The sequence below is a fragment of the Calonectris borealis genome, chromosome 5, assembly GCF_964195595.1.
Source record: "Calonectris borealis chromosome 5, bCalBor7.hap1.2, whole genome shotgun sequence".
Lineage (NCBI taxonomy): Eukaryota > Metazoa > Chordata > Aves > Procellariiformes > Procellariidae > Calonectris > Calonectris borealis.
The window spans coordinates 871,836-943,924 of NC_134316.1; positions in this window are offsets into that span (position 1 = coordinate 871,836).

Consider the following 72,089-nt stretch of genomic DNA (forward strand, 5'->3'; position numbering starts at 1 on the left):
ATTTTAATATATCGCCAAATTATTACAGTTACTGACCAGCACACTTGGCACCCTGGAAAGGCAGTGCTATACCTGCCAGGCCTCTGCAGCAGGCAGAAGGAGATTTTAAAACAGACACAGGGATATCTTTTCTCAGGACATGACTTCAAGCCAGGAATGTGTTTTAAAGCATCTCATGATGGACATGCTAAAAGGCAGAGAAAACAAACCATCTAGGATACTGGTCCATGCAAAGTGAGGCAAAACAAGGCATTTCCTTCTCCTGTCCTCAACCTAAAAATGCAGCTGATTTTTCACAACATAGTTATTTGCTCTATTAAAAAAAAAATATTTTGCAGATGCATGGAAAGCAAATGGGTCAATGGCTCCTACTTTGGAGGAGCTCGAACAGGCTTCCTAGAGAGGTGGTCAACGCCCCAAGCCTGTCAGTGTTTAAGAGGCATTTGGACAATGCCCTTAATAACATGCTTTAACTTTTGGTCAGCCCTGAAGTGGTTAAGCAGTTGGACTAGATGATCATTGTAGGTCCCTTCCAGCTGGAACTATTCTATTCTGAATTAGGAAGAAGGAGTAAAGCATTGTAAAAGAACGGGATTTTTTGAAAGGTACATGCTGTAAGGGACTGCTGTCTTGGTGTTTTCACCAGGAGGCAAGCAGAGTCCTGACAGTAACATCATAGTGCCTTAGACAAGCCTCAGAAACTGCAAAAGCTCTTGCAACTGGAGAAAGCCAAGGATAAAAGCCCAAAGGTGACAATGAAGTCCAAAGAGCTGGTGTGCGTGTGAGTGCACGCTTGCTCACATAATGAAACACTGAGCAAATTGTTTCATAAACAAATTGGAAAGGGAATAACTCAAAGTAGGGGGAACAATCCTAATGAAGAGATTGAAGAAAATCAGGAGACCGTTGTATGATAATGGGCAAAAATGCAGTCATCAATGTATCCCAAAATACACTGCTTGCAAAACCAGGAATATTAAAGTTATGAAGAGTTGGTAATGAAAACAGAGAATTACTTAGAGGATTGGAAACAATTCCTTGGCAGTAATGGTTTGTAATGAGTTGCTCTTATTATATATTATCATATGCTTCTGTATAGTAGATGAACTCTGCGTAAAAGAGCCAGCGTTTTCATCTGCTGTTTAGCATGTGGCTGTCCAATTACTTATGTAATGCAGTTAAAATGGATGTATTGTTTAGAAATGTATAAGTAAGCATAATTAGCTTATTCTATCCATGTAAATAAAATGTCTAACTATACATCTTCAGTGGCAATATAGAAGGGAAATACTTGAAAATGTAATACAGGGGGAGTCCTCAGCGCTGCCCCAAGCGAGCAACAACCCAGCACTCGGCAAGAGCGTGCTTGTGCCGAGGACGAGGTCCCTCGCGGGGATGCTGAGCCTGGACTGCGATGCAAGGAGCAAGGCTTTACTGCTGCTCTTGGGCTCCTCGGTCACGGCAGAGCCGGGCAGCAGCAGCGGGGATCCCCGTCGCGGCGCACCCCGGCAGGCAGCGCTGATGGCAGGGTGCCGCGCTGCAGGTAAACCCGCCATCCTGCGTTCAGCTCCGAAACGTGGCACTTCGGAGCATGAGCTGCAGCCTCGGCCACGCCATTCTCCTCTCCGCTTGATTTTCATTTTGAGTGCAGAAATAAAAAGATTTAATAGTGTGGAGGAAAAACCAGAAAGTTCACTGACAGCTGTAGATAAAAGTCTTCACATTTTTTAGGACATTGTATCAACGAGAAAAAGAAAAAAAAATCACAAATCAGGAGAAAATTTGCTTTATGTCAGTCATGTTTTACTGTAATAAAGTGAACTAGCTTTTCCAAATAAGTTTGTCATGTTTAGCAAAGGCTTCTTTCTTTCGCGCTGTCATATCATTACTCATTGTCTCAACCTGATTTTTCCTGGCTTCGCATATAAGCTTTCTGAATGCTTATGTAGAGGTTTGCCAGCCCATTTTCTCATGGGCATACAGCAGGTCTCTGACGGGTAACATTTTGAGTACCATGTGTTGTGAAAAAGTATTCATCCATCCAACATGAATATTCTCGGATGAAGGTATACGTGATTTGATGGAAAAAATGTTTTCCATGTATAAGATGAAATAAAAACTAAAGTATATACTACCAGATAATAAGCATAATTATTTTTGGGGGAGGGAGGGGTTGATTGTTGGGGTTTTTTAGGCAAACTTAAATGTAAATATTTAAAATCCTTACAAACTGATCAAATCAATGTGTCTACATAAACACAATATATAATATAGTATAAAATAACCTGCAGCGGGTATAAAGCAGGCTTCCATCCGCCGTGGCTGGAACTGCAGCCCTGCACGTCTCTGCCCGTGCAGAGGTAACTCGGGCTCCGCAGGCAGCAGCCGGCGTTTGCCTCACAGCGGCTCGGGAGCGGCCGCCGGGCCGGCAGTGCACAGCATCCTTACCTGAAGCTTTGGAATAAGTGGTAAAAATAACTCGGTTTTCATTACTTCTAGCAAAGGTGTTTGGCGACCTCCTGGCTGCTGACAGAGGGTGATGACTGAGTTTACAGATTATCTTTACAAGCTCCCATCCATTTCTCGGTCCCTTCAAACACCTCCTACTTAATAGCGATGACAAGCAGTCAGGACTTCTGCCTGCTACTCCTGTTAACTTTCGAGTTACACGCACATTTTCATCACCCTATTAGAGCTTTCCAAGGCTTTTCCAGCGGCATTTGCCTGGATACTTGGTGTGATTCGACTGCCGGCACTGAGCGGCAGCACAGAAGGTCCCCGGGATCAAAGTTATATTTGCTGCTTGATTTTCAAACTGTCTTTTAACTCTTACAACCGGGCACTGATAACTTACATTATAATAGTGCATGTAATGTATTTTCAGACCGAACGTGCAGGACTGCTGGGAAGAGGAAAGCCCGCCGGAGGCACCACGCGTGGCACATTGCCCCACGCTCCCAGGTGCGGGTTTGGGCAGAATTTGTCCCTGTGGTCGGTTCGCGGCTCGTGCACTGGATGAGCAGCGCAGTTATGAAGCGAGCCGCAGGCCACCCCTGCACGGCCCGTGTTGGGGTGTGCCGTGCAATATCACCTGCCTGGTGCCGCCCGGGCACCCTGCTCTGCCTGCTTTTAGGCGTTATAAAGCAGGACCCGGGCTTTAAGAGGCTGGGTAAGGCACACTTCGGTGCACACCCGCGGCTCTAAACAGATCTCTCATTTTGGTTTTTCTACAAAATGGAAACGGGGTTTAGCTTTTTCTGTGATGCTGCCATAGCCCTTTCCTCTTTACCTCTCTTTTTTTATTGTTTTCCCTTAATAAACAAACTCAACTTACGTTTCTGAGGTACATCTTGCAGACATTTTCAGTTTAAAAATAATTCAGTTTTTCTCTATTACCTTTCAACACAAAATTAAGCCTTCTGCATCCAGAAAGCAATAAAAATACTTCTGGCAGGGTAAACTTCTCCTGTGCAAGATACCAGGGGAGGCAAAACTGGATTTTGCAACAGACTCCAGGCTCCTGCCGCCAGCGGGATTGCCCAGGCAGGGAAGACCGGTGGCTCTGCTCACCGATATGTTAGTCCCCCAAGCCCCCCAGTCAGCAAAAATAAATACCAGCCGCCCCCGTGAAATAAGGCAGCACCGGCTGCAGGCAGGTCTCCGGGCTGCCGGTTTGTTCTGGGATGATGACCCCAGGCTGCTGGCCCAGGGCAGCCCCGCAGGGACCCCTCCCGCCTGGGACCCCGTCCCCTGTCAGCCCCAGCAGGGATCCCCCCGGCTCCCACTTGTGCTTCAGCCTCAGCCATCCAGCTTATTTTCAATCTATTCATGGCAATGCTCTTTGGACTTATAGCTGATACATAGGTATCAGCAAACAGCAGAAAGCAAATATTTACATTCAGAAAGTAAAAAAAGAACATTTGCAGCTTCCTCATGGGTAAACAATCCTTCTGTGTGCTGTTTTCCTTTACCTGCCACATACTACTGTTAAAAAAAACAAGCATGAAAGCAAAATAAAACTGATACTTTGAAAATATTTTCATTTCCAAGAGAGTTTGTTATGGCAACTTTAGCTTTACGAATAACAACAGAATCAGTGTTACAGTGTAGCAAGTAGCCATCATTTAGCGTAAACATTACTTTCAGTGTGAGCTCAGCCCTTTTTAAGCATTTCCAAGATAAACTGCACTACCTATGTGAGAAAACCCAAATCACCTAAAACATATGTTTGCAGTTCCTAACTTTCAGATTTTCATTTAAGATATTCCAGTTTTGAGTCCTGAAGGGAAACAAAAATAAAAAATGAATAAAAAAACTCCAGCAAAAATAATTAACCTACAACATCAGTTCACCATGGTGAATGGTGTGTCCAGCACCCAAAAAACCCCCCTGGCGTTGCCTGTTCTCGGTGTTACTGGGCAGGCTGGAGACTCAGACAAGATCTGTCAGACACAGAGCAGCACCTCGCCTGGCGCATCATGATTTTAGCTTATTCAGGTAAACTGAGACATTCAGGGAAAGACGACTGATACCTGATATGCAGCAGCAACTTCAAGTGAGGTTCAAACACAGCTAAGTAAAATTTTCTGGAAGGAACTGCTTCTCCTTTCTGGCTCACAAAAAGGCTGTTTTCTCCCAACCCCTGCAATGTAAAGCTGTTGGCAGAGCTTCACAATGGGTGGGCAGCTAACGACAATGCACTGCTAACGAAGCAAGTGAGCACTCAGCTACAGGTCCTGGGGCAGTGGTTCTCCAGGAAAGTGCCCATCGCAGCCGGGCTCCTCCTGCTCAGCTCGGCTAAAACCTCGTGCAGGGCCCCAGACAGCTGGGTGCTCACCGGGCTGGGACCTCATGCATTTTAGCTTGTATCTTTATGGGCTAAGGGCATGTAAAAGGGCAATTTACTGTAGCTCAGGCAGTACACAGAAATTCATGATAGTAGCTCGATTACTGTCTCACATGACACTTTTGTTTAAGAAAGCTAGGCAAAGGTTGTGTTAATGTATTTCTGTAAAATGGGTGCAAAAATGTATAGCTGCAAATGGTGGATTGCTGGACTAGTAGGATATGGACTGCTGTTTATCAGGGCCTGTGTCTGGTTCCAGTCCGTCCTCTACTGGCAGACTGGAAACCTGATCTGGGACAATGAGGGTAAGGATAAGCTAATGCACTCAGCAAGGCTAAGCTCACTAATGTACGATGAGAAACAGCTGCCAGAGGATTTGGGGTTACTGGGCATCCCAAGCTAAAGGCATGTTGGGCATGCCCACTATTATGGAAAAAACAGTGTCTTGTGAAGGAGGAGGCACAGACAGAAACAAGCCCTGCAGGAAATATGATGTAACACTTTCATTCTGCTGAAGAGGCCTCAGCTGGCCTTGTTCACTTGCTCTGGGCTCCCTCTTCCCCAGAGCGTGGTGCCAGCTGGAGGCAATCCAGAGGAGAGTCATAAAAATCCTCAGATGGCCTCAGAGGAGAGGTATGAAGGATGGATCACCTTCCACTGGCCTCCAGAAAGGCTGAAAAAGTCTGTGTTAAAGACCACTTTAAAATGAACTGTATTGTTTCTTCTCCAGGTGGGTAAAAAGCAAGAGGGGAAGGAACTGGTTTAAATTTTGGGTGTATTGTGTTTACGTGGCAAGGTTTTGAGGGGCGGTGCAGGGGTGGCTTCTGTGAGAAGACACCAGGAGCTGCTCCCATGCTGCATAGAGATGGTTCTAGCTAGCTCCAAGATGGACCTGCTACTGGCTAAAGCTGATCCCATCAACATTGGTAGTGCTTCCAGGTGAGTGAAGAAGGAGGGGGAGGAGGTGCTCCAGGTGCCAGATCAGAGATTCCCCTGCAACCAGTGGTGAAGACTATGGTGAGGCAGGCTGTGCTCCTGCAGCCCATGGAGGTTAACGGTGGAGCAGATATCCACCTGCAGCCCATGGAGGACCCCATGCCAGAGTGGGTGGATGTGCCCTGAAGGAAGCGGTGGCCCCTTCCTTGGAGAGGAGCCCACACTGGAGCAGGTTTTCTGGCAGGCCCTGCGGGGGACCCACGCTGGAACAGTCTATTCCTGAAGGACTGCACCCCTGGAAAGGACCCCTGCTGGAGCAGTTCGTCTCCCATGGGAGGGACCCCACGCTGGAGTAGGGAAGAGCATGAAGAAGAAGGAGCAGCAGAGATGAAGCATTAGGAACTGACCACAACCCCCATTCCCCTGCACTGCTTGGAGGAAGGGGGTAGAAGAGCGGGGAGTGAAATCCAGCCAGAGAAGAAAGGAGGAGTAGAGGAAAGTGTTTTTAGTTTTGTTCTTATTTCTCACTATCTCACTTTGTTACGATCAATTGGCAATAAATTAATTTCCCCAAGTTGAGTCTGTTTTGCCTATGACAATAATTGCTGAGTGATCTCCCCATCCTTATCTTAACCCGAGAGATTTTTGTTGTATTTTTCTCCCCTTGTCTTGTTGATGTAGGGTGGGTGACAGAGCAGCTGGGTGGGCACCTGTCAGCTAGCTGAGGTCAACCACGGAGGGAAAATCCATACTGAATTTTGAGGAAAGCTTTCTGGCAGTAAGGGCACGAGTAACAAACTGCCAGGTGAGGTGGTGAAGCCCCTGTCACGAGAGGTTGTTGATGGTGGTGAAGGATGCCGCTGGGACGAGAGGGAGTGGGATGCAGGGAGGGAGTCCACAGCCCCCGGGACTGTTTCCAGGGCTGCGTGCTTGAGGCTGTACCGCTGCGTGTGGTTCTGGTGAGAATAGTCCTCTGCAGAATCAAGCTAGCTTATGCTAAATGTATCAGAAAATTGATTTAGTTAACAGGTCTGAAAAAGAAGTGGTAGGTAAGGAGGCATGATTTCATAAAAGTGGTACTTAGTGGGGTCCCGCAGGGATATTTTCTTATTCCACTGCCAGTCTGTTTTATTATATGTCCTGGTGTTGTGTGTTGAGGTGGTGAATACAAATCACAGATTGTGAAATAATGGATGAGGGCAGGTTACATGTAGTGGGTGAACTGAATTTTATGGTAAAATGATAGCATTTTCTTCAGCTCCATGGCTTTATAGGGATAAAAACCAGCACTCCTGTTGGGGTTAATGGGGTTAAAGTGTTCTTCGGAAAACAGTAACTGTGAAGGATCCTGTGGATCATGACCCACAGGCTTTGTATAGGCTGTGAGGTTGCATTCCGTTTTTTAATAGTACAAAGGCAATATTTAGACAGAAGCCTTGTTGTCTGAGTGTTGCAGGTTAAAAAGTTTTATTTGTGTATCAGTGGAAAACTCCAGGTAAGCAACTCTCACCAATATGGCGGATGATCAATCTGGAAGCATAAGCTTTTTGCTTATGTGCATTTAACACTTGCCTGTTGGTATGTGAAAGGTTTTACATCTCTGGGGAGAGACATAATTATATTCGCTGTTCCGAATAAGGGGTTCACCATGGCCTAAATCTGTGCTACACACCAGATGTTGCATAGCAGTTAGGGAGACAGCGGGTAGAAATGATCGTCTTGGAGGAGGAAGGGTTGTGCACAAGTTGTCCTGGGCTCTGCTTGGAAGCTGCAGGCAGGCTGTACTGCATGGGGCAGGGTCAGAACTGAAATGCAGTTGCAGAGATGTGGCAGGGCTCTTCCTTGATGTGGTAGAAGGTAGGAAAAAATCTGTCAAAATCTTGAAGGCACTCACTTCTCAGCCTGGCACTGAAATCGCTGTAAGTGAAAAGATGATGGGGAAGAACACGGTGGCAGCAGCAGCGGCAGCGCTCCCTGGGGCTGTGTGGTGGCACCGCTGCCGCTCCCAGCGGGCAGGGCTGAGCGGGGCCATCGGGGAAGGGTAGCGGAGCCGTCAGGTTGCGGCTCGGTTACAGCATCGCTGAGACCGCTGTGGGGAAAAAGCTTCTGCTCCAGTGCCCGCGTTTCAGGAAGGTGGTTGGAAGGAAAGAAATAGTTATGCAAAACGGAGCTGAGGTCTGGAAACCTGCTGCACGGTGGGAGGAGACAGGCCATCCCTTCAGGCAACCTGGGGAAAGGACGGGAGGCGGCTTCAGGCGAGGAGTGCTCCCTCTTTGGCTGGGCAGCTACAGGACCCAGAGCCTGGAAACCAAAGCAAGGTGTTTCCAGCCCAGATTTAAGGAGAAAGAGAATAATAAACCACAAGACTTCTTGGATTTTTTAAAAATTTGTTTTAGGCCAAGCTTGAGTTTCTGTCCTTAAGATGACTCCAGTGCCTTTCTATAGGATGCTTTTAGATCAGCATGGTGTGTGTTTTTTTCTGCTCAGATTGGAGAGTGCAATGATTTTAAGGCCAGATAGACAATTTGGTCTGCAAAGTTAGTAATGTTCACTGTTGTGTATGCTATTGCTTTCAATGTAAGCCTTATACGCGTGTCAAATGTTCCTCTAATTAAAGGCAATATAGATGTCATGTTCACTTATGTAAAAATATTTTGGGCTGCCTTTAGCTGGACTGAGTTACGTACCAGGAGGATAAAGCTTATAGTTTGTGTTCAGTTTACCGTTTTTCTTCCTGTTAAAAGGAAATAATTCTTCTTGCAGAGAAGAGGCTTCTAGTGGATTGATTTGTACATCAACTAGCAGTGTGGAAGGCAATGCTCACCTGAATATTTGTTGATATAAATATTTAGTTTATATAGTTCTCTTGACTTTGAAATAGCTCTGTCTGTAGGCAGGCATCAGTATGGGATATAAATGAGTAGCAAAGATAGCTCTAGAGAGAGGCTTTGGAGGAGCCTTCAGGAAGACTGGCCAGTTTAGCATTAATTGCAGCTGTAGGATCTTAATAAATAATTTTCTTAATAAAAAGGCTGTTTAGTCCTAGAGTCATGTAATTACTGAGATCATAGCAAATGAAATGTTCTGAGTCGTTTAATCTCTCTCAGTAACTTATTACATACATCACCATTTGAAGACTTACTCTCTTCATCCAGCTCTGCCTCCTCTTCGGCCTGAACGTTTCATGATTAAAAACGTCATCTGCACAGACTGGTTGCACTTGGGCTACACCGTGCACAGGATCCCTGGTGCAAACCCAAATTATATGATCCTGGAATTTGAATGATAAAAATACATCTGAAAAAGACAGATAAACTAACATATGCAACTGAGTCATTGTGTTTCTGGAATACAGCAGAGTGGATTTAGATGTTTTTAGCCAAGAAATAAAATGGTCCCACCATACCCAAGCATGCATTATTTGGGAGACAACCCATCAGCACAACTCTTCTGGTATTTGGTATTTTTATTTTTTTCTGCTGTGCTTCTGGAGCCTTTAGGCTGGAGTTGGAGTTACTTCATGGTAAACACGTTCTTTATCACACTCCACAGGCCCTTCTGTGGGTGCTCTGGGTGTTGGTAGTGCCCTGAGTTTCTTCTATACCTCCTTATGTAGTTGAGATGTTGAGGGACTAGCTGCTGCAACCATTCTAACACCTCAGGCTGCTCAGGACAGGTTCTACAATCTCAGGTGTGGTGCTTGCAGGTGAGAATATATTCAGACTCCTGATTTCTTACAAAGTGGAAGAGGTCCAGGTGGAAAGAAGATGGATTCAAAGTTCCAGGACGAGTATGAAATGAGCTGATGTTTTCTCAAAGACCCCTGACTTCTCTTTCTGCAAAGAAACTCTGTCCTCTTTCAGTTTGCCCTGCAGCTGGGTAGTTCAGACAGAGCAAAGAAAACTAGCTGAAAACCACAAAGTCAAGCTGACGAAGGAGGATTTCTGGTGAACATATAATCTGTTTTACCCTTCCCTAGTTTAATACCTAGCAGCTACTTGGGGGGCAAAGCTGAAGTTTGATTAGCTTGCTTAATGGCACAATGCTATTTCTGCTGGTGTTCCTTTTTCACATGCAGAATTTCATTGGAATTGTTAGCCTAAGAAGCAGATATTGGAAAGGAGTTCTTGTGTTGTCAGTATCCTTGAGAAAATGAGTAAACTTGGCATTGAGATCTCTCCTGGGATTGTAAATGCACTGAACTGATATACAAATAGTAGCACATGTATAATTTTGACAGAGATCAACAGCATTGATCTTTTTCAAAACCACAAATTAGAAGGTAGAGTGAGACCCATTAATCAGGATTCTCTGTCACTGTTTCTTTAGTGATACTTTGTGGGTTTTTCACCTTTTCCAAAGGAAAGATTAAATGAAAGTGGCACCTCCTCTTTACATTTCTGAGGCTGGAAGTTCCATGGGTAAGATTGCTGATAGAAGCTATTCTTGGGGACTATTCACAGCTTCCTGGTGCAGTTCCAACATCTGGTTACAGGATCTGGAAAAGCACTGGCTTGAGAAAGTCCTGCTGACGTGTGCAGTAGCAACAATACCGCTGCATGGCATGGTGGCAGAGCCAGGATCCCGTCCCAGACTGCACGGGTGTTTGCAGCAATGCAGGAAAAACACAAAGAGCAACTGTGGACAGCCAGCAAATGTCATTACTGCCCAAAGAGCAGTGGTCGGCGAGGGTGAAGGTGGGGACTGCTGCAGCTATGCGCGGTGGTGACCTCGTTGTACTGCGTTGGTGCACTGCAATTTCATTGCTGGGTGCTGCCTGCCCGAGCCTTGCTGGGGAGGATGGGAAAGCACAGTGCCCCAGGCTGGGCTAAGCACTCGCTGCTGCCAGAGAGTGACCCCCGCGGTATCTGGGAGATCAGCGGGACCTGCCTCCACGGTGTCACGGTCTCGGGTGAGAGGTGGGACACATCAGACCAAGCAGCTCTCAGCCTCTGCTGTATAAACACCAAAATGCTCTTGCTGGTGGGCTCTCTTCTTCGTCAAGAAGTGCTTTGACACTGACCCAGGCACTGGCGCGTGTGAAGGTACAGGGATCAGCCTGCAGGCTTCAGCCTTGATCTTCACAGGGATTTGGGTCACATCTGTGGAGAAGATGCAGGGTTTGACGTCTCTGGAGAATGATGGAGCTGATATTTTGTATATAAAAAAATCTTAGACAATTCCTTTTAACAGGCTGTTCTTATGATATATATTCCCTGCTCGCCATCCCCTTACCTGATTTTCAATTGTAGTTAAAACTCAGACCTCTCCTCTGCCCTCTCAAAACCAACTAATCAATGCCACAGTATCTGAGCTGGTCCCTAGTTGATGTGCAACAATAGGAGCATTGTGTTCATATTGAAGACAAATGACTTCTCTGCTGCTGAACAATACCAGCTGATAAGTATCTTCTTGATCTACAATAGACGAATCCACAGACATAGAGTTTAATAGGCTGTCTACTCGTCTGGGATATTTCTGTTGAGCTATTTGTACAGCTGTCTTAGATATTTTGATAGTAGACCATCTTAATCTTTGCCTTTTTTCTAGTATGTGTGTGGGGAAAAAGAAGCTATAATTGAGTATCTCTCTGAAAGAAGTTGGACAATTCAGTCGTGTTCCAGATCTCCTCACCCCTTCCCCCCACATTCCCCCCAAAAAAAACTCAGAAAAATGAAGCTGTAGCATGGAAACATGTGAGGAGAGGCTGAGAGGTGGGTTTGTGCAGGCTGAAGAAGGGGAGGAGGATATTTCTGCCACCTTCAGCTCCCTAAAGCAGCCTACGGAGAAGATGGAGCCAGACGCTTCCCAGGATGCACTGTGGAAAGGTGAGAGGCAGTGGCAGAAATGGATAATTTGATGTTATTCCTGTGAGTTGGATTCTCAACTGGAGACCTTTGAGTCTCTTGCAAACTGAATTTTTCCACAACTACAATCTGAATATGAGTGTGGAATTGTGATTAAACGTGCCAGTGTGATTTGGCAATATGTGAACAGGGGGATGCCTAGTAAAAGCCACCTGTAGAGAGGCTGTGACGTCCATCACTAGATCGATGCCCATATCCAGTAACCAGAGGTGCTTGTACATGAAGGTCCAAGAATGAAGTCTTTGCGACATGCTGTATGGAAAGGTTTATGGAGTTCAAGGTGCTTTTTTAACCAAAACAGGGTAAAGTTTCTTGTCTATAGGTATTTACATGATGATTTGGTAACAGATCTTGAGAGAAACAAATAAAGGTATAAGAGCATTCAATGACTTCACCTGAAACTAAACAAACCCAGAGAAGACATGTATCACTTCCAGCAAAGAGAGTACTTGGCAGGTGGAGCATCCCCCTCTAGGTTGACAGGGCATGGTTTGTTGTTGGGTTTTGTTTTTTTGGGGGGAGAATGGTATAATGTGGGCTTAACTCTGCTTTTTGTGAAAGAACTCTTCCCGTTTGGGAAGGAAATAAAGCCAGGAGGCCCGGTGCCTGGGGCCGTGTAAGGCAGAGGATGTAACCATAACGATACCTTCCAGCTGCTAAAGTCTTCAGGTGAGTGGTAAGGAATCCTGTTGTACTTGCTCCTCTACAACTGTGTGTTACCTTCCAGTGACCAAATCTAGTGTTTTTCTAAGACTGTAGATGATGTACTATGACTCATTCATTTCTCTGAAAACCTATTTTCTTTTGCCTCACTACTTTGGAAGCAGTTATATCAATTGCCTTTTTTTCTTGAACAATTTATTATTATTACAGCGCTCTTCTATAGTTTTAAAATGTCTGTAGTTAATGATGCAGGCTATTAAAAAGCCACTTTATCCTAAGTAACTGTGAACATCTGGCTTTATCAGTAGTGATGCAACAATTTCTATAACTCCAAGTTAAGGAAAAAGCTTTATGTACCATGTTAGAAACCAGAACTGAAGAATGTTTTAAACTGAAAATGACAAATGAGCACAGTTTTCCTCTGTTTGAAAAAGCACTTCTGTGAGAAAGGAGTGGCATTTTAGAAAATTTTCCTTCAGGTCTTAACATACTGAAAGCAATGAAAACAAACTCAGTTTTGTGGTTTTTTTTTCTAATATGGTTTTCAGGAAACATTTCCTATAGCAAAATTTTCAGATTTTCTCTTCACCTGGATTGAGTCAATGAAAATTCCTAAGAGCAAAGCTGTGCCAACAGGTGACAAAGGCTGCAAAATTCACAGTCTTCAGTTCAGAGTCAATTATCCTATTGCATTTGCAGAGCAAATGTGGGAGATCGCTTGCATCGATGCTGAGAATTACAGAGGTTTGACTGTTTTCTTCCCCTGAGTCCAGAGGCCTGATTTCCTTGGCACTGAAGTACCTCACCTCCAACATGGTGAGGATGCATAAAACAAGCATGGGATGAAACACCAATGATATTCTGGTGGGCAGTCGGAGCTCCTCAATCTCAAGCTTGTTGATCAGTTGTTAAATATTACCTAGGCAATTTCATATTTGGGAAGCAATAGCAGAGACAATAGCTTTAAAATAACATTCTTGGGACTTTGTTTCTCCAAGCTAATCAACAATGTGTAGACAGACAGAGGTTCTTCAGTTTGCCGTGGAGGGAGAGAGGACTGAGAAGGGATTTTGTTGAGTTTTGCCAGAAGATGAAGGCTATTCCTTGTTTCTCATAGTAGGAGGCATGTTGTGATCTGGCAGTGCATCTAAAACAAGGAAGAGAAAGCTTCCCCCCCGCCCGCATAATCCTTCATTACCATAGGAGGTCAAAACTCTACAGAAATGTGAATTACATTAGGCAACATCATGAAGTATACAACCACCAGCTGATAAAAACACTAATAGTCTAGGTAGAACTTCCAAATGGGGGAACCCCCTCCCCCCCCCAAACATGGATGAGCCAAGGTTAGAAGGGTGTCTGTTCTCACCCAGTTTCTCCTAAAGGCCCTCAGGAGGGTAAGTGGCAGCACCTTCAACAGTCTCACCATCACTTCAGCCTGTGCCTCTTGGGGTGCACCTGTGGGAGAAGACAAAGCTCCCATGGGCCCAGAGCTGGGGAAGATGCTCTCAGCAGGTACCTTTCCCAGGGCCATCTGCTCTGTCACTCTTGGGTGTCTGAGCCCCCATCTGCTGCTGCACCTCTTTCTCCTATCTATGTACAGACATATGCACACATTTCCATTACCTTCATCACAGCGAGGGCGGCTCATTCGACGGGTGCTCAATCCTCCCGTGTCCCATCTTCCTGAGTTAGTGCAGACCGATGGATGCTCCATCTCGGACACAATTTGCTGCACAGCTGCAGCAATTGGTACACCTGCTATTGCTCGATAAGACGTGTGTGCGCACCAATGAGACGGATGTGATTTTTACCCCAGGAATTGTGGATAACTAATTAGTGGACTCGTTGGAGTGTTGCTTTGCTCTATTATATCTTTTTTCTGACTGTGTCAATTTAGGATGCTTCCACTGAATTACATTGGTTATTAGACATTTTCTACAGTGATCTTTAAATATCATCTGTGTCATAAGTATTTTATGGCATTTTCCGTGGCAAATGATGAGTTTAATCAGACTCCAGAGAAATCTGGCTAGGAGAGCACTCTAGGGCAGGGGCTCTTCAGAGAACAGAAGCGTCACGTTCCTGGGAGCTTTCATGCTCTTCTGAGCTAATGACAAATGCTCTTTCTACTTTCACCCTGGAAAAGAGGAGAAGATGTGCTCTCCTACCACCGCTGTCTGCGGTCTGAGTATCCTTCTCCTGCAGTCACAGCATGCGACCATCTCAGTTTTAGCTGCCGTCACGGATCACATCTGCTGCTCTAGCAGAGTTTGGAGCAATCATCTGTGTTGCTTCGTCTAGCTTGAGCTCAGTCAGACTAAAGGAGGTTGCACAGCTGTGCAGTGACAAAGCCGCTGGTAAAGCAAAGCACCGAGCCGGGACATGCTCGGTCTCGTGAGCCAGCGGTGCCGCTGTCCAAGGGGAGCATTTGGGGCAGCTGTGCCTCCAACCTGCCCACGGTCTGCACGATGCATGATGTCCCTGGTGTCACACACCATGGCTCAGCAGCCCCTTAATCCTCTGCATCTTGCTCGGCCTGAGAGGAAGTAATGTCCTTGGTAGCCCCACAGCGCCCGATAACTTAATCTTTTCATTTCTTCCCCCAGAGAACACTGCCTGAAACTTGATGGAAAACATCTCAAACACAGTATTTCTAGAAGACAAAGGCATTAAAATTGCAACTGTGAACAAGTCAAATTACAAAGACTTTTCCCATGTATTTCTCATGTGATCCACCCTCCAGGTCTGAAGTTAAATATACCATTGTAATACTGAACACCAGCGTGGCAGATGTTTCTTTGATAATTTGCTGTAATCAGTGATGAAAATGCTTGAAGGGTGCCTTCACAATTTTGTAGTTAATAAATCTTTGTACTATGTAATCTCCATAACTTTTCTTTTAAAATTTAAGCTTGCCGGTTAACTAAAGGGAGAGAATGAATGTCATATAGCCAGCCTTCAGGAGAGCCTTTGCTGTGGTCTCCAACAGCATCCCCATGGCCTCACTGGGGAGATGCATGTTGGGTAGGTGGCTGTATGGAGGTGGGAAACTGGGAGAGCTTTTGGGTTCAAAAGACTGCCCAGCAGTATGAAACCCAGAGGGTTATGAACAGTGTCCTTTGGGGTCAACTCTTCTTAATGTCTTGGCCCAAAATCAGGAGAAGAACCTCAGGCTGTGTTGGAGGTAGGGCTGCTCCCTGGACAGGCTGAGACCGTGGTGGAGGGATGGGAGCTGCAGGGGGGACCAGCAGCATCCAGCATGGAGATTGGGGTGGTCACCCCTCAGTCGGTGCATGGCCCACCTATGTTATTCCGAGAGCTGAAGCACTCTCATTTCAGACTCTGTATGTATTTAACTTTTTTTTTTTTTCCTTCAGAGTAAAAATTCTGGAAGCTCTACATAAAAATTTAGAGGAAAGAAAAGCTGTCTGAATCGAGATCCTTCTGCATAATGATGTGCTTTCCACAGAACTATAAATGTTAAAACACAAAAATTACTACCTGCGTTTTGGAACAAATCTCTAAAGATAATTAATGTACAGAGACAATTTTTACTTGTGAATATTCTTCAAGATGTATGGCTGTTACTCTTGGGAAGGAAAGTTCTGCATTATAAAATTCCTACGTGATGGTAGTTGCTTAAAGAACTGCTGGGGACGTAGGAGAGATGCTGCCATATACTCTGAAAATTCCAGGAATGATGAGAGGTCATCATGGCCAGAATGTCACTTCTCATGAACGAAGCACACAAAATATACCTTTTTGTGTGGAATGATTTATTTAAAGTAAAAGATGACTTCAATACTAAGAGGACAAGTTAAAAAAAAGAAGTTGAATCTCTTCTCTTAAAATGAGGTAGCATAGAGTAGTCTGATGGCTAAAAGCAGCTTAGCGGAAGATGCTTGAAATCACTCAAATTGTTACGAAAAGCGCTGGCTAACGCTAGGAGAAAGGCATGCTGATAACTGGTGTTCAGCACCGGCGCTGCTGGTACCTGCTCTGCCTCCACACCTCCCCTCAGCCCTTCCCCAAGCACTGTGAGAGATTAACGAGTAGTAGTACTTCATGGATAAGGTCAAAGCCCAGGCAGGGCCAAGCTTATGTCCTCAAAGAAAAAAGGGCTGCAATTAAATGAGCAACTTGGACCGTTGCTAATGTAGGGTGTATTTATTATCAGGCCTAAAGCAAATAGAGAGACTGGATGAGGCACCCAGGCTAGCGCTGGGCAGCAGCAGAGCGGTGGGGTGGGATGGACCCCTGGAGCCCCGGGCTTGGGCTGAGGAAGCAGCTTGCTGCACGGGGAGTCAAGTGCTGCCTGTGAATAGAAAAACTTACAAAAACATCAGTACCCAAATCTGCTTAGATAGTGACCTTTTTATAGAGCAAGGTGGAACAATCAAAGCAATGCTGTCTTTCCTTTTTCCTAAAAAGGAGAAGAAGGGGGGGGGGGGAAGGGAAAAAAATTTAAAAAAGATACTTGCTTTGTAAGGGCAGATGTGGCCATTCCTGCTCGATGTGTGCGGTTTCTGAATGACGCAGACAAGCCTGCACCTGAGAAGGGCTGAGCTAGCACAACCCTCATTGCCACTGCCAGGTTGAACAGAAATTGCAGCTTGCTCTTTGTGCTGGGAGGCAGGAGTCTAGGCAGATGTGCTGGGTGGCAAATATTGATGTGAGAAGTAATTTAACCTACTTCAGGCCTGAGAGAAGCCCAGGAGATAAACTACATAGTGCAATGACTTCACATGAGGAAAGTGCTCAGATCTGAAAATAATACTTGAAATAATTCGATTCCTTTTTTCCAAATGAAAAACAGCCTAATATCTTTGGAGTAGATAGTGTTCTCAGGTGCTGTTGTGTTGGGTTTTTTTATAGGTGCTTTATTTTTAAGACTGTTTGGGGGAAAACAAGCCTTTGACTCGGTAAGCCCACCTTGTTTGCTTTGGTAACTCTGGCAATGCAATTTATTAATTTGTTTCAGTTTGACTTTGAGAGATGCTGCTGACCCCCCGGAGTGGGGTGCCAGGTGCCCCGGGGAGCGCGGCTGGTGGTGCCCGATGAAGCCCCCGTGACCCTCACCGGAGGATGAGCTCAGAGTGGTCGCAGAGGTTGCCTTTCTCTGTGCTGCTGTGTGTGCTGGCAGCACGTGCTGGTGTGGGAAGCTGCCTGCAGCCGGAGCTGCCGTGGGGCTGGTGGCGGCGCGGAGGAGCAGGACGCCGTGCTGCACCGCCAGCAACCACGGAAAGGATGAGAGTGCGTTACTCGCTAATACGGTTTATTACAAGGGCAAAATCTATAGAAAAGGAATACGTCCCCTCGTGTAAATAGAGGAGACGTTTGCTGTGACAGAGCTAATTAGGCTCCTGGGAGAATTTATGCAGAGCTAATAAGAAGCAGAACTAAACATTGTTTTAATTTACCCTCAAGCCCACAAAAATGTTGTTCATTCATGTTGCGCTAATTAAGCCAACAGCCATTAACCCTTTCTTCAGAGACAGAGACCCTTGGCACTGAAGAGGAATTAAAGCACATGCTTTCCAGTGAGCATCTTTGTGTTTCTGTGAGTCTTCAAGCACTTGTCTTCATCCTGTAGTGAGCATCAGTGGTGCCAATCAGTGTGGAGAGCAGTTACTTCTCTGCCCTTCCCGACTCCAGCTGTCGGACTGGCATTTGCTGCCAGCATCCCAGTGCGTCACTGGGCAGCGTCCCTGGCTGCAGCTGGGGTGAGGCTTTGAGCTCCAACTAACCACAGCTCTTGGGAGCTCCAGAATGCGTTTGAGTCCTCTGCTCGTATCGCAGGGTGGGTTTTGTGTTCGACTGTGTCGGTCAGTGCAGGAGAGCTAATGGCTCTGGAAGTTCTTACGCAAGCCTGTGCTAGAGTTCAGCTGTTCCAAAATGACGCTTTTTCATGCCCAGCTTGCTGCAAGAGATAGGCAGACATGAAGAAAATCTTGCCCAAAGTGTGTTCTCACGAGATTTCAAGTTTGGTTTTGGAGGCTCTGGTCTGGGACAGTCCAGGCAAGGTTTAGGCAGCATTTCAACCTTTGAGTGCTTAGCTAAGCTCAAGCTTAGCTCTGAGCATTACTAGAGACACGCTCATCTCTGATAGGTTGCAAGTGATTGATAAACTAGAAAATGCCAGAAATATGAGAGCCGTAAGGAAGAAAGGAAATTTGGTGGAGTTTTCCTTTTTTTTTCTTTTTCCCCACATAAAGCAGTGAAAACACATGATTAAGAGTAATCTGATGCCTTTGCAGCATCACTTTTATCTGCAGCAGTGGCCAAAGGGTAGAGGGAAAGATTTTATTGTTATTATTTTTTAATGCATAAAAATAATAACCCATAACCCAGAAGAAAATCCTTACAAATATTTTTACTCATTAAACAGTCTAGATTGCCACTTGGAAGTTCTTGTATTTTATTTTCATTGGAGGGGAAGTACCTAGAAGAGCTGAAAATTCTTCCTCTAAATAGTAGAAAGGAATACCAGATAATTAAAAATTATTTTAACCTCCAGTTCCCCGAAGATGTTCCTCCTAGCAGCCTCCTCTAACTGTTCTTGGTGGATTGTGGGACAATGGTACATCAAAAACTTGAACTATATGCTGGCATGACATTTTTTTGTAAGTATATAATCACAAGATTTATTTTTCCCCATGGAGTAAAATTTATCCTCTGCTGCATTTAAGTTAACTTAACTTTTTAAGTTAACTGAAGATAAAACTAAAACTTTTATTTTACTTTTAACTAAAAGTGCTTCTGCCATAGCTCATCTACCAGTCCGCTGCCCTGACTTAAATGTGAGAAGAGCAAAGCAGCTCCCTCTCTGTACCTGAGGTACAGTGCAAGAATTCAATGTGATCAGGAGAATGAAAAGGGCACAAAATGATATTTAGTGCTTATGTGCTTTAAAAGGCAGAGATGGACCTGGTGACTGCAGCACCAAGCGGAGAGTCTCCCGTGCCGTATTTTACAGAGCAATAGCGATGTGCCTTGTACTTTGTAAGTGAGATGAGAGTGCAATGCAAAACGTGGTGCTGCTTTTTGCTGTCTTGTTTCTGTGACTGGCTTTGGGGTAGTGATAGCAGCGACAGACCACTCCCGAGAGGAGCACCACCGGCTGCCTTGCTGCAAGTTCCGTCATGGTTAACGTGGGTCTTTTAATTTGGGTGTCAGGTCTCTTGCATTGGCTTCATGTTTTGCCTTGCAGATCTCCCTCTGTTATTATAAGGAAGGAATATCCCTTGGTCAGCACTGCAGTGCTCTCAAGTTTATCAGGTTATTTTGGTTTGGTTTGGTTTTTTGTGAGGTTTTTTGTTTGTTTTGGTTGTGGTTTTTTGTTTGTTCCTGGTAACAACATCATCTAAACCAATATTTAGCGCTTTCAAGGATGTTTAGTTGCTTGGAGAAAATGTTATGAATTATGCTAGTCGGTTGTGCTGCCTTGCCAAGCTTTCTTGTAAGGAGGTGGCTGGAAATGTGTGCAGTGCAAAGGAAGCAGCCAGCCAAGAGGGGAATCTGCACATCGTCGTCCAGATGCTGTATTTGGCAAAGGAGGGAGAGAGAAAAACGAGTTACTCGTCCAACCGAGTAGGTGGATGCCCTTATATTACCCACAGGGTATGGCCTGAAATTCTCTGCTGGCAACCAGTAATCTGGGAGACTTCAGCACTGGAGCTGTATTTCATGCTGCCCTTTTCTGCCTCCCCGATGGAGTTCATTCCTGGAGACCTGGGTCAGCACGAGACAGTGCCTCAAAAGAGCATAGACACACTGATGCGAGGAAAGGATGAGCAGTCTCTAGAGGTCATCAATTATTCCACTATCCCAAGAAATATCCCATTCGTAGAGTTGCTGATCAGATAGAAACAGCACGTGGCATTGGCTAAAGACGTTTTACTTCAGGTAATGAGACAGAAGTCTCACACTGGAGTTTATTTCTGTAGCTCTCCTTATGGAGCAGGGTGTGTACTCTGCGAGAGAAATGTAAAGATGCGGCTCTCTCGCCGAACAGCTTCATAACAACCGAGTGTGCAGCAAGGAGCAGAACAACCCAACTTTGCAAATAATTTTCTCTTTCCTTGAAGATGTGGAAAAAGTTTTCAAGAATATAAAAAAAAAAAGTTTTCGAAGAAATCTGGTCATTCACATGAAGAATAGGAAATAAAGCTGAAGTTCTCCTAATTAGACGTGCTCAGCAAAGTCTGTCCTTGTGCGTGTGTCTGTCCTCGTCCCCGCACGTGTGGCAGTCAGGTCCCTTGCCGACGTCTGCGTCCATGGGCACGCTGTGAGACGCAGCTGCCTTTGCTGCACGCTCTTCCCCAGCCAGTTGTGTGCAATTCACTCACAGCCTGCTCCTGCTCCTGTCTGCTGTTGGAATTTTTCATACGGAAAGAAATACAGGACTCAAGGCATGGAGAGTTGATCTGAAACTGTAACGTGGCTACAATTTGATTTACCAGGCCAGCTAGTTTTCCAATTCTAGGCCTAAATTAAAAGCATACTTTATATGAGATTAGAAGAGTAAAGGACAAGGCTTCCATCCGAGTGGACCAATTTGATCAATTCTGGGGCCGTGGCCCGGGGACTGATGACGCTGCCTTGATCCCACGTCGTCGTGATCCCCCCCTCCACGGGGCCAAGGGTGCCTGCGGGGCCGCACCCGGCGGGTGGACCTTACGTACTGCAAAGAGCCTAAAAGTCTGTTGTTGCTGTCTAAAGGCGAGCAACAATAACCATAAGTTCACATAAGCAGGGTTTTATTATTGTGTCTTTTTATTGTAAATTTGATTGAAACAACTATCAAAATGATCATCGGTTTAATTTTTTTAGTGTTAATGCTTTTTTATAAGCCAGTGAAGAACTCCAAGAAAATGAGAAATAATAAAGCTTTAATAAAAGTTAAGGCTATTTTTTTCATCTTTAGCAGTTCAAAATGCTTTTGTTTTTTTGATCATCTCAATGTAAAAACTTGCAGTCATAAAATGCCAACAAGCGCTGTTACATAATATAAAGCTAGTATCACATTTGGCGTCTATATGTGTGAGAACCTGTAGTGTCTGTGGGCGTAATCCTGCCAGAAGTATTTTGTGTTGCAGTTTAGTAGCTTTATCATATTCATAACTATTGCTTCTTCCTTGAGGTATGAGCAAAAATCAAATCGCATTGGGTTTTGGGGTTTTTTTTGATATACAAATATGAGGCATTCAGTAAGTGCTGTCAATGAAACTTGCTCTGAATTGGGGGTGACAGACAGTTAGGGAGATGTTTACTGTGTAGCTCTGAAGACAAAAATTGCTGCACACATCTTGGAGAAAGCTGCCATCAAAATTCTGCAGGTATGTACATGAACTGGTTCCGAAACTCTCTATTGATTCTGAATATGAGCCAGGACCAATCAGCTGGGAAGCACAAACTCCAGTAATTTTAGTGAATTTTTAGTTATTTTAAGTGTTTCTAATACAACCTCAGTATTATATTATAGTGTTATCTGTGTTTGCAATCACAATTTATCAAATCACTGGTAGCTGATATAATATTTTTCAGACATAAACCTTTCCTCTTTTTTGAAATGGGAATACGTTTCTAATAATAATGAGATGGCCGGATAAAATCATATTAATGTGTATGTGGCCATTCCCTTTTGTTAAGTTTCCTACCATACCTCTTGATGTGAAATCAAATTCACATGGCAGTTATTGTCAGCGGGGAAGTGCTGAGTTCTGTGTTAACGAAGACACATCCCCGTGCTTTTGTAAGTGTGTGCATATGCCAGGGCCCTTTGCTGCTTGGACACTGTGACTGCAAGGAAGTAAAGCGAGCCGTCAGGCAGCTCTTCGTAACACGCCGTTGTTACGCACCGCGTTGTACTTATTGACAGGGAGAGCCCTTCTCCGCTGCAGCAGGTGCTGATCTATTCAACGTGCTCTAGCACTTCTCAATGCCCACTAATTCTTCCATAGAGGACATAACTGGTACTCAGAAGTCCTCTTTTAGGAGAATTGGTCTTACTTACCCCCTTCTTAACAAATGTGAGCAGATCAAACAATCCACGTTTTGCAAGGGAAAATAGATACTTTTTTTTTTCCCTAGCTGGGTGCAGGGAGGCTCCAGACTGCAGAACAATCTGCAAAATCATTGCCTAGACCCGGCTGTAGCTGACTGGCATGTGTCTGAACCTGCCTGGAGCCAGCCGGGCTGATCCCTCTCAAGTTATTGCTGTCTCTTGCAACTTTTACAGAGCACAAAGCCAGACTTTGGTCAGGAGAGGCAGAGCCCATTTTGTGCTCCAGTGCTGGAGGGTGTTGGAAGGAAGAGGCAGCGTGGTGTCAGCGGGCGGGGATCCGCGGTCCTGGGTCACCCGGGGGGGTGGGGGGTGCAATGTAGGAGACCGAAAACGTCCGGATGTGAACGGAGGTGATGGTACAGGATGGACCATTTTCCATAGGTGCACCCACTGCACTCTGGAGGGTGCTGGCACTTCTGTCTTTCCCAGGCCAGTTGTTACACAGGGGAATGAAGAGGGGAGATGGCTTGTCAGAAAGCATGTGGGGAAATAGGTGCTTGTATCTCCTCAGCTACGAGCAGAAACGGTCGGTAAGGAGAGATCTAATCTGTTACTAGATCAGGTGGTAGTACTGGGGAAAAAGCCAAACAAACTCTTAGATGCACATTTGCTTCCTAAGAACAGGGGGTGAAAAAAAGCCAAAATCTAGAAAAAAGTTAAATACCCTAAGTGGATAACAGTGGTTGGAGTTTGAGATACATATCTCATTAACCTATAAACCTTGTGAATGTCTTATGAAATGTGTTTGCTTAATTCTCTATTTTCCAAACTTCCACGTGCAATTGTTACTTTGCACACTATAATGCAGGAAAAACCTCTTTCATTTTCAGTAAACATTTTTGTATATTTACCTAAAAAATATTTTTTTATCAGCTGCATGTTCAATTAATTTTATACATTGTTGATGGATGCTCATCCTTAAGCAATGACAGTTCCTGGGAGGGGGCAATTACTTTGCTGAAGACTGTATTGATTTTCCTGTATTGTTATTGTGTTATAGGATTGCATACCTGTTCAGTCCTAAGAGTTTGCCTTGTTTTCATCCATTTTCTACAGAGATTTTTTTTTTCATTTCTGGTGTCACTGAAGCATGACTGGACAGATTGTTTGGATTTTCTGGTCTCACAAAAACTGGACAAAAAATTGGTTGGTCTAAGGGTGTCTTGTGATTACTTACCAGTCTTATAGATGCTCAGTAATTAAAATGGAGTCATAGCGACCATGAGCTGTTCACAGACCTAATCTGATGGCATTTCCTGAGTTCCAGAGGTAGGCTGGATCTTCAGCACTTACCACAGTACCGCAGTGCAATATGTCACTTCATATTTACACACACATTAAAAAAAACCCTTTCTCTTAACACATTAAAAATACAGTACAAGACATAATTTAAAAACGTGTAGTCTAAGGCAAGAGCAATATGGAGCTTCTCTGCCCATGTTTTTGTGCGAGGTGGCACATCAGCTACCACGTTCCCCTGAAGACACGGAGCAGTACCGTAGCTGGCCTCTGTATATTCGCACCCAAGGGTGGTCCATGGTTTGCTCTGTGCTTCCCAGGCAGACCTGGCGCACAGGGCACCGCAGAAGCCTTTCCTGGACCTAACCATGGTGAACTAACGTCCCTGGAAATTTTTAGTGTAACGTTAAAAAAAGAACCCGTTAGCTTCCTTCCAAGGAAAGGGAAGTGTAACGAGGGAGGAAAACATGACAGAAGAGAGAAGCTAATAAGAAGGAAACTGCAAACTCACCTAGATGAGCAGAAGCTCGCCCTGCTGCAAAGCTTTCTCTCTGCAAAGCTTTCCCTCTGCAGCTAACCCCGGGTCGCCCTCCTCTTGCAGACGACGGCTCTCTGCAGCACAGGCTCACCAGACGTGATGCTGATCAGCACAGGGAAACATCCAGAAGTGAAAACCTACAACACACTGCACGAACAAATACGCCGGTGACTCCCGGAGCTGGGGCAGCTGTTTGCTCTTGAGCCACGTGAAGGTACGCTGGGAGAGTGAGGTGGTTTAGCAAAGGCAAGTAAAAGCAAGGAGAAGATGTGTGTCCTCTCTATAAACACAGCAGTGGAATAAGCATTAAAGAGGGAGCAGAATGAACTAAATTAAGGGACTCTGTTGTGCTAAAACCAGATCAGTGTAACGTGACTATGAATATATTTGGAAAGTGCAAATTAAAAGGTGTTAGCATCAGAGAAATGAGGGATAACTCTGAAAATGAAGAGTGGGAGAAAAATTGACTTCTCTTATGATGAAGCTTGATCGTTTGTAATTGTGGTTAGACCTGTTAGCTGGGAGAACTACAGCTGGAATGTGAAGCACTACTTCATGTTTTCATGAGCTAAAGTAACTGTGTCTGAGATGATTTTTCTGTTTCTTCTTTTTCCCCTTGTAATCATGTTAATACTTTTTAAATGCAAAGACAGGTCTGGAGATTATTCCTTTAAAAATGAAAGCTAATTTTTAGAACATCATATTTCTGGCATGACTTCTTAATGAAGTACTTGTAATCAAACACCTGGTGTGTGCCGGTGCTCAGCTGGTGATGGTACTGACAGGTGCCCAGTGTCACATCTGCAACAGCGCATTTGGTTTTCATCCTGCTCTGGGATTTTCAGGTAGCATCCATTCCCCAACGAACACTTCTGTTGAACACAGATCGGGCTTAAAAATGCAGCAATTTGTTAGCGTTTGGCTGCACAAGGTCTCACAGGAGGAAAAAGTGCAGCACGCTCTTGAGTCCCAGCCCTGCGAATCAGGAGAAGCAAGGTCTGGATGCGTGAAAATTTCTTGCTCTTTCTTCCAGATGATCAATGGTAGAGATTATAAAACAATACCAAACCAACCCAACATCCCGGAATATCTCTGAGATGTTTCCCTGTGTATCGCTGATACTCTCACCCCACTTGCAGACAAGCATCTGAGCTCTTCTGAGGGCGGTACAGCAGCCCTGTTAAGACAGGGTTGGGGGTGACCAGGTTGCAGGATATGCGTATTATCTGGAAAAATGAGAAAAAAAGGAACGTGGAGGCAGGATCACCTAACAGACAGTTATACTTCACTCGATGGAAAGCTAGAAAATGCACTCCCTGTTTTGAGCTCTGCTAGCCATAGATTTCCATATACTTTTAACAAGAAAATGAAAGCCAGCAGCCTAGTAGCTTAAATGCGAAGCTTACTGTCAAATTCAATCCTTGGGGCGAGTAGAAAGGAAGTCTTCTGAGATAGATGGCAAATTTTACATGTGGGCAATTTTCTGCTCAACTTCTATTATCCTATGAGTTGCTTTAGCTGTCTTTATATCTTTCTACTACTCTTTCTATTTCCTGAAGTAGGAATTAATGTAGAAGATAGGCCAGCAATATGCCAAGGACACCCAAGACTGATCGCTGGAAAGCTTTCCTCTAGGACTGCTGGGGAGAGCAGGGGAAGTCTGTCTGTCTGGAAACGCGCAAGCTGTTACTTTTGTGCTGAAAATGCAAAGTATCCAATAGATGTAGTTAAATAATGCATGCAAATCAATCACTTTCTTCCAATTACCGATCAGGAAATGTGGAACAACAGATATATGGTGATAGTCCACAAGGCTGTTAAATTTGCATGCCTCTCCATTACCACCCGCCTCCGCTGTGCCCATGCACAGACAGTGCTCCCCTGTACTTTGCTACAGGACCCCCCCATTTGTCATCCAGACTAAGAGCAGATTGCCATGAAGACAGATAACCTGGTGTGAGATGGGTTACTCGCAGCAGAGAATAGGCTGGCAGTGCGGAATCCAGTTCACAGAATTCATTCAGTTTTCCTCCCGTCTTCCTTGGCTCTTACCAATCCCATCAGCTCTCTGGGAAACTTCCACCTGCCAGGTATTAAAGAGAGTTGTTCTCAGTACATGCTGTATCTTTAGTTCCCAAACGATTTTTTTGTTATTATGATTTTTCTTACCTTGTGAAAATTTGTGGTATTTTGTCTTTTTATTGTTTGGACAAAGCTTCCCTTTTTAATAGAGATCTTTCTATTGTTAGTGTCTTTGCAATACTCTTCTTGCCTCTCAGGAATGCTGACTTTGGGTTTATTCTTCTGCTCTGGTACTTTCAGGTTCTCTTTTGGGGAAAAGTTTACATTAATCTTTATTAATAGATGCTATATTAATCTAATAATATGCTATATTAATGTAATACAACGTTTTTAAACAATGTCTATTGTGCTGAAAAACGCTTCTAATATTTTATCTGATTCTTCTACCAATTTGCTTCAACTAGCTTGAAAAAGTCTATGGGGTCCCGTTCCCAAGGCGAAAGGCTGCTGTCAGGAGGCTGGCCGGGGCACGCTCAGCGAGGGAGGTCGGGGGAAGGCGATGGGAGGCAAGAACGCCTTTTGGTCAAAGTTAGACATAACTAGAAGCAGTCAGTCGGGGTTTTCAATCTTCTGCAAATCACCCTGCTTTAGGGTGTTTTATAGGCAGAAATGCAGACAATGGAGACCTCAGTGGAGATCTCTATGACATCTGTAGCCCTTAGCAATGAGATTGTTAATTATCTGAGCTACCTGGCAAGGCAAAACAAAACACAAGGTAACATCTGCTTTGTAGCCAAACACAACAACAATTATTTTCTGTAAAGGAAAGACAGAGTCTCTCGGCTACAGAGGTTAAATTTCAAATACAGACAAGAGAATCATGGCTTGACCCAGGGTCTGGGTGAAACTGCAGGTTTCTCTACGTGAGAATGTCCAGTATTTCTTTTTATCTTATGGGTATCTAGAGCATTTTTGCCTCTTATCAATTAACTTCAAGTTAAATAAAATGAAAGGAATAAAATGAATACCGTAGATTTGAAAAGAATAAAAGGAACAGCTCTAGGGTGTCATGAGCTTTATCTGATTTTCTTCTAAAGCATTGCAGCCCCCTAGCTATCATATTATTTTCCTTTCTAGCTCACATTTCTAATGCTAGGACAAATGTGAACACTCATTCCCAAACTACTAATCTTTGAGTTTATTATCTAAACCAGCATAGATAAACGTCTCTATAAAATACTTTGCTTACATTCTCACACACATTTTTCACAAACTTTTTTGGAGGAAAAAGTAATGTTCTCCTGGCATCCACCTGAAATCTCAGCCACTGAGCTGTTTTCCTCAAAATCTTCAGAAAGCAAGCAGGAACGTTTCTCATGTGGTGTATTCACTACTTCAGGGCCCTTCTCAGCTCCAGCAAGTCCAACCACCACAACTCTTGCTGATGTTGATGTGCTTTCAAGGAGCTGGTAAGAGGTTTGTTTGCTCGTGTGCTTTAAAGGTGCAGCCTGTTTTGTGGGAAGCACCTTTGGTTTTGCTTCGGGTGCTGTCGAGCTCCATCTGGACAAGCAGGTGGTGGTCCCGCACCACTGCAATGAGCAGCATCTCCCGGCTCCTATACATTTCTTATTTATGATTTTTTCCCAGAGATACGGTTTTGGTTTTCACTTTTGCAAAAAAACGCTTTACTTCTCAGGTAGAGAAGTCAGTGATGTTCCTTCAGTAAACCAGGGCATTTTACTGAAAAGCCCAGGTTTATTAACAGGTAGTGCTGGTGCCTGCGTCAGGTTCCCTGTGCTAACGCATCGTGGAGCACCCAGAACCGATCACGCTGTGCCAACGCCTGCTGATGGCTCGGCAGCAAGTTGAATTTCACCCAAAGTGACTTAAAACCTCTCGCCTTCAAGGCCAGCCCTTTTGGGCCAGCTGTTCCAGTTATCGGGCAGCACAACCCACTTCAAATCCCACATGGAAAGAACTGACCTCACTTTCACTTCGGATGCAGGTTGCAGACATGACGGTGGCAGGTTTCGCTCCCTGAGCTGCACCGACATGCTCCCGAGCGCAGCCGGTAACAGTTAGCCAGATTCCTCCCTGTACCCATAATTATTTTCCATCACTCTTGCCTCTAACCTTTTCTTAAATGACAAGGTTTCTTTAGCCAAGGTACTAATTTCCAGCTCCCAAAAAGCCTCTGCTGTGTAACTTGTACATGTGGCATCACTCCCGACTATCTGCTGCCATTCTGCTGGAGAAAAATGCTGCTTTATAATCTGGCAGTCCATAAATGAAGCAGTTATGTGTCAAATAACATTTTTTGACAGACTCGCCGGATGAGAGACTTCTTCCCTTTGTGTGACATTTCAACACCTCTTTTTCTTCAAATTTCTGACATTTTTCCCATTACTATGATGAAGTTCTAAGGCAAAAATAAACTACTAGTTTGTTCTTCTCATGGAAAGAATGAAAAGGGAATGCAATTAAAATTAGAGGAAAAAATAGCTAATATTGTAATAGTCAGCTGGAAGATGTAGGACTGAGCATTAGTGCATATGTAGATGTGATAATAAATATGATGAATGCTGACAGTTTGAGATCAACTATGCAATGGGATTACCTGGAAAAATAACATCCTACAAACACTGTATTGACTATATTTTCTGAAGGGGGACCCATTCCTGTATTTCTGAGGGTAGTTATGTGGCTTAGTTTTTGGTGTTTTCCATCAGAAAGCCAACTCTGGGCTATAGAAATGCAGACATTTAGACAATCTCAATATAACATGTCTGTGTGTAAACACATTTAGCATGTATAGCAAGACTGGTGGAAAACTCCAATTTTGTTTTCATCATGCCCATTCTTGCAGCCATGTAGCAGGTTTTGCGAAGTTTACATTCTACTTTCAGATCGCTTTGCATTTGCACCAGGGCCGTTGGAGGGCAGAACCTTGCTCCTGCCTGCTCTGATCAAGCTTTAAAGCCATCACCTTTCCAGAGTTTAAATCGCTCTCCTCAGAGGTAGGAGAATTTCTTTTCAGTTTCCTTTATTGTATTTGAACAGTGTGCCTTGTGAATGTGATTTAAAAAAACTGTCTGTTGGGACTTTTATTTCGAGTTTGCAATGGTGACAGCTATTTTATTTCATTTTGGTTTTGCTTAGTGGCTTACCAGCAGCAGGTTACGTGGAGTGGGCGGTGGCTGCATTGTTACCTGGTCCTGCATGTAAGGATTCCTCCTCTAAAGTTACCTTTTGTCTGCAGAGCATTTGTGGAGTCAGGGGCCCAAGAACTTCTGGAAACTGGGGAACAAAACTGGGTCAGTCCTGCCAAGTTAATATTGAAAAAAAAAAGAAAGGATTCCCGATGCAGAGGCAAGTGAACTATTGATTGTGGTTTCTGACGCCACAGGACATGTAGGCAAATGCACTGCACTAGCAGTACAGCAGCAGTTATTTAATACATATGTACTTGAATGTGGATTCTCCTGGCAGCACCCGACGCTGCACGCAGCTGAGCCTCCCACCGCCGGCTCCCGGCTGCGCGCACCTGCAATTCTGAAAGGTCTAGGCAGAAGAGGCTCCGCTTTCTCCCAGACTTGTAAAGATTTCCGCAAATGCCTACGATTCGTCCCACAAGAAGACACTGCTGAGCACTAGTTCTGGATAGAATATGTAGTTCTATAAAAAGGTATATAAGGTTGTTTGCTAGAGTCATGCCTGCTGAATGTCTCCTGCTAGTATCCAGATGATGGAGGAGGGGGCTTCCCTTTCATCTCGAACAACTCGGGTGAGGGCGATGGTGGAAGAAAAAAACGGGAGGATGTACAAGTCAGAGCAGGGATTGTGCGGTGATCAGACATCTCCCCGCCTTGTCTTGCACGTTTTCTCTCCTAATGCCCACGCGGTCGTCAGGTAGAAGCAAAGAATGGGCTCAAGCGTTGGCAGTTTGCAGTTCTGGAAGTTATCAATTTTTCACATTAAAGCATGTGGCTCATCTTCCTCAAGTACAGTGAACTTTCTGAGGACTGTCAAATAAATCTGACCTTTTTTTAGTTAAAATGATACTTAAAATGCTTAATTATGGAAATTAATCTGTGGAGTTTTCTGTTGTACTCAGCTGGGGGGGAAGAGGAGGATGCTCGTGTGCTTAAATATCTTCCTAAGCATTTATTTAGTCAAATCCTGCGCATTGTATTTGACTTTCTGCAAAATAGTTGTGATGCAATTAGTTATCTGGATTAGTATAAAGCCTCCAATGTTAGATATTTTGCAAACACAAAGATAGCTCAGTCATTCCCAGAGGGTCACAGTTTAAAAAGGATTTGCATCTCTAATTTCACTCTTAAATCTTTTCAAAAAGCTTCTACATAGGTAAAAACTTGGAGAAGAAATGCTGCCTATGCTCTGTATAAGCTTACTGATCTTAAAGATGACCGTGGTTATTCAGATGCCACTTCAATCCTATATATCCTTTGATGGTCGTATTGTTATTTTTAGGCACCTGAACTTGTTCTCAGTAATGATGGAATTAATCGTAAAATGGAATTTAGTGGGTGTGATCTCTTTTATATTTAGGACTCAGCTGTCTGAGACTTTGCTTTCCATGAATGTTTTTTCTTTTGCATTTGGGAAAAGAAAAACAAGCTGAAAAAGGGAAGTAGAAAACGTAATACAAAAGCCATTTTAGCATGTGTTTTGAGACATCCTGCATTCTCTTCAGTCATCTTTTATGTTATGCTTATTTTTAATATCCAGTTAGGGAATATATCCCTAAAATATTTTTTTCTGATGGAAAAATAATATCTTTTAATACTGTAGATAAATTCATTCTCATTTTATTCCTACTTTTATTGAAATACTATCTAGATGTTTTTTCATTTGCAATGTAATGCTGTGTGATCTGGCTAAGGGCAGTTTTTTGTTGTTAATTTTAACTATATGTCTTCAAGTTTCTAACAGGAATGTAAAAATGAATTAGGTCATGAAACTAGACCTGTCTTTGTAGCAAAATATTGAAAATATGTATTAGCAGAACACTGACCATTTTTCAGAATTTTTATATTAAAAACCTACTTGGCCGTGTACGTATGTGGACACACACACATATAAATATGTATACATATATTTATACTTCTATTTAACTTCTCTTTTTTTTCCCTTGAAGCTGAAAGCCATCTGGTGTGAAACCTGGTGAGTGAAGCCAGCTGACTTGTAAGAGCGTGCAGGTTGCTGTGTAAGATTTTCATGCTTATTACGTTAGTTCCTTCCAATTTTGCTCAAACTAGGACAAAGTCTGTGTAGCACATTGACTTCCCTACCTCAGCCATGGGTGACTGCTGTCCAGACTCCTGAATGACTCTCCAAGGGAATTATTACTTCAAAGCTTTCATCTACCGTGTCCTAGGCAAGCTCTACGGAAATGCTGGCAGTAAGATTTCACACACTGCTATTTCCTCGGTTTTCATTAGTAACATTTATTTTTTACACATATCACTTTCCATTAGAACTAATTTCAATAATCACTTTGGTTGTATTGATTACAAATGTTTTTTATGTTCCTAAAATTTTGATTAACAAGAAAGTAGAGCCAAGAAGCTGCTTTCTGTATAATATTCTCTCTATTTTTCTTGACCCTAATTACTTATTGATTTTTCTACTTGAACAGCTGTGTCCATAGCCATGGAAGCCCCCTCACATTCCTGGCTGTTACGTCTCATAATTCCTCTCATGAGTTTGTCAGCTTTTATTTAAATGCTTGTTTTTCTGGACTGGTTGCTTTTTGCTGCGTTGTGTCATAGAAGATATGGCTGTAAAGAAAGTTAAAAATTATCCCCAACCCAGCTAGGGTCCATCATATCGCACATTTTCATAATGATCAAAAAATAACAATCAATTACTTTTTGAGGGGTCTTTTCTTCCAATGTCATGTGCAGAATAGCCTGTATTTCCTTACAATGTTATGGGAAAGCCATGGGAGACCCTGTAAAACTCCAGCCACGATCACGAGACATGAACCCACCACTTCTGTCCCATCCATATGTGTACTGCTGGAATCTTCTTTTTCTGGGTACCGAAACATCCAGATTTTATTTCAGTGAGCTGCAGCAATGCGTCTCTGCTTTTCCTTAGTAACATCATCTAGTTTCTATTTTTGTGTTTGTCGGTTCCTGATGTTGAGCCCCGATTTAGTCGTATGTCCTTTACCTGCCGCTGCTGGGGGTTGTCCCCTCGGAGCAGCAGCCGTGCAGGAGAAGCCCCGGCCCCCCAGGCATCCCTCTCCTGCTGCTCACACACTTCTTTCCTCCCCCTCCCAACACCAGCTCATGGCCATGCTGCTTTGCTCTCCCCATGCCATGGCCCCCCGAGCCGGCCTCCCGTCCCTCCCAGCCTCCGGCTCGGGCTGCGGGAGCACCACACGCTGTTGCACTGGCATCTTAGGCAGAGCACCCGCACCCGGCATGCCGATGCCCACCTTCTGCCCACCCTCCTCCTGCCGAGTGGCCGTCACCCTTCCACACGCAGATTTTGCGCCCCTCCATCCCCCCTGTCCTGTGCCCGTCTTACGGATGCTCACACGCCCCAGCAGCTCGGGCTGCCAAAGGAAGTTTTTAATCAATGAAAACTTCAAACTTCTTCCCTCATAAAACGCAGTTTATTTGAAACTCAACCATTAAAATATTGTAAATTCCACAGGGAGGTTTTTTACAGAGAGAAAATTACAGCAGCCTAGCAATGGTAAAACAACTGGTGCTGGTAATTTGGGAACATATTCTTTCAATTCTTTCTTTCACCTTAATATCTGTTTTGCAATTTTATTTTGTTTAATGACATAAATTTTAATACAGAACTGAAAACGGAAATAAAAACACAGCCTTACTTTTTTTCCCCAAACTTTTTATGTATCCCTGTGTCTAAACAGCTTATCTCAAGGGCTGTGTTCTTGTTTTTTAAATACTTCAGTGATTTGGGGCTGTTCAAGAAGTTTTCTCTGAGCATAGAAATTGTGAGGCAGATACAGGAAAACTGTACCTTACACACCCAAATTTGGAAAAAGGAAACAGAAAAATTGTAAAGTGGAACTACAAAGTAATAGGGATGGCCTTCAGTGCTGTCTTGTGAGAAAATTGGAGAACTCTCATTCTTTTTAGGTGGTCAAAAGAGGCTGGTGCATGAGAGCATGCAGCAGAGGCTAGAGCCAGGTGCCCTCAAACAGCATAAAAGTAAGATTTTGTCAATAAAGATGATTAGAGAAAGACAGGGAAGGGGCTCAGGAAACAAGTGAGGAAGGTGGAAAACCTTCTCCATGTCACGCTATACTGGAGATCGCCCCATTGCTGCCGGGGCCACACTGGGGCCATGGGGCAGCCACTGGGCTTGGCAGTGGCTGATAGGGGGGAGGATGCAGCCAGCGGGGACCGGTGCCCTAACTTGTCCTGCCGATGGGCAGATCACCCCGAGGTCCAATGTCGCAGGGAGGTGTTGAGTAAAACCCAACAGAACATTCGAGTCTTGTTTCTTGTTTTCCTTCAGGAACAGTGAAAAGCAGATTGGGAGGCTGGAATGAGACCATGACGTTAAGCTGACCCCCGTTAAAGGTAAATAATTATCCAGTTTGCTCCTGCAGGTGCTGAGAGGCGAGGCATTGATTTCCAGACATGTGAAGACTCTCTTGTTAGGTCAAAACGGTTTGCCATGGTCCTTGGTAGGACAGGGCTCTGAGTAGCGGCACGCTGCACACAGCGGTGTTCTTTATTAACTCATGCATTGACTGTAATATTTATAAAATATCATGGCACTGGAGAAGATGTGCAGCAGCAAGTGATGGGATGTTTAAAAGACTGGATCGTACGCAGTTGATACCGAAAGAGCCTAGGCTGCAGTATTTGCAGACAGCAGAACTTAATCCCCACTTCCAAGTGCCTTCACCTTACAGTGCTGCAGAAGTTTAATGTTGCTTTCCTGCAGCGTGACATTTCAAATGGCGCACATAAAATTAAACAGCTAAAATCTGAGATCTGAGATTTCATGTAATATACATACAGAATAATTTATCACTAGAGACTGAAAAATATAAAACATTTTTTGGTCAACATTGGATTGATTTAAATGTTTTGAATATGTTTAATGGAGTTTAAATTATTTTTAGCACAGACTTAACTGCTCTAATAAGATAGGAAAATTTTGGAGAACTTAGATACAAGAATAATTTATAGGGCTGCTTTATGCTGTGATGCACAGTAAATCATTGTGAATGGATGGAAATGATTTTTACAACTTCTCTATTTGAGGACTGTTATAACAATGCAAACTACTTTTGAAGGACAGCAGGTGATGTTAGTTCAGTTTGTATCAGTGCATTCATGATTTAAAGTTCTTAATGGCAAAAAATGAATTTATTTTTTCTACCAGGAGAGTATTTTAAATCACCTTAAATACCAGTAGAAATTTATTCCAGTTTATGGGATCCCATAATTAGAGCTGTAGAATACAAAAATCGTTCCTGGAGAACATCACAGATTCCCAGGGATAGGTCCAATGAATGAGATTTCCAGGTTTTTCTTCCCATCGTCACCACGAGCTCCGGGACGGCAGCGCTGCCGGCACCACGGGTGCCCGCATGGCCCTCGGCAGAGTGGCCTGCTCTGCCCAGGCTGTCCGCGATGCCCATTTCTCGTGTCCTGTTGGATCTCCAGTCCCCGGCGTCTGCATCGCCACAGCCTCTGGCCCCCGGCCGGGGTGGGGATGCCGCTCCCGCAGGATGCCCGGCCCGGCCGCTCCCCAAGAGAGGGCTCAGCTGCCACGGCACTGACAACAGAAAGCAGTGATTTAAGAGGAGAAAAATCTGGGTTTTGCCTAGAAGAGAACTGTAGCGAGGTATGCGCCCGAAATCCCAGTTCCTGAAGTTCCTGAAGTTCCTGAAACCTGCGGTTCAGCTCGGGTGAAACCTGGAGCTGGGAGGGCAAGTAACTTCATGAAATGTGGGTGAGTGGGTTTTATTTTTCCCCTTTTTGTTCTCTGTTTCCGTGTGCCCGTGTGTATTTGTACACATAGAGAAGATGGACAAGAAGGCATTTCTGACTTGCCAGCTTACCTTTTCAAAGTGCAATTTCAACCATCACCTCCCTGGAGCCCCACCTGCGCTGGCACCGTCTCCATCCACAGCACAGTCCTGCTGTCCCCACAGTCCCCAAGGAGAGCAGGAGGGACCCCCAGCCACACGGCCTTCCCTTGGGGCAGGTGCTGCCTGCGGCTCCTCTGCCCTTCCCCTTGCGGCGAGCCTGGGATGGGGACCACCCCGCAGCCCCCGGGTCGGGTCAGCACTCATCTGTGAATGGATGCTAATCAGTTTTGCTTAGACCCATCCCCTCAGGTTGAGTGATTTTAGATCCTGTGAGTCCCAGGAGCAAGTCAGGTGCGAAACAACCATCTAGTGCCAGTCCATGGGCTCCCAGGTCCCTCCTGCAGCCCTCAGGAGCTCCTGAAGCGTGCAGGTCTGCTGCAGGTCTGTCAACCCTGCGCAGGTGTTTTGGCCGTGCCTGGAAAGATGGAGGGGCAGAAGACACTGTGTGCATTCCTCAGACTCCCACGATCCCTGTCATCACTCAGGAGTCATTGAAAGCTGTCTGAGCTACGTCCTTTTGAACACAGATTGAGTGTCATCTGTTCAATGAGATGAGGTCTTTCCATTCTCTGTACTTCCCCCAGCAAGACCAGCACTCTCCATGCTCTGCGGTACAACCAAGGAATCGCCGTTAGCTCTCCAGAGCCCTTTCCTGCTCGCCTGGCATGCCAGATGGCCCGGTGGCACTCCTTCAGCAGCACCCTGCCTGGAGACAACGGTCTTCTCACCTTTGCTCTCCATGCTTCAGACCCATCACAATGATGTCCAGCAGAAGCTCTTGATGTTGAGACACTTCCAACGACTCTCCCTCACGTGCAAATTGTTTGCCTGTATCACAGATGCCATTCAGAATAATGGTCATGTGCTATCAGATGGAAGTGTCAGACGTTTGCTGATGTGAAAAAAACAGCAGTGCCATTATTGCACTTAATTCAAGGTTATATTATTTGGGGCTACAGACTCACCTTTTCAAGAAGTAGGTAGCTAATAACAGAGACAAAACTACCTGCAGTTTGCCGGAGATATTTCAAGAGACGTAACAGTATAACTCCAATTTTTTTTCTTTTTTTAATTAATTTTCATTTGTGTTTTTCACTTTTGTGTGTGGTTCAGCTCCTCTACTGGCAGTGATCTATGGCAGTTATCTATTTAACTGTCCAGAAGCCTGCTTTCTGAGTGGAAATTGGATAGTCTATTTTTTCCCCATTTTTATTGGGATTTCTATTCTTTTCCTTTCTTCAGTACAGTTGTTTCACATCCCCATACAATGGCTCTTTCCCGGCTGTTCTGACAGTGGTTTCTTTTGAAATCTGCAGGAACTGACAGTACAACCAGACTGGGTTGCCTGTGCCTCCCAGCAGCAGAGCGGTCCCAGGGTCACTGCCTGTAGCTGCCGAGAGCCTCTGCAAGGCGGAGGACCTGCATTCCCGGGGACGGCACCGGCGGCTGCAGGTGCTCCTTTCCACCCAGGACTCATCCATTATTGCTCGAGATCTGTCTGTGAATATATGGGGAATGTGCTTGTAAGCTGATCTCCCCTGTCAGGCAACGAGAGCACCCGAGTTTACCCACAAGTGGAGGAGACTCCTGGAAAATGGAAATTATGGGAGTTGATTTCACATCTTTTTTCCTTCTACTTGCTGATCTGTTGTCATTAAAAAAAGAAAAAAAAATTCCATTCAAGCCAACAATATGTTTCTGCTATACAGGAGGCAGAACTTACTGGGGCATCGTTAAAGTGTGTCTCTCCAAAAAGCAATAGTTTTTGATTATAGCCATCAGAAGATCAAGAACAGCCCACTGTTACAGGGTTCTTCTTAAATACTGTGCTTTACACCCACTCTGACCAACCCTTGAATGCAATGCCTCAGTACCTTCAGAAAGAAACCTTTCCAGAGATTTAGGGGACTTTATTCCAGCAGGAAAAGGCATGAGAGCCAATTCAAAATTCATGTTCAAAATTAGAAACACATTTTTAACAGCAAGGTTGATCAAACACAGAACAAACTGCTATGGAAATGGGGAAGAATCTGCCCATTGGCATCAGTAAATCAGGACAGATTTTTCTTTAAGATGATATGCTTGATCTAAACACAACCTGTCAAGTGTGATACAGGGCAAGTGCTGAAATCAAATACTCTGACATATAGCGAAGGTCGTATCAGCTGAGGTAACAGTTCCTTCCTACAGGACATCAAGACAGTTACTGCAGCTGCTCTTGCACGACGAAGCTCCCAGTGTTATGACTCACACCGCTCCCATCTCACCTCAAGACTTGTAATAGACTGTCTGGCTTTGGGGTTCTTGGGTATTTTTCCCTTTCCCCATAAACGTTTTGGAGGAGTAGGCAGAAGGAATAGCTTCGCTGTAAGGCAGACCAGCCGCTAGCAAAAAGATGTAGAAATGATACTGTAAAAATCAGGAGCCGGCGGCAGTACAAACCCAGCACAATAACTTTTAAGAGACTTGCTGGCCAGCTCCTGTGATGTCCAATTTCCACCCGAAGCGCCCTGGGCACCTGGCCAGGACCCGGGCAGAGCCCGCGTCCCGCCGCCCGCCCTTGCTCAGAGCAGCCGTACCAGGGGGCTGAATAAACACCGGAGCGCCGTGGAAAACAGCAACCTCGCAGCATCTGTTAGGGCGCTGAGACTGCCGACTTACGAAAGGACACGGCAAAATCCTTTCCCAGCTGGAACTCCCCCTTCCACCCCCCTCCAAAACAAACTCAAACTAAAAGCAGACTTTTATTTTACGCTTTTAAAGGTATTTTCTTGAGTGCATTAGTGCAGCGGAGGAAATCGAAAGCGATGCAGCATTGGTTTCAGTTGAACAGGGAGTGCAAATAAATTGGACTCCTGGGTCTCAGATTCTGCCTGCGGCCGTGACCCCGCAGCCGGGCTTCTGCAGCACGCGGCTGCCATCCCAGCCCGCTGCTCCACACAACCACTGTACAACTACTGACCAACTTCTTCATATTTCTACATTGTAAGCTTTTTTCCTCAAGCAAATTTTCCACTTCTGCTGTTATCTACTTCTTCCGTGTTATGCTTTTAGGATTTGCATTTACAGGTTCATGCTCTTCTTAATTGCATATGTAGCTTCCCAAGTGCCTTAACAGGGGCCACCTTCTAGATAAAATAATTATAATCAAATAAAGATAAATACTCATTACATAAATAGCATATACAACAAATACAGAACCTTTCCATTTAAAGGCTAAATGACAGACTTAATGATGAATGATATAGACTAACTACAGGTTTCATAATTCATTAGCATCAAAATGCAAAAATGTTTTAAGGCAAGATAAATTGGTCAGTGCAGCCCTGCAGTGCCAGGGGCCAGCCAGCCTGCCCGTCAACAGCAGATGCAAAGGAGATAGTGGGTTTGTGCTCTTCCTACCCCATTGTGTTAACCAGTATTTCTGAAGGTGTGAGTGCTGGCACCGCTGCACCAGTGATGCTGGGGGCAGGATGGAGATGGGGCCGCAGTGCCTGGTGAGCAGCCTTGCTCTGGCTGGCAGGACTGGTGCATCCTGCCGAAAGATCTACTCCTGCTTGTGCCCGTCCGGCACTGCAACTTTCTTTCACGCCTATAGTGCACATGGCATCTGTGCTGAATTATTGATGGGACTGCTTTATCTTGTGGACATCTTCCCAACGGGGTGCAAGGTCAAGCCAATAAAATCATTGCACAGTGGCACCACAGCCTGTCTCACTGTTCGTCTTCTAGATGGTGAGCTACAGATACCCACTGCTGTCGAATCTGCTCAATACTGAGAAAGAAAACACAAACATACCACTAACTTATTCCATCGCTTTCTGGCCATGCAGGGAAGACTCAGGCTACTTTGCTTATTTTTATTTGGGTATTCAAGCTACTAAGGACAGAAAGTTAACCACAAAGGCTAACAAAGAAACAAATGACACGCAGGAATTGCTGGGACTGAGATCTGTTTAAGGAAATAGCCTGTCAGGTACAGCATCAGCATTCACTGCTTCAGCTGAATGGTAAGATCCTCGAAACACAGGATATAAAATAAAAGGGTAACCTGGTAACCTGCCCACTCTCTCCCTAGTATTTGTGTGCACATATACATGTATGTTATTTTAAACTTCCTAAAAGAGAAAGGGTGCTAAATACTGCTCCCAAAATTCACTAACATTAATAAGGGGTAGTTTAACTGCCACGATGAACAAGACAGGTAAAAACCTTACAAAGTTGCTGCACTCAGTGACGTCCTGGGGTAAGCAGGTTATGGAGTCTTCTTCATATATTGTCTGAAAAAAAAGTATTTCTTTTGCTATAGTTTGATGGAAACAACACGGAAAATTATTGAACTCATCAGGTTGTGATGTGTCCATTTATGTATATTGGTTCCTTGTAGCTGAAAGAGTAGGACTGTGTAACTAGCTGCTCTATCATCTGTCTATCTATCTGTCTGTCCTGGTTTCAGCTGGGACAGAGTTAATTTTCTTCCTAGTAGCTGGTATAGTGCTGTGTTTGGGATTTAGTATGAGAAGAATGTTGATAACACACTGATGGTTTAGTTGTTGCTAAGTAGTGCTTAGTCACACAGTCAAGGACTTTCCAGCTTCCCATGCTCTGCCAGGTGCACAAGAAGCTGGGAGGGAGCACAGGCGGGACAGCTGACCCAACTGGCCAATGGGGTATTCCATACCATATGACGTCATGCTCAGTATACAAACTGGGGGAGTTGGCCGGGGAGCAGTGATCTCTGCTCAGGGAGTGGCTGGGCATCGGTTGGTGGGTGGTGAGCAATTGCATCACTTGTTTTTCCCAGGTTTTGTGTGTGTCGCCCCCCCCTTTCCTTTTCATCATCATCATCATCATCATCATCATCATCATCATTACCTATCTGCCTATTTTATGTGCGGGAGACCTACAAAGAGACCTGTCACATGGAAGACCCAAGGGAGAAATTTGAAACAGGAGAGAAATTCCCTCTTCCTGTAGTCAAAACCCTTGTGGTTCCCCCGAGCACACAGGGCCAACGCAAGAAGTATGGGTCTGTCTTCACAGCAAGAGCAGCAGGGGCACGTGGGAAGTAGCACCGTGAGTGGAAGCTGCAGAATGGGCCGATAGAGATCTGCTATCAATTATAGAGCCTCTGCTGATTTATATCAGCTGTGGCTGGTGCAATGTGACTCCAAGACCAGCTTTAAACTCCAGCCTGAAGGTGCTTCTCCTGCTCACCCACATCTTATGAGTGGCAGCTTTTGGTGCTGAAGCAGAAGAAGCTGTGTCCGTGAAAGCTGACCCTGGCGGCATTTGTCCCATGGCCACAGGCTGGCTTGCGTGCCATTGGCAATGCTACTGCCCCAGGGTCTCTGCTGGCTGTGGGCTGCAGGATCATCCCGCAGAACCTTACAGGTAAAATTGCTGTGAAGGTCTGCTGGAGACACGGAAAATAATCCACATGTAGCAGACCATGGTAACCTTCCTGTCAGTCCTACCTGGAGGGATGCTCCTGCTGCCGCTTGGCCAACTGCTGCATTGCCAGATGCTCCACGCCGCAGCCTCGGGACAAACGTCAAGAGCAGAATTTCTAATTTTGTAGCGCTTTCACTGAGCTGATGGAAATCTCCTGCATAATGAGAAGATAAACTTGGAGCTTCGTTGAGAGATTTTCCTGGCTGAGAGAAATCCTACCAATTTGGAGATGTCGTATTTGGAGAGAAAAGTTGGAATGAATCCTATGACACCTGTGACAAGTGATGTCAAACGTGATGTGCACAAGCACTATATTTTTTGGCCTGTTTTATGCGGTATTATTAGAAAAGCATGTTGATACATCTTTCAAGAAGGAATTGCAATTATCGATATCCTTGGAGCAGCCAAATTTCCTGGCACTCATGAGCGGACGTACATCAGGACTCTTGGAGCAGCCACAGAAGCTTCGAGAGACAGGGCTGTCAGAGGGGTTTGTCAGTGAGCGAGACCCTGTTGGGTGTCGGTGGTCGTGGTGGCCCTGCCTGGGCGCTGGGGCTGGCCACCCTGCAGAAGACACGCCGGGGGGCTGGAAGGTGCCCGCAGACACCCCTCAGTCCTGCAGTACCTCAGCTCCATGGGAAGAGGACCAGACCAGAGCAAGCCAGCTGCCTTCCTCCAGCACCTTAGTGATGACGGTCCGGTCCCCATGGCCCAGAGGGACCTCATAAGCATCTCCTGCTCACAGAAAGGGAATGTCAGAAGAAAGGCAAGGAAGCACTCTAAAGACCATGAAGAAACGTACCATATTGCGGTTGCAACTGTCTCCATGGTGGCAGCAGTAGCACAAGTTCCAGTTTAGCTGGGAGGGATTATAAATAGTTCAATAAAAGTTGTTTATTGCCCTGAAGCCTGTAGACTTGCCTGTCCTCTGCCCACGGATGCCAACTCCTCCCCTACCCACTCCAGCATCATCATTCTCGACTGTGAGGACTGATAAAATGACAACACCCAGTATTTGGGTGGTACATCTTTTACTATGTGCAGTGAGTCTGTCCGTTAAAACATACTGACATTTAAATTCTAAAAGACACAGATTTTTTAAAAAATTAAACTCTAAATAAGAAAGAAACGTAGTGCAGAGTCACTGCTAACTATATCCCAATTTTAGTTTTATTTATAGGACATGCTGTTGTAAAATTAAACCTTTAGATAATTCACATTGAAAGGTGAGTCTTGTGGAAACATTAATTACTTACTGTTATAGCTTATTTTTATTATGTTGTCTTGTTACTCTTATTTATTAGGCAATATCTGTAAAACTTTGATAGCAGGATGTACAAATCCTAAATTCCTATAGCATATGTGAAAACGCTATCTCAGAAAGCCTGTAGCGTATTGCAGGTAAAATCAGGCAGAAGAGAGCTGCACTGGAGAGTGCTGCCATTCTGCTTTGATGTAAAATGAACCGAAAAGACATTTCTGACCTACCACATTTCTCCAAGCTACAGTGTTACAGAACAGACCCAACATCTGGAAACATTTCCAACTTTTTCTCCCCATTTAGAGTTTAACCCTTTGAAACAAAATTAAGAGCTTTTTACTGGAAAAAAGAGAAAAAAAAGAAAGCTAGTGACTTTTTTTAACTTTCCAAGGCAAACATGGGAAATCGGTGGGAAATCTGTCCAGTTACATTTGGAATTTATAGGTTTGTTCTGTGTACCCGAGTTTTTCTCTCTTCCCACCCCCCATCTGGGCTGGTCGGGACCTCGAGAGCAGCAGGCGCATGAGGCTCAGCGAAGGGTCCTCACTCCCAGCACCCACGCTCTGACCGGAGCATTACCTCTGTTTTCTGCCCGCAGAGGACACGAGACGTTTGGTGATAAAATTGCCAAAGGCACAAAAGAACAGTGGTAAAACACGATGAGGGTGATGCCATGGAGTATGTTGGGAGCACGGCACAGAAAGCATTTGAGGAACGTTGGATAGGTTTTTACAACAAGATTTTACCTGGTCAGAGGATGCTGATCTGCAAAGGCTTCCTGCTCCCCAGCCACGCCGCAGTTCTGCAGAAGGTGTGCTGCGGGTGACCCGGTGGGAAAGCAGCAGACTGGAGAGCACTGGGAGTCCTGTGCAAGATGCAATCCTTTGTGCTGTGAGATGCAGCTCTCGTTTTTCTACTGAAGAGAGAGAAAGCTTCAATAATTGAAAGGTTCCTTAAATCCTTTAACCTTTAAATGCTTCTTCTGGGCTATGGTGTCACTGAATTACAGCTCTCCACTTCTCTAAAGGGGTAAGAGTCAGAAAAACTACAGCTGGGAATGGTGCCAGATTGGCCAAAATGGGAAAAAAAAACCACTTTCCATTTTTTTTCCGCAAAAAATAAAATAACCTGCTCCCTCAAATATCTCAAACTGTGAAAGCTTTGAGCCTGTGGACCTTGCGAACAGAGAATTTTTGTATCAGTTTGATGTGCTGCTGAATAACCATTGTGAGATGACTGATAGAAATTCTCTGTAACATATGTAGAAATGTAGAGAGATAAAACAGCCTTAAAAACACGGGGAAAAACAACAAAAATAAAGTAGTTGAATGAAATTTGCTCATGACAGCTGTTCAGTGCTACACTAACAGCTCACTGCTGTTGATCTATGCTTAGGCTCATGATTATGTTTCTTCAACCCTACTTCTAAGTTGCAGCAAAAATAACAGAAAAGAGCACTCATTAGCCACAAAACTCCTGGTTTGCATGCAGATATGGATGGTCATTTGCATATAAATAATCCACTCCTTAGACATTTCTGGGAAGACAGACCTAGTTTTATGGGTGTTTGTGACTACTGCATAGGAAAAGAGATGGTCAGGCTCAAACGCAACAGCTGTCTGGGCTGGAACAGATGTTCAGGAACACCATTTTGCAGTTTGACCAACTCTAGCAATTAAACAGAGCATTTGGACCTTGGGAAGATAGAGAAAACTTCAAGTATTCCCACGCTGCATCTCAGTATTTTATGCCCTCCTCCTTTCAAAGCTGTATCAGCCAGAAAATACACTTGCAGCCCAAGCTGAAGTCCTTGTACATGATTGACAAAGGACTTCTTATCTAAGAATTTTCTTTTCAAAAGGAAAACAAGAAGGTTGACCCCTTATTTCTGTAACATCTAAAAAGCAATATCTGACTTCAGATTTTTTTCCTAAAGATTCAAAGAATGTTGATTTCCTATCATACTGATGTAATAATGACATATATGATACAGTGATCAATTACTCCTCTAGTCACCATTCACTTCCCTTGTTACATAGGTTAGGCAGCAAAAAGCTGTGCTTAATTTAGCAAGAATAAATCTATTTATCCCTAGTAGAGTTATTTCACTGTTCAGCATCAATTTTTCGTAGTAAGTTTCATTTACTTTTGAGTCTTGACCAACGGGGAATTGATACATATGACCATCTTTTAAACACCATTAACCTGATGATGTAACAAATGTAGAGAAGCCCATTAATTCAAATATACATAATCAAAAAGTCATGCAAACTAAATTAGATATACAGTTAGAGCAAGAGATGCCATCTGTTCAAACTTTCTAAGGGCTAAAGTAACTGAGATGAAGCCAATTTCAGTAGGCAATAATAAAATTATGCTGCAGAATTACAGGCTCTGTGTCTCACCATTTATTCCCTTTTTCTTAAATGATTATCCTAAATCATACGAATACAATCACCTTCATCCATACATTACCTGTTCTGCCATTTTTTGACTATTAAATCCAACATCTTTTGTCAGTGAAATGTAGAACAGAAGTCTTATAGCTGCTGAAATGGTGTAGGAAAACGTGTCATTAATTTCCTGACAGCAGTAATTTCAAATATTTTATATGCTTTATTCACATGGTCACCACTCGTTCAATACAAGGAAAATAGACCTTAAATTATACAGCTGACCCTTGCATATAATGTTTTGAATACTGCTGTGTTTATTTGTTTGCACAAACGTTATGAGTCTTAAACTGGTATGCACCCCAGTTGCCCCATCAAACAAAACACTTTGGAAAGTCCTAAGTAAAAAAATTGTTTGCTGTTAAAACAATTTATTGTTTCAGACTTACAAAATGTCACTTGAATAAATCAGACCCAAATGTTGCTCCCAGGGAGGAGAGCAGCTCCGTTCCCCCCGAGATGCCCGGCTGCCGCCATGGCTGGGCACGATCCCAAATCCACGGTCGCATCCGCCGTGCCAAGCCCTGTGCCCCGAGCCCCGACATGCACCGCCGGGCAGGCAGCTCCTGCGGGAGAAAGTGCACGCAGGACAGTCCGTTTTTAAACAAAATGTTACAAAATGGTTTTTTAAACAAAAAGAGGGCAGCTCTTGCAGCGAGGGAAGGCATTTCAGCTGCACCTGCTTTTTGCAGCAACGGAGGCACTGAACACCCCCACCGTGGCGGGTGTTCAAGCTCTCCCACATTTGAAGCAGTATTACCTTTCTGAACTGATTTTGGCAGGAGCTGAGCGGAGTCTCTTGTGTGATGCTGGGACAACGGGGAGTAAGTGCAGCGGGAGAGCTTAGGATGCGGAGGCTTTGGTGTGCTCTCACATGCACGGACTGACGGTGCGCTGCCACTTCTTATCTCCTCAGTTGCTAAATCAAAGCACCACTTAAGTGATAAGGATACCTTCTTAAAAATCCATTTTCTTCTTGAAATTAAATCACAGATTAGGAGCTTAATCCTCCTCTATTTAATAGCAGGAGAAAGGGCTGGTTCCCTAGTATGGGTCCCCACTCCGGGTTTGGCATAGAATCATAGAATCATAGAATCATACAGGTTGGAAAAGACCTCTAAGATCATCGTGTCCAACCGTCAACCCAACACACCATGCCCACTACACCATGTCCCTAAGCGCCTCATCTACACGTCTTTTAAATACCTCCAGGGATGGGGACTCCGCCACTTCCCTGGGCAGCCTGTTCCAAGGCCTGACCACTCTTTCAGTAAAGAAATTTCTCCTAATGTCCAATCTAAACCTCCCTTGGCACAACTTGAGGCCATTTCCTCTTGTCCTATCGCTGTTACTTGGGAGAAGAGACCGACCCCCACTTCACTACAACCTCCCTTCAGGTAGTTGTAGAGCGCGATGAGGTCTCCCCTCAGCCTCCTCTTCTCCAGGCTGAACACCCCCAGTTCCCTCAGCCGCTCCCCATCAGACTTGTGCTCCAGGCCCTTCACCAGCTTCGTTGCCCTCCTCTGGACACGCTCCAGCACCTCCATGTCCTTCTTGTAGTGAGGGGCCCAAAACTGAACACAGGATTCGAGGTGCGGCCTCACCAGTGCCCAGTACAGGGGCACGATCACCTCCCTGCTCCTGCTGGCCACACCAGTTCTGGTACAGGCCAGGATGCCGTTGGCCTTCCTGGCCACCTGGGCACACTGCCGGCTCATGTTCAGCCGCTGTCGACCAGCACCCCCAGGTCCTTTTCCTCTGGGCACTTTCCAGCCACTCTTCCCCAAGCCTGTAGCGTTGCCTGGGGTTGTTGTGACCCAAGTGCAGGACCCGGCACTTGGCCGTGTTGAACCTCATACATTGGCCTCGGCCCATCGATCCAGCCTGTCCAGGTCCCTCTGCAGAGCCTTCCTGCCCTCCAGCAGATCAACACTCCCACGCAACTTGGTGTGCCAGCTAGCACTGCTCCAGAGCCCCCGCCGTGGTTTGGGACTTGGGTCAGGGCAGAGGCGAAGCCCAACAGACAGCGTGGTTACAGCCATTCTGTGTTGGAGGGTGAGAGGTTTCATACCAGAGAACAGTCCCAGGACATTTGGTTTGTGAGTGCAAAGACAGGCATTGTGTCCAGAGTTTGCTGTGCATATTCCCTGAAAAGATGGTGATTCCTCAGACGGGTATGGATTGTGCCTTTCTGGACAGGTAACCATTTGTTTAGTCTTGGCAGCAGGCAGCAGCCTTCCCTGTGGAGATCTCTAAACGCTATAGAAAGCCTGTATGTATGGAGTGAATAGGCCAGAGAGCCCTCGAGTCCAGTAAAATAATATACAGGCTTAAAAGCATTTATTGCATTGAGTCAAAGTGCCTGTTCTGTTTTAAATGGGTTTAGCGGTGATGGCCTCATTTAGGGTTATTTGAATAAAATTCTGCCTTTCTGGAAAAATGACAGTGAAGTAATAAAACATGCCACAAACCAAGGATAGGCTTTAATTAAGAGCCTGAGCTCAGTCTTCCCAGGTCAAACTTCCCAGGTGGATGTTCAAATGAATAGAGGCTTGCTGGTGGGACGCTCCCAGAGCCCGGCACATATACACAGGTTCTCACCCCCGTCTCTAAACAGTCCCTGATCCAACAGTCCCTGTTGATGGAGACAGGATTTGTCCATGTGCCCATTGCTGCGTCCCAGGAGTAAGGATGAGTGAGGACCTGCAGTCTGCTGCTCCGATGCGTTTACATGTGCCTATGGCAACAGTCAGGAAAATAAATGCTCTTTCTAAAAGACATTATACCTGCAAAATGACCCTGCTGCTGGCCAAAGAGACTGCGGGGACGCTGGGAATGGGGAAAGTGCATCGATAGATGGGATGAAGGCAAAGGGACGGCAAGTGTGCTCCTTTGGGCACCATCTGCATCCCGCGGCGCCCGGGAAACAGCCTCTCTCCTCTGCTGAAACCCTCCACTGAAGGCTGTGGCTCTGACAGAAGTATTCACTGGGAAACAAGACAGGGCTCGCTGCTGCAATTCCAACCTGAACTTTTTTCCATTTGTGAAAATGAACCAAAGACAAATGTAGAGTTTGTATTCCTTTTGATTTCTTCCCATTTTACTCTATTCCCATTGGGATTTACATTTCTGCCCGATAACAAGATTCTTCTTTTTTTTTCTTTCTTTTTTTTTTCTTTTATATAGTCATGGGTTTTTCCTGGTATTGTCTCAGTTTTAATTTCTTCAAAGAGAGAAAAAAAATAGGAAATTAAAAAAAAAATTATGAGGAAAATCCTTTGAGTTATTTCTTTTATTGAACTTGGGAAAAGAAAGGAAAGGAGAAATCACACTTCAAAAGCTAGAGGAATATCATTCACTTCTGAATCTAGGAAAATTTAAATAGCTTCAAAATGCCAGAGCTTCCTGAGTAGCTGTGCGCATTTCTGTGAGCTGCTTAGAGACTGGTTTAATTTATGTTCTTTACCAATGGGGAGCAAGTGGCTTTCACCAGTAGCACATATGATTCTGGAAACTTTCGCCATTTAGTCACTTGTATTACGCAGTCAGGGATGCAGCAGGGAACAGCATCAGGGAAAAGTCCAACCCTGAACAGGGCGGCCCCATGTCAATGCACACAAATTCTGAATTCTTCAAAGATGGATAAGATGACTGAAGAAACTCATTGGAGGGAGTTTTTATTATTGAACTCTTGATTTTAAGAACCAGCTACTTAATAAAAGTAACGACATACATCAGAGATGTATTTTTCTTAATTTTCTGTAGAAGTTGTTTATAAAAATAGATTAAATTTTGCAGGATTCAGTTGAGCTTAAACACCAAACAGTTCAACCCTTTCCCTCTCTCAGTGTGTTGGAGAATATGGTAGGTCCCATTCTTTGAAATGTAACTTGTGCAGACTAACCTCCTTCGAAACAACGTGGTGTTGGTGCCAGTCAGACCGTGTACGCTTCCTTGCGTAGGCACGGGTTAATGACAGCAGAACAGAGCCCTCCGGCAGTGCTTCCCCTGCAGACTGCAGCATTCTTAACGTGGGAAGAAGCCCCACGCTTGCTCTAGCGGTTCCCTTGACTTTGTGGCACCAACATGCCAAAGGAAGAGTTTGAAAAGAAGCCCCAAGGGCAGGAGACAGAGCCCGTGGGAGGCGGGCGCCGTGCCGGCCTTTGCTAGGGTGACGGTGCAGCAGCGGAGCAGCCCGGTGTGCCAGAGCAAGGCAAGGCGCGGGACGGGGACCACCACCAGCCCGGGCACCAAATATGCGGCTTGTCAGGGAGGAAAGCTTGCTATAAAGCACCAGGGTGACAATGACTTGGTAGGTGAATCATCCCCAAACTGCCAAATACCCACTCACGAGAGGGGATTTCAGTAGCTATTACCCAAAGACGGATAGCATTGAAATACTGCGTTAATAGGCAGCTTGGCACTGCAAAGCAGTGTGTGACATTTTGAAAGGAATGAAAAGTAGCCACGGAGGCAAAATTATCTTTGCAGATAAGCAGAGCCAAGCGTGCATGCACTGTAAGCTTAAACTCAAGTTGGTTTGGGAAAATCTGCAAGACTGAGGCAAATGTGAATGGAAGGAAGAGACCGATAAAAACTGTAAGTGAAACGCATCAGAGCAGAACCTGGGCTGGGAAGAGCTGCACCTCGCGACATCCAGCCCCTCTTCGTCTGGGGACATTGCTTTGCTTGCGTTTTCTCAGCTCTTTTAGTCACTGTGCATATGGTAAATTGTAGTGATATTAAGTGTGTTAAAAGCGTTAAGATTTCCCACCAGGCGCTCGGAATTGAATCGTCTCTTTCGCTCTCAGTGAGTGTAGGGATACCTCATGTCTCCACCACGTTGGTAAGGGAGACCAAGAGAAGTACAAACTTAAACAAAACCTGAGATCAGGGCAGCTTGCCTTAAACCAACTGATATAAACTGAAACAGCAGCAGCACTGGGTAAGGGCAACAAAATTTAATCTTTTGGGTATCGCAGTTACCGTTTTTCTCAAACTCTGGGGCTGGCACCTCAGCCCCGGTGACTGACACGTCACGCTCATGCTCTGGGACTGTGACGGACCAAACCGTGGGTTGAGCCTGGTCTCCGCTTGCTTTGTTCTTCATGGACCTCTCCTCTAAGACCTTGACTTTAGCTTTTGCATCGGAAGGGAAAGTTTGCATTTTACAATGGCACCGGAGAGAATTTATTATTGTTGCATAAATTAATTGTAGGCAGAACAAGGAATCTGGAAAGCACAAGTATATTACAAAGGAAAGAACTGGAAAGAAGATTTAAGGAGAAAAGTTTTAATTTCTCTTTTGTGCTATATTTTGTTTTGTGTGTTTTTTTGTTTTGTGTATTATTTTGTGTTATGGATTTTACCTCTAATGTCTAATAATCCGTATAGCTCATTCTAAATGAATATATAAAAAAATAGACATGTATGACTTCAGTCATGATGGCTACTTCAAAATGCTACATTCAAACCTAATTCATTTTATATATTGCTGCATGCTTCAGAGTCATCTTTTGCTATTATTCCTTTATTTTGAAGTGTATATAATCACAAACAGTTTAATCTCGTTTACTGTGTTTCACCTGTAAGCTAAATAGTCACATTACTTAGCAGAGAACTCTGAAGAACTTGGTAATTTCCTGGTGTGGTAGTGAATCCGCTCTCTGGGATACAGCTGTATGGGTAACTGACTGTTCAGTTCTCTGGCCAGGTTAAAAAAAGGACAACTTCTTTCTCAACCTCAACCTCAACAAAAAGAAAAAACAAAATTGATTCATCAAGTATTTAAGGTTTAATTTTTTCCTAAAGGAAACATTTCCTTCCCCGCTTAAATGTGTTGAACCCAAATTGTATTAAGAAGAAAAAAACACAAGAAACATTTTTAAATTGAAAATTGAAACACATACCACTGTAAAAATAAAGCATTTCAATTATTATTTATTTGCTCTTCATTTTATTTCAGTCAAAAGGATCTAACACATTCATTAAAATTCTGCAAAAGCTATGATTAATCTAAATGTGTTTTCATTCTTTAAATATTTGGCTAACACTGGTTTTGCTCAGCTGCACTTTGCAGCAACATTACAATTGCTATTGGAAATTAGATGCCTGGTCTGTTAATGCTTACCTTGCTCTACAGCATGGTGCATGCTCCTTTGACCCAACTAATTACTCTTTAATGAGTGCCTTCTACGTGGGGTTAAATCGAATGCTAATGACAATCAAATAGGAGGGAGGGAGGTGATTTTTGGACACCGGTTTGCATGTTTGACCCTCCGGAAGCTGCCAGCTCGTTGCGTGAGTTGTGGGAGCGTTGCAGGGATCTGTGCACCGCGCTTAGCCGGGCTGCAGCCGCCGCGTCCCTCACAGCCCCGAGGAGCATCACGGGCACGGGAGCACGATGCTGTGATTCACACCCTGATTGCCAGGGCATCACGCGGAGAGTGGGTCCCTGCCCCTGATGTCCCAGCCTGTGTCAGGACCAGCAGCAGACCCGCGGGGCAGAGCAGCTCTGCCGCAGGCTGCGTGCCGCGATCAGCGCTTCCAGCCGGCTGCTCGGCGGGACGGGCTGTCCCTGTCAGCCTGGCTGGGACTGTGAGCCTGGGTGGACCAAAGAGAGTCTGCTCCTGCCTTTCCGTGCCGCTGCCAGCTGGAAGCGTGGTGTGACACCACGGGGTCACAAACAAACCTGCCGGCTGCTCACCGCCGCCGGTGAGACTGCATCCCTCTGCGAGAGCTGCCGCTGCTGTGTGCTCCCAGAGCCTCCACCCCAAGCCCCCAGCACGCCTGCCAGCTGCTTGGCTGAAACCCGTCTCGGCTTGGAGCTGGACCGGCGTGTCCACCCGGCGACAGCGGAGCTGCTCTGCAGTTCGGCCTTTCTGGCTGGGTGTTTTCGAACAAGCCTCAGGGACGGACTGAGGAGCTGAGTGGATTTCCCTCTCCTCCAGGGATACATCTTCAAGGAAAAACAGCCCTTGTTTTCCTGCTTCAATAGCTTTACTACTATTTTTTGTGATTCGGAGGATGCACCTATTAATTAAACACAGGAACAGGCGCCGCGTTGCAAGGGGGGTGGTGAGCAGTGGAGAAGGGGTGTTGGAGAAGGAGTGCTGCTGCCTCTGCTCCCGACAGCGCTGACAAGGAGCAGCCGTGCTCCCGGGGAGGGCTGCTTTCTTATCTACTGGGAGCACAAACGTGCTCTGTGCTGGGAGAAAGCTGTCTGTCACGGGGGACAAAGTACAGCCCCGCCAGTATCAACACCATTTAACATCCAACAAAACAAAGGCTCCTCAGAAAAAGGAGACAACAAATAAAGGATGCTTTTTCATTTTATTTCCTAACCCCAGTCTGGACCGCCGAGTCCCGCCTTCCTCTCCTTCCAGCCCAGGCACGCCAGCTCGTCCCCCTGTGCGGGGCTCACCGTGTTCACCTTGCCCCCTTCCAGAAAGCCGGCGGGCAGAAGCAGCAGGGTCTCCGTGTTTGCCGTGCCAGGTCCAGCAAACAAACCTCCAGCTCAGCCTGCCAAGTGTGCTGGTGCGCAGGAGATGGTGTTCGACTAATTTCAATGTTAATCACTTTCCTTCAGAGACATTAACTCCGAGTTTAGGTCAGAACCTGAATTAACCATCACCTTATGATCATTTGCCTCCAGAGAAGTAAAATGGTGATGTAATTCTCAAGAAATGTATTCTCGAGATCAGCTTGTCAGTGTGAGCTTCCTAAAAATAAAGCAAACTATTCTTCCTTCTAATTTGTGTGATGGTAGTTATCTTCCAGGCCAAGAACTAGGCGTGCTCGTCATTCTTTTAATGTGTTGACATTTTTTTCTCTTTCTTCCCCCCCCCCGCTACAATGTTAAATACTGGCAGGCATGTTTTTTGTTATTATAAATATGTTTCCTTTAAAAGCCTCTGGACTAAATATTCCGCAGGGAAACAATATATCTAAAAGAAAAATTTACCATGGAATACTTGATCTTTGACACAAACACACTTCCAGGACACGACGGAATAACAGATGATATGCCATCTTCCCTCTGAATTTCAATTGCAAGTGGCATTTCCTTAGAAGAGAGAGAAGGTTAATAGGGCGAGTGTTGTGCTGCTGGAAGGGTTCGGTATGTGACCTCGGGTCTGGAGCCGAGCGAGGCGTCTGCCTTGAATGTCAATGGTTGCAGACACCGCGCTGCAGCATTTGTCTTTTGTCCCCAGAACATACATCTCCTCTACGCTCAGCCTCGTATTTCCTTCTGAAGTGCAATCTCTAACATTGCAAAACAATCTTTTTCCCTATTTTTATCCATTGTGCATTGTCTTTCTCATTTTTCAGGAATTCTTCTACCTGAGGTTTTCGCATGTTTATTTGTGCAGGGGCTTGGGAAGTGGAGTGGTCGTCAGACCATGATGTCAGCCATAAAAACAGTGACTGAAGAGAATTCATTTTAGCCTCTTAGAGAGCCACAAGCAGGAGCCACAGCAGGCAAGCATATGTCAGCCAGCCTTAAAGTGTTCAAAAATCAATCCAGCAAGGATATTCGGCATTTTTCATAGATATTTATGATTCTGTGGAATTAGCAAATCATTTTTAAGTATATGAGTCTTTTTAGCCTGAAAACAAAAATAAAGCAGGAACAGCGTTGTGTAAATCTAGAACACTGAAAATGAGTCAAGGGAAATAACAAACCTTGTTTAAAGATGAATTTCTAATGAGATAAGACAAGAAATTAATCCAGTGTGACTTGGGTAATAAACACAACAGCTCCAATTTATACGGAAGAGGGAGTGTAACTTTACTACAGTCTTCTACGGGAAGTTGTAGGAAAAACTGTCAGTAATAACATTCAGGGCAAATTGCTGATGACAGCATGATTTTTTGTAATGGGCTGGGAAACTGGCCCATGTAAGGAAAGTGTTCAATACCACAATAAATGGATTTAAGCTGCAGGCTACCAGATCCTTTCCAGGTCCCCAGAGGGTCACAGGGTCTCACGTCCCAAAGACCTACAGTCTAAGTGTTTCAGATTTCTTCTTCTTCTGTGTTGGCTCTTTGATATAATCCTGGTTTCTCCCTACACCGTCACTGTATTTTCCTATCCAAATTGCTTTTCTCTTCATTTGAGTTACCCTCTCTGTCATCCCATGATGTTCCTGTTGATTGAGCATAGTCCAAGTATACTTGAACCTGTCCCTTCTTGCTGGTGACAGTACCTGGCAAAAGGGTGATGCAAGGACCACTGCCCTACAGATATTGTCACTGAGAACTTCTAATTAAAATAGCTGCTAAAAATCCTCAAATAAAATGTGATTTAGGATGGCATTTTTTTCCAAAGAACATAGCGAGCATAATAACTAGCTTACAAATAAATGTAAATGTAAATAAAAAAGGATGCTGTAATAGGAAGCCTGGATACTCGTGACTGTTGCAACAGTAAAAGTTGCCACCGTGGTGAAAATAAATTACGTTTATGTGTTGTTTGTGAGTAGGCCATTCGGTACAGAATAATAGCTAGAGAGAAAAAGCTTTTACAATTCTATTAGTTGTAATGGATTTGTAGGTTCAAACACATCATTTATCATCTGAGTTCCACCCAAAATGAAAAGCAATACGTAAAGCTAATTAATTACCAGTGCCAGTAATTAACTATTGCCCAGATGTTTATATTTTCCCGAGATGAAAGAATGGATGCCATTCAGTGTGCAACTTCACAGAAAGGCGGCATCATGCAGGAGAATTGCTGGGGAACCAGGGCTTGTGTGCCAGCACCGCCGGCCGAGAGCCCTGCCTCCCGCACCAACAGGCTCGCCGGGCTCGGGCGTTAGCCTCTCGGCTTCGCCAGGCAGCGAAGGGTCACCCTGGTACATGGCATGGCTTGTTCTGCCTTGGGTGTGTGGCACTGATTAATCGTTTTATCCCTGGTTTGTGCTGCAAACGCTTTTCAAGTATCAAAGCTCCTGTCTCTGGGCTGCATCAGAAGTCTCAGTGCTTTATAGGCTCAGGCAAGCACGAGTGCAGAATTAAAGCCAAAGCCTTGATTCTCTCGAGACTGTGCGCTGGATGGATTAAACACACTTTTCAAATACACTTCTAAAGCTTCAAGCCAGGAGAAAAAAAGCAACTTGAATCTCTTACAACTGTGCCTTTATTTATCAGTTGGAATAAAGCTGATGCATTATGCATTTTAGGGATGCATTAATGTTCATGTCACTTGAGGAAAGGGAAGACTGGATTTATCGCTCTGCCTAGCGCGCCTGTGGGGCGGCCAGGAGGCAGGGCTCCGTGCTGAAAGGCCGTCCGATGGAAGCAAAGGTACGCGCTCAGAAAGCCTCGAGACTTGGCATCTCGCGCGGCGCAGCCACGTGCGGCTCTCGCCAGAGGGGAGCACGGACCAGCCCGTGCCTCGGACACCTCTGAGGCTGGTCGCCAATGCCCACGCTGATCTGGCCCGGGGCAGCGCGATTACCCAGGCAGGTGCTGGGTTTGCTGCTGCTGCTGTTTGCCCAGCAGTGCCAGGCTTTCCGAAATGCGGAGGTCTCTACCTGTATCTACTGGAATCTTAGAATGAGGAAGATCATTTCTGATTTGTGCGTAAATCTGTGAGTAACGTGCATTACGTTTTCCATCTGTGCCCCTTTCCCTCTTCAGGTGAGCAGCTGAGCAGCAAGGCTATAAGAGGAAAAGTAGACCTGCTCCCAGTTTATTATTTTTGACCTTGCTGCGGTCAGTCAATCAGCTTTGTCAACAGGTACATCCTCCAAAACCTCACAGGAGGGTGAGTGCACACTGCTTCAGGATCCTCAGTTACAGCTTCTTCGCGGAGGCTCAGCCCGATGTGCTGACATAAGGGAAATGAAGCCTCTCACCTTTGCCAGCGGCGACCCCCTGGCAGCCACGCTGGCAGGGCTGCCCTCCCTGCCCCACACACCTCATCGCTTTCTTCCCAGCCAAGAAAACTCCATTGGCAGCAGTAAACTGTGATTGCAAAGCGTGGGGAGGGGATGGACGGCAGCCAGGCTCAGCCGTGGTGTCAGCAGGACCCATCTCACGCTGTGCCTGAGACGAAGCCACGGACCCGGTCCAGCTAACCTGTTTCCTCCACCACACCTTGGCTCGCCTCCTGCGACTCTCCTGAGCTGACCAGCCATTTCACATGTGAGGGCTGCAACCGAAGTGAGCAATTAATTACTGAGACATTGAGAAAAATCCTTGCAGCATTAGGGATTTTAAAAGAAATTCTTTCTGGATTATCCTTTACTTCCCGAAACCCACATTTGAGACATGGGGAAGAGATTGTCTTTCGGTGTTCCCTTCCCAGCCTCTTTTTTCCTTACAAACTCAGGCATAAACCCTTTCCCCACAATTTTGGCCCCTGTGAGAGAGACGCTTTCATCTATGCTATGTAGGGGGCTACTTTTTAAAACTACCTGGAAACTCCTAGCTACTGATGAACACAAATAACCAGCTTTTAAATGCATCCTCCTAATCTTGGTTCCTTGTTGTGTTGGCTTTTATTTTATTTCAACATACTCTGAAAGTGCTGGTTTTGAACGGTGAATGCTTAAACGGGCTTGAGAGTACTGTTCGAAAGGAGATGCAACAAACAGTCTTGAATGCTCTTTTTAAAAGGGAAGCAACAATTATCAAAATCTGAAGGGAAATAATGTATAAAAGTGATGCAAAGTCTTTCCAATGGTTATAATATAAAAAACCATAATGGGATAAAAATAAAGTGCTTACATTTAGCCAACTAGCTCAATAAAAATATTTCTATGGTAAGATACTATAGAGAGGTGCACAATCCACCAAAAGTAATTTTATAGTTAAAAAGTAATTTATGGTTAAAAAGCACCCAGAGGACAGGACTGAAGTGCCTAAGGATAGGTGTTGATGGCATGGTAAAGCCCTGCAGCCCCTGCAGTGCCACCAGCCGCCCTCCCAGCGGGCAGGGACCCCCCCAGGTCTCTGCCAGATGTGCTGGCCTCACACCTTGGGTGCCCTGGGATCTCCAAAACAGAACAAACTGCCCGCATAGGCACCTGGGTCTGTCCCTTTGTATTTTAAAGGAGACTATTTAAAACTGCGGGAGAACCTGGCAGCATCTTCCATGTTCCAGTTCTGGGCCAGGGTGCAGGAAGAGCTCTACAAGACCTCTTTACAGGTTTCGGTAAAGAGAGGTTCCTCTGAGACACCTGCAAGTGCCGATACTGAGCAACCTCCTGCGCGAGGTTTCTTGGGGATCCTGCTCTAAATGAGCCCGGAGCAGTGTGTCTTGGATTAGAAGTGCAGAGAGGGTCTCCGTGCTGCCTGGACCGAAGGAGAGCAAAGGACTGTGAATGCACTGGTGTTAAGAGGGGAGAACATTCAAAGGTTTCTGAATGCAAACTGTGTCTTCTAGTAGAAGTATGGATCAGTTATCGTGTTGCTGATGCTGACTCACCCAGTCATCTCAGGTCCTCTGGCAGACTCCCTGATTAGCAAAGCCCACACCATTTACGTATTCTCTTGCTGGGTTTTCTGACGTCCACAGCTGTGGCTTGACAACCTGGAGCTGGCCCGCCAAGCGCAGAATAACATTTCAGATTTATAAATGTGGAGGGCTGCACACACCATGCAAGAATTTTCAGGGAGAAGGTGATTCATCGTTATAAATCACAGGTAGAAGACACATAATCATTTGTTATTAAACGAACAGAGAATAAATCAAACACTGAATGTATCTCTAAGAAACACTACCAAAATGATGGGGCAGGTAATGGGAAAAACAGGCAATCTGGCAGGAACTGAGGCTCTGTGGGACAAACACTGCACCACCGGCTTGCTGGGCTGTGGTTTGACAGTAATAACGATGATGGCTAGCTCTGTGTCGACGTAGCGGGGAAAGGTTTCTGTACTTACACGCCATGACCTGTATTATTGATTCAAAAGATGCAGTTGATTGCGATCAGACTGCAAGTACCAGGGAGCAGTAGCTTACGGGAAGAAGAGGAGGAAGTTCTGTATCTTCTGTTACTGAAGCAATCACAATTTATGGAAAGTGAAATTAATAGTAACCTATACCTGGTGCTGGAATGGCTGTGCGGGAGCAAGGGCTGGATCCCCATCAACATCACCCTGCAGTCAGCTGCCTCCGGCATCCTATGAGGACTTCTTTCCTCCAGACAATGTTCCAGTTGAAGCACATCCTCAGTTTATGCTGGATTACAGGCACAGTGGTGGGAATGGTGTGTTCTCGTGAAGGAGGAATCACAGGGAGATCTGTTCTTGTGGCAATGGACTTCTTGATAGTGAATATAAAGAAAAAAGGAGCAATGGATCAGCTTTTCTGCTACCTGCTGAAGCAGTAGAAGTGTTTCCAAAAGGGGCACATAACTGGTCTCGTGACAGCGCGTCCCTCGGCAGCTCACCATCACGGCTTTAATGGCTGTGCCTGGCTGAAGGCACAGAGGGCACACGCCGCCGCGAAGGCTCTGGTCCCACGGGAAGCTGCTCTCGGAAGCAGCTTTTCTGGGCTCCGTGGAACAGCAGCCCTGCAGCAGCAGCTCCAGAAACAGCTCTGATTTTAGTGAAACTTCCTGGAAAACTCTCATACCCGCAGTGCGCTACCTTTTCTCCTCCCCCTCTCCTCACTGCTGTCTGGGAAGTTTGTGCCGAGGTTCCCAATTTCCCATCTTTGCCCATCTCAGGCTCACTTGCCTGAGCACCGGGGAGGGGCTCGCCCGGTGCTGTGGGGCCCCTGAGCCAGGACGGGCGGTGGGAGGCTCTCACCATGCCTCGGCACCTCTGCTCCTGCTCCTGGGAGGAGATGAAGCCACCCCGTGCAGCCAGCATGGGCTGTGCCGATGGACCCCCAAGTTTGAGTTGAGCAGCACCACTGTGCACAGCACTGACCCGCAGGACCACGGCTTCTTCTCTGCCCACAAAGAAATCCTGATTTCCTCCCCGCTTCTGCACATCCTGGCAGAGGTGGAGGTTCTGGTCCCTCTTCCTACTGGACCGTGTCTCTCTACGGTTGTAAATAGGGACTAATCTAGACTGGCTAGCTTTTCAGTGGACAGAGATGGGTTCACAAATGGTGAATTTACACTAGAATTTAAATTGAATTTTTGCATAAGAAGAAGAAAAAATTAGGACTGCAGAAAAAAATGCAGTCCGATTCTGATGTGCCATCCAGGTTGCACAGATCCTCTCCCCTCCTGGCTTGCCAGAAACCCTGTTGATCTACCTTTTAACTGCATCCTATTGTTGAAAGCGTTATTCTAAAATGTTTTCACAGGAAACAATCCTTAATGTGAAGTTCGGACTAATGGCAAATATCCATCGGTTTGCAGCAAAGACGATGCTGACAGAGCCTCATTCCCAGCCCAGAGTATGTCCTGTGCTGTACCTGTGCCTCCACATGCTTTATAATTGATTAGGGAGTGTCATAGCTGCTGCCAGGAGAGTGATGAGCTCCTGTTTTACTGGTCCACATCTGTGTTAAGCCGCTAGGCATAAACTGGAGTTGGACATGTTCCTATCCCATAATAAGGCATTTTGCAGGATCTTTAATTTATCTGCATAAAGCTTTGATATATTATGCTACATCAAATCTAAAATCTCATTAATCAGTAACAAATCATTATGATTGAAGCTCATCAGTGGTCTAAAGATCGTTCCAAGCTGCTTGTTGGGTACAAGTGAGGTAGAATAGAGTTATAAGTGCCAAAGTCTACATTTGCATCATTCTGGTATTGATTACTTGTGCAGAAAGAGTCATTTAGCCACCCAAGAATCAGATGCAAAGACAGAAAGTGGAGGAAGCTGGAAAACTGCTGAGAAGGCAAAAAGGGTGAAGTACAGAGAGGCTGCTCACACCCACGTCGTAAAGAAGTTGAAGAGAGTTTTGCTGGAGGAAGCTCAAAAGCTGTGTCCACACTGTCCTTCTTGGTGGCCCCAGAGGTGCAAGACGAAATCCCCTGCATGCCCACGCCACCCTAGCATCGTGCGCCATGGGGAGGAAGGGCTGTCCTAGCTGGAGGGACGTGAGAGGGACCTTCAGGGTTCCTCCCAAGTGCTGTGCCTGGGGAGCGTGGCAGCAAAGCAACGCAGGTTTCTTCAGAAAAACAGCTTGTGCCTAAGCGGGGGCATTAAGCCTGGGAAAAAATCACTTTGAGATTAACCACTGTTTCTGGGTTGTTGCCTTGCTGGTTTGATTTGATTTGGTTTGTTTTTTCCCATTTGTGGATCTTCTGAGCCCATTTAAAGGAAGGCAAGAGGATACAGATATAACAAATGACATGCTGTCTTCAGGACAAGATTGCTGCCACCTTAATAGACCCTCAGAGCAAAGGAGTAAATAGAGGAAGATAAATCCAGAAGGTTATACAATGCCTTTAGAAATATTTTTTATTTTTCATATTTATGTTTTCTCACCATGCAACGCTAGAAAGCTGTTAAATATAAAAGTGAAGTTCATAACCTGTACAAACTTCCAAGAAAATGTTTTCCTTCCAGTCTGATAATAAATGTCCATGTGCATGTGAAATGTATTTGAATTTAAATAACATTTTCAAATCAACATGTAATGCCAGAAATGACATTTTAAAATTTACAGTACGAGAATCTATGCAAAAATCAGATGCAGAATAAAAAAAAAAACATAACATTGTAAAGCAGCCACTGTTCAGAGGACAGTGGCTTATGTGAACTTCTGTAACACCTAAACTTTGGAAAAAAAAGCAGTTTGAGCAGGGCATCAAAAAGAAAGTTTTTTGATGCCGATGTGGCCCATGTAGTGTCTTGCTGTCCAGGCAAAAGGGCAGCACTTCTCACTGGGCTCCTTGGGGGCAGCTCAGCTCCTGGTCAGAGGGGTTAAGCTCTGGCAGGGTGACAACGACTGGCAGGGGAGGCAGTGCTTGCTCCTCGCTCAGCACGTCCAGGCTGCTTGGGGGTGCACGGACCTACGGGTGCTCTGCTCACGCCCGTGCTGCAGACCAGCTCGGCGGGGCAGGGTGAAGCCCGCGTCCACTCTGCCGCGGGCGAGGTAGGGCTGGCGAGGATGGCAACCCCGCTTTGGTCGCCGTCCGTGCTGTAAAGTGCCTTGGCATGAACTGCAGTCCGGCGCCATGACCGTAACCATCCCTTCTCCTGTGAAGGTGGATGTGGGTGTCCCGCACCGAGCACGGCGCCCGCAGCCCCCCGCAGGTCCTCCCACTGCCAGGGAAGTGGCAGGAGGTCAGGCTCCCCGGCAGCACTAATTGCACTTACTCAGCCTGAAAGACCGTGGCACTCAGTGCACCGATACGCAGCTTTTGGACACTGTCTCCCCATCCCTTAAAAAATAGCTTTTCTGTACTTATGTCCAAAACCTCTTTCTCTTTGCGACAGGACCATAAATGCTTTTTAGTTTTGCCCATACCATTACAATCCTATGGCTTGCCTTCTGACTATTTAAAATATTGACTTGGTTACTGGGTTGAAACCTCAGTCACAGTTGTACAACTGCACTGTAATTCTCTTCTCCTCCTTTTTTCATCTGTCTTTCTATAGCGGTGTTCAATTTTCAGTTGCAAAGGTTATGAGAGAAACCACAGTACGGGTGTCATACAAAATAAAGCAATAATAGCACTTTCTACTCTGCACCGTATAGTTTCTCACAGCACATTTATCACTGCAGTGCCAGAGTGCTTTCCCGAAATGCATCAAGCAATGCAACGAGCCTGTCTTACATGGCGCTAGGACTTTCACTCCTCCTCTGAGACAGATGGGCACAGAGAAGGGGAAGGAAAGCAACAGTAAGCCCCAATATAGATTTACATTAATTTTGACAACATTAAGAGTGATGCTACCTCTTCTCATTTATTAGACGGTGGGAGCATTTCCAGTTACTGGGACTGAAGCCGCATCTCGCTGTGTGCTGTAAAAGGTATTACTATTTGTGGTCATGTTAGAAAAATGTTCTTCTGCTTATTTTACCAGAACTGTGCTCATAAGTCGTGAGTGTACGTGTCATTATCTGCCCACCAGCTGCTGTCCTCACTCATCCCTCAGGCAAAATTCAATCACAGCTTCTCATGAATAAAGGATTTGGGGTCTGCTCTGCGTCAGTGTATTGCAGGATCAGATTAAGCAGGATGGTGGTGCTGCTGTGCTCCACTCCAGCAGATTGACTGACCAGTTAAACAGCATTCATGACCTCTCACTGTCAGCATTGCAGCACAGAGAAGCTGGACATTAGCAATAGGATCCTAGCAATGATCTTCCACTTTGGTCACCAACCCAGAAGGAACTTTAATAAATTATATAAAAATTATGTTTTGACCTCAAAATTGAGAATTCAGAATATTTGGCAATATTGTCTGAGTTCAAACTCAATGTTTTGTTCCATCTGTAAGAAATTTATTTAATTTTTCATTTAATTAAAGCACAGTGTCAGATTCAGAAGGGCTAAGGCATCTCTGAAAAACTCGTGTATCTCCAGAAACCTCATATCCACGTCATGTCTTCTCATTGCTTGACTCAGAATGAAAACACCCACCTCCAGGGAATTGCCCTGACCTGGAGGTCAGGAGGTATTGCTTCATAAGCCTGTCTCAAGTCTGCTAAATTTACTCCATCTCACATGGAATGAAGAAACACTCACTGGGCAAGAGAGCTCGTGAGATCTTGGGAGACGGGATCAAGTCTTCCCCATCCCCGCCACTGTGGCACCTGGCTTATATGTGCAGCTGGGCACTGAGAGCTGTGATCTAAATGTGCTGAAGACCATGAGATGCTCTGATACTTCCATTCTGGAAGACACAGAAAGAAACTTTACTGTGAAAGTGCACTGGAGATGCAAAACATTACAGCTATTACAGTGGGTCAGAAAGAAGGTCCATCTGTCCAAGACCCCTATTTCCAGGAGTCCGTATGTACAGTGAACTTCCACTTGCTTCTTACTCCCTGTGACCCAGAGCTTCCAAAACCTCAAAGGTGCCCTTCTCCCTTCTTCAGTGTGGGGAGGCAGGAGTTACAAGGACACGGTTTTTATCTTGGAAAGAGTAAGGAGAAGCAGTACAACAGCAGCAGGTCTGCGCTGGGGGCAGTAGCTGTGCGGTGGCAAACTGGTAGACTTTCATTCCTGTCATCATTTATAAGACAGAAGTAAGATTTGTCCCTTACTTTTTTCATTTGCTACATCTTCACTCTGACTTTGTTTTAATTAGTGTATCAGAACTGAAAGAAGCCTAAAAGAGGGAGCTTCCACCGATAACGGTGTTTAGGTTGGATGCTGAAACAGCTCTTTCAGTTTATTTGGAGTTGGTGGTGAACCTCATATCTCCACCTGCTTGCAAAACTTCAGCACCATCCGCCACAGGACTGGACCCAACTGAGCAGGTACATGATAACATAGTGGGAAATATGCAGATGCTCTCTTGGCATCACACTCTCCAGAGAGGACTGTATCTAAAATGTCTCAGCATTGCAAGGGTAAATCTGAAGCACTGTAGCACTATGCTACATTCTCAGGAAATGGTTTCTAGGTCAGTCCTGGGTTTTATTTTTCTGAGCAGCCAAACTTCCTTGATCATTGCAAATAAGTTTAGAAATTGTCTGACTTGACCTTCCACTGAGTTGCATGCATGTATTCACAGGCAATGCAATGACAAAGAAGCCAGCAGCCTCTTATGTGAGCAGAGGTTTCCGCTAGAAGCCTGTCTCCACTATACAGATTATTCTCGTGGCCCATTCATCTTCTCTCTGCAAAGACAGAGTGCTCTGTGCAAACAGTGTATGTAAATCAGGGGGTTTAACCAATAAATAAAGAAGGTCATCATAACTTTTTGGTCTAGCAGTTGTCTGGGACTCCTCTGTTCATGTCATGAAAGTTTTCTTGGAAAATTCCCAAAGTACTCATGATTTTACCATAATGCTCTTACCCTCTAAACACTTTGAGCTGTTGCACTTTGCTCATTGCTCATTACTTGGCAATTAATCATCCACCAGTCCTCTTAGCTAACTAATGCCAATGACTGTTCCTCCCTTTTGCCCACAGATCAGTGTGTTATCAGCATTGGCTTGGTCACAAATCTAAAAGACAGCACCATACGAGCTGCTATGAAGAAAATTAACTCCATCCCAGATAGGCCCAGCGTGAGTTTCTAATCCATATCAAGTTCCAATTCCTTTTTTAATGACTGCATCACTTCAGCAAGTTACTTCATATAAAAGAACCAGAGGAATTAGAAGTAGAAGGATGTATTAGGGCATGCAATACATCTCCTTGCCAATGCAAAATCTGTTCCCTGGAGTCCATTTCCTAGGAACTTTTTAAATAGACTCAGATTAAATGAATTTTAGACATATGCTCACTAAATAGTTGCTCAGAGCTCAACACGTGAATTGCAGCTGTATTATAACAGTCAAATAGGAATAATATTAATGCAGAAGTCCATATTTCTTCCTAGTTACTTGGCAAATCTTTTCTGGATTTAAGCAATTTCCGAGTAGCTTTGAGACCAAAATGCAATGTAATTCCTAAATCTGCACTCAGTGAATCCGGAGCCATTAAAGATGTGGTAGAGTCTTATTTCATTATGCATCTATCTTAAATTGTATCTCATGTTCTCATTTTTCTTCTGAAATACATTTCAATATGGATTACTTGTAAAACAGAATGCATATGTAATTTCAAACACGGCTGGGAGAAGTTACGTTCACAGTGGAATGGAGCAGAGTATTCACAATTCAGTGGGAACACAAAACTGGCGTAAACAGTCAATTTAACTCCTAGTCAAGTTTACCATATTCTCACACAATACACCACTTTCCCTGAAACTGTAAAGAACTGATAGTTCAATTTTCTTCCTGGAACACTCATCATGAAAGATGAATAGAAAATGTAATAATGCTTTAAACTTCATTTACTTTTACCCACTTGTTTTGACTAGAAGGATTTTTATCATAAAAATCAGGTAACCTGCAGCACCAAAAACAATAAGTGCCTGGATAAAACATGATGCTCTTTGTTAATATTCCAGCATTAATTTGTGAATCATAAGATTTTTACATCTGATAAGTGTCTACATATCAAGATTAATAGTCTCTTAACAGACAAATTGGATACGTAGAGAAGCAGTCAACAAGGGCTTTTTTTCTTTTTCTTTCTTTCAAAAGTGGCATATGACAGAACGACTAGACTATAATACAAATTAATAGTAATTGCAAAATTCTAAATTCTAATTGTCTAGAAATTGGATTAAAATGTTTAAAAAAACACGTCAAGCAACCATTGGTGGAAAATGCTGTGGAACCTGTGATGTATTTCATGTCTGTAGAGCATAAGCAAAAGAGACAGAAAGCTATTCTGCATGTCAGCATGCTCAGGAAACAGCTTGTCCCCCCCGACATTTGGCATCAATGTCATAAACTGCATCTCTAGGCCAGGGTTACTTGTTTCATATGCAACTCTCAATTTTGGCCTTATTTAACGGATCCTTATGAGGTTTAAAAGCAGAAAAGCCAAGTTTGGAGTACACCAGGGTGGGCCAGGGGCTCCAGAGCACCGGTCATTTGAACAGGAGAGGTCAGCAACAAATCTGACTCAATAATGTGCCTTAAATGCAGCATCTTACAGTGATTGTACATAAAAGCACTAATGCAGCCAACCACTTCATGTGATAGCCCTTTCTTGGAGTTTGAGAAACGTTTATGTCCTTGGGCATTTTTGCTTATTTAACTCTTCAGGAATATTGTGCCACTAAGCTGTAATGCTCAGAACGCATCTTCTTCCTTCCTCACCTGCGAGCTTTTGTCTGGATCAGCTATAGTTAAAGCATCAAACAGGACTGGGCATAAATCACTGGAGATTTCAATGAAGATGCTTATTAGGTGATTTTACTTTGGTAAATGTATGTCTTAGTAATAACAGCCCATCATCAGCCATTATCATGTTTCTTCTGGTAAATCTCTTTTTTACAAGTGATCTGAAGTTGAGTTCATTCTTGCCTGTTCCTTTGCCATTGCAAAAGAATGTGCTTGCGAATGTGCTTTCTGTTCTGCACGGCGACTGTTTGCTTGTGTACAAGCTACAGACAACGCTGCTGGTACTGCATCTTTCTACATTGTATTAGCAAACAGGCATTTGTAGCACCTATAGCCTCTCCAAGTGCCGCACTGTGGTTTCCAAGTATTACACTACTTATTGATGTCATTACTACTTCCAATGTCTTTTTAATTATCTCTCTTGTTCTTACTGATTTTTCTCTTGTTCAGAATCTTGTTTCTCTCTTTAATTATTTTTCCATCATTACCACTGGAGGAAAACATCTGCTGTTCTTTAAAACACATCCTTTGCCCTAGGACTATATTGCATCTTGTGCTTCCCTATGTCCTTCGAGTGTGCTTTCCCTACAACATCTGTTTGGGTCCTTTAAAGCTTAAAACACTGAACTTCCTCCTTTTCAGAAGTCTCTTGTTCTTCTCACTTTTTTCCAACATAATAGCTTCTTAGAGTAATTTGTGGGAAAGTTGCTTCTGCCATTAACATTATCTATACTTTCAGCTTCCACACGAAGTGTTGCATGGTGTTTTTCCAAATATTAAGTCAGCGCTCTATTGCTAGAACTGGAACGCACTCACCACACTAAATTAAACCACCGAAACTCCCTCTCTTGCTCCTTTCTTGGTGGCCAGCTGGATGACTCCTGGGAGGTGTTCGGGGCAGCGGATTGTGCACCTCTGCAGGCAGGGGCTACTTTAGCAGCTGAGCTTGGGGTCACAGGGACAGCTCAGAGACACACCACTTGATGGTACTGGGAAAAAGAGTCTTTATTCACCTCCAGAGCAGGGACAGATGAGCAATGGCAGCAGAGGCTGACCCGCAAGGACACTAAGACTACCCCGATCAGAAGCTGAAAATGAAATCATTGCAGATCTTCCCTTTCTCCCGTTTCTGTTTGCCATTCACAGCTGTTAATTCAATGGATAAATCCTTGCAGATGATGACTCCACCGGCCCTGAGGCTATAGCCCACATGCCACACACGTGGAGGCTCCAGCAGCGTGCTCTGAGGCTCGCTGAGGTCCTGGTGAACCACCGTGAGCCGCAGCACGTCGTGGACGAACGTTGTCGCCCTGGGAGGGGAGCAGACCGTGGCTTAGCAATGACACGCAGATGCACGTTCCGCTGGCTTCTGGCGAGGGGCTCCACAGCAACAGCACGTCCTGCAGCAGCCTACAGGCCAAACACTTCTTCTTTGAGTGTGCCGTGAACAAGTGAGTGAGGTAAAAGCTTGTTATGTGTCTGAGAGGCAGCTTCAGCGCAGGCTCCAGACCCAGACAGACATTACCGCCGGGCACCCGGCACCAGGAGGGGGCTGGAATTTCCCCTTCCCCGCCCCGGGCAGCGAGCGGGCTGGTGGAGGGAAGGAGCTGCTGCGCTGCACAAGAGCTTGGGATGCTGGCAGAGATGCTGGGGACTAGAGATGGGAGTGGGGAGCTGCTGCCTTATACCTGCAAATATTCTGAGGGGACATAAGAGACAGGGAGAGAAAATCACCCCTTGGGGACCAGTTTTAACATTTGCGTAGTTATTTACTTGCAGCTCTGAGGAAGAAGACGCTGCTGCCAAACACAGGTACAGGGTGCACAATTATTTAGACCCAATCATGAAACTGAACCAGGTGGAGCACTGCTGCACCAGTAAAGAGTCCTTCCAAACGTTCTAGCCTTTTCCTGTTTCCTATTTTCGCTTGGTGACTAATAAAGGTTTGAATGTACATACCACTTCACCACGTGTAACGTTGAGAAAAATGGAAAGATTATCTCCTCAAGCACAACATTTAGGCATCTTTGAGGTCATTTATTTCAGTTCACTCCGTCAGAGAGTCTATTCCAAGAAATAATCAAATTTCATACACAAATGGGTTTCCAGTGAAAAACTTTTCCAGAAACCCAGAAACCCAGCTATCAGAAACTCTGATAGTTACAAACCTTCACGTATAGCCATCAAATGTGTTCATAGTTAGTTTACACTCTTTCTTCTAGTGCCAAAATTAGCCTTTTGAACCACGTTTCTATCACACGAAATTGTCAAGCAACGTCTGGTACATTTAGAATTTTATTTTATTTTATTTTATTTAAAAAAAAAACCTGACAAGAATATTAGTGTAGAAGCAGAGTTTCCAGTCTTAGACTCTTTGGTTTTCTCTCCAGTTCAAGCTGCCTTCGGACTCGTGTGCTATCCAGAGGCGCACCTTGAGCTCCAACTCCTTGTCACCCCCCCTCTGCGTGCCCAGAGGCACCGCTGGCACTGGCGGTCTGGGGGTGAGCGGGGGTAGTGGGGCCGCTGGCTCAGTGAGCGGGCACCTACCTGTTTAACAGCTTCTCATTGCGAGAGAGTGTGCTTTATAAAACTGAAGCAGAGCCCACGAGCCAATTCCTCCAGTGGTTTTCGATTTGCAACCTTTCTATTTCGGTGCAAGCAACTGTATTCTGTAATGAAAAAAAACCAAAGATGGTGTACAAGGTGATATGAGTTTGGGGTTGCGTGGGTTTTAAAGCATGTGTTTAAATCCGTATGCCGCATTCAACCTGCCGCTGTTCTCACCTGCTGGTTGCTGGCAGAAGCTGAGGCCAGTGCTGCAGGCTGAGGAGCACTGCTGTGGCACCACGTCCTGCACAGCCTCGGCTGGACTGAGCCGGTAGATGAGCTTATGGTGCTGCTGAAGTTACAGAAAAACTTCCCCTGGGCATATTCTCTGGGCTGCGATGCGGTACAACGTTTGTGTAGGAGGTTTGGGAATAAAAGACCCCAATTAGCAACTCCGGAAGAATAGTACCTTTGTGTAAATCAATAATATAAATAAAAACTTGCACACTGGTCCAGAACTTTTGTTTCTCTTTTAAAACGCACACTTTTGTTAACTATCTAACTATTTAATCTGTAATTCTCCATGGGATTGAAGTAGTAAGCAAACAAAACACATCTGAAGTCGTGTTGCATCTCTTCACCACATGAATCGCAGTAACTGTGATGCAGCACAAGCAGAACTGGTGTATTGGATCAATATCCTGCTGGAGGAACCAACTGTCACCTTTTAACAACCCCTATTCACAAGTGAATTAGGCTTTTCCATTTGTTTGTTTGCTTTTTATATTTTCTATTATTCAGTGGTTAATGGATCAGCAAGTTTGGGAGGATGCCCTTCATTTCTGCTAATTGTGCTTACACAGAACATGCAGTTGAGTCTGGCAGTAAACATATAGCAGCCTTACATCTCATTCCTGGATGGATATTGTAAATGTCTCCCTAAATCCTCTGTACAATTTGCTACCAACTGCATCCATAGCAGCTGGTATAAGCAGAGCCCATGTGGGGACAGCTCCTCTATTACAGAACAAAACCATTTATTTCCTTGCAGTTCCAGCAGATGCAACTGCATTTTATAGGAACCCCTAGAGTACATTAATTGGGCTTTCCCAGGCTTCCTAAAGGAACACTACTGCCTACACAATTATAGTCCGTAATGCTCACTACCAAAACAAACATACTGCAGAGCATGGCTGGCTCCTAATCTGTGTCTAAAGAAAAGCAAGTGCCAGTCAGTACCTTTGCTCTGCGGTGATTCATTGCCATCAGTACAGGCAAAAAGAGAGTCAGAGAGAAAACTGCTCATCTGCCTCCCGCTGCTCTCGCACAGACCGATGCCGCAGGGATGGTCCGTCCTGCGGCTTTCCAGCAGCAGTTAGCTCATCCTTTCCAAGGATCCCAGAAATGCATATCCTTTTTGGTACAGCTTTTGGGTGGAATGGCCATTGCACTGCGTAATGGACTTGCCCTGCTGATCATCTCGCTTTTTGTAACGTAGGGAGCCAACACCTCCTGCCACTGGGCCACTTTCAGGACTGCACAATTCCTCATCATTTCCGACCAGAATTACTCCAGAAGCCATCTCAAAACTGCAAGGGGGGAAAGTCCTTGATATTTAGAAAGGGCCAAGGGTATTAAGAGTGGGAATCTGTTGCTTGTAGGGTAGCAAGCTTGTTCCCTGTAAGTCTATGGGAATCTGGGTGTGAGGTGTGCACCTACCTTGGGTCAAAGGACCTGCATCCTAGCTGACAGCCAGTAGATGTTGCCTGGTCCCAGATAAAAACTTCCTGTAATTTTGGAAAGACTCTAAATTCTGGAGGGGACTCGAGTCTGAATTTCTTTATTGTAAGCCCTGTGATAGATACAACTGTCATCCCCTGAACATAACTGAGCAAAACAGGGAACAGGAACTATACCACTCATATCTATGAGACAAAACAAGAGCGAAGAGTAGAAAATGAGCAGAGAGAACATGAGGATTGGGATCTTCTTGCTTTATGGACCTGAACAAAGAGCTGTCTGGACCTCGAGCACTGCAGGTTTGGCTGCCGAGTTCGAGGCCAGCCCCGACATGGTGCAGCTGCAACCTGAGACGACGCTGCTGGGAAAGAGCTGGGTGAGAAAGAGCTTTAAATCAGTCCAGCTCTTTCCTAACGTTGATTTGCTTTCCTGTGTTTCCCTAACCCTCCCACGTATTTATCTATCTGGCCCCAGGTTTATACTGCGGTATGCAGGGAAAGCCTTTGCTGCAATCATCACCACCAGTAGTTTGGCAAACTGGGGGAAAAAGGATGGCGAAAAACTGAAGAAGGCACTACTTGTTGGTAAGACTCACGGCAGGCTCTGAAGCAGCAGGTTCTGTCATTAAGGCCGCCTCATGTTTACTGTTAACAACACCTCTTCAGTTGATTAAATACCAATAAACTCTGTTCTTCTGCCCTGCAATTTTCACCGCTTCTGTTTGAAGTTGACTCCTTGCCCTGCACAGTTTAATAGTTTTAATGTTTCAGAATTTCAGAGTATGAATTAACATTTTGGACCCCTGGAGTCAGAGGCATATTTCTGTCCCTGAAATGGAGTTATATGGAGAAAATAGAGGATGACTAAGTAATTGTTAATATTGAAATTGATTAAAAGTCTGACATAAATAAACTTTCTACCAGACCCACAGAAACAGTATAAAGGAGAAGGGATTAACAGAGACCTACAAATCTGACATTTCCTAATTTCTCAGTGCCTGACAGGGTTGCCACTTCTGGTTTGTTGTTGTAGGTTTACTTTATTCTTTGTTACCTTTTCCATTAGCATGTGGAGAGCTGTTTATACAAGTAGATCCTCGTGCCCTCCTGACTTTTCTTCCACAGCTGGTGATGGGATTTTGAGTGAGACACACTCTTTTCCATAGGCTGTAATCCAGTAAAAAATAGCAGACCAATGTAGGTTTATTAATATTCTCATTTTCCATTATTTCATTACATTATTTTTCCATATATATGTAAGGACAACAAGGATCATGTTCCTAACTGGTGGTGATACACTTCTAAACTAGGTTAAAAGCTTTTCCCCATCTTTTAGACTGCCAGGCACTGGATAAGAAATTGTCTTTTGGAATTGCCAAATGTCTCAGTTTTAACCAAAGACAGAGATGGTCACACACATAATCTTGTTTGCATTTAAGGCCCATCCACATCAGTTCTACAGGGGAAAGGGCAGCGCAGGAGTAGCATACGCATTCTAAAATCATTCACGGGGTTAAAAAACAGCTATGAACTGAGAGCAGTTTTATTTAACAAAACAAACCAAAAAAGAGTTAAAGAAAATAAACATCTGGACCCTACAAGCCTGGCACTGAATGCTGATCTCCTGCCCTGCCTTGCAGGACAAGGTGCACCAGCCAGCAGGAGTTTGCCGTGTGCTTCACCATCCACGGGAAAGCCTCTGCAGCAGAGACTGCCATCACTGCTCTTTGCTTGGAGCATCCTATCCGAGGGATGCTAAATCAGGTTCTCACCACTGGCAAAAACTTGATCCCTGAGTTACAAAATGGTATCGGGGGGAGGAGGGGAGGGAGGCTCGTACTAAAGGGCATGGGAAGGGCTGTGAACCCTGACATGATGCAATCGCTTAATTACATTTTTTTCTTAAAAAGGAAAACATAACATATTGTGGAAATACCCCCTCCTTATGCACCCCCTTGACATTGTGATAACCGTTTTTCCACCTTTGAAGTACTCGCAGCCCTTTTATCTGCATCATCACAAGCAAACAGAGTATTAAACCAGAGACACATTTGTTCCCTGACATCTCACAGTGGGGGTAACCGATGGGAAACCTCTCAGTGGAAACACGTATGTGTGAGTATTCTCAAGTATGTTATCAGTCCTTATTCTCATTCTCACACTAGTTACAGCGTGCTTTGGACTCTCCGGTCCGATGTATATGCTGAATAAAATCAGTTTAAAAGCGTGGAAACCTGAGAGAGTATCTCAGCTACAGAAGAAATAGAGGAGTCAGGATAAAAGATATGCTGAAGGCCACTGTGAATCTTCCACTGCCGTCAGGGGATATTACAGTGCTGGTTTTAAGTCTGTCATACTCATGTCTGTTTTGGTAAAAATCTCTTTGTAAAAGCTGTTCTGCTGCGGCACTACCAGAATGAATCTTGTTCACCACAGCAGAAGGTCTGTGCTGTTAAAGATGGTAGGAGAGCACAGACCCATCACGAACACAAGATGGGCGCTTTGCTGTGCTTATCTTTTCCCAGTGAACAAATCCTTGCATTATTTTATGCC